Source organism: Hyperoodon ampullatus (genome assembly GCF_949752795.1).
Source record: "Hyperoodon ampullatus genome assembly, chromosome: 18".
NCBI lineage: Eukaryota > Metazoa > Chordata > Mammalia > Artiodactyla > Ziphiidae > Hyperoodon > Hyperoodon ampullatus.
Window position 1 is genome coordinate 61,620,417 of NC_136931.1, and position 72,089 is coordinate 61,692,505.

At 44.7% G+C, this 72,089-nt stretch overlaps 3 protein-coding genes across 4 annotated transcripts; 2 read left to right on the forward strand and 1 right to left on the reverse strand.

The window, feature by feature from the left end:
• Positions 1-2,560: 2,560 nt before the first annotated feature.
• Positions 2,561-5,085, forward strand: LOC307066954 (vomeronasal type-1 receptor 1-like; the record flags this gene model as incomplete). The annotated part of the gene is made up of 2 exons (XM_079724165.1): positions 2,561-2,624; positions 4,304-5,085. 2 exons carry the CDS (start codon positions 2,561-2,563, stop codon positions 5,083-5,085), a joined length of 846 nt encoding a protein of 281 aa, XP_079580291.1.
• Positions 5,086-34,631: 29,546 nt separating this feature from the next.
• On the forward strand, positions 34,632-36,343 carry LOC307067068 (zinc finger and SCAN domain-containing protein 4-like; the record flags this gene model as incomplete). Its single annotated transcript, XM_079724349.1, has 3 exons — positions 34,632-35,027; positions 35,152-35,317; positions 35,410-36,343. The coding sequence occupies 3 exons, from the start codon at positions 34,632-34,634 to the stop codon at positions 36,165-36,167; spliced, it is 1,320 nt and encodes a 439-aa protein (XP_079580475.1). The 3' UTR covers positions 36,168-36,343.
• A 22,740-nt stretch (positions 36,344-59,083) lies between these two features.
• On the reverse strand, positions 59,084-59,468 carry LOC307067070 (cytochrome c oxidase subunit NDUFA4-like; the record flags this gene model as incomplete). 2 transcript variants are annotated; one of them, XM_079724353.1, is made up of 2 exons in its annotated part: positions 59,084-59,188; positions 59,328-59,468. In XM_079724353.1, 2 exons carry the CDS (start codon positions 59,466-59,468, stop codon positions 59,084-59,086), a joined length of 246 nt encoding a protein of 81 aa, XP_079580479.1. The 2 variants fall into 2 exon arrangements, with proteins under 2 accessions (XP_079580479.1, XP_079580478.1); XM_079724352.1 differs by having other exon boundaries at positions 59,084-59,178; positions 59,312-59,468.
• Between the last annotated feature and the right edge of the window lie 12,621 nt (positions 59,469-72,089).

The window sequence follows — 72,089 nt, forward strand, 5'->3', positions numbered from 1 at the left end:
AAAAAAAAAAACTGCTGATGATTCCACCAATATGAGACACTCAAAATAGTCAAATTCAGATACAGAAAGTAGAATGGTGGATGTGAGTGGATGGGGGAAGTTACCGTTTAATGGGTACAGAGTTGAAGTTTACAAGATGAAAAACTTCTGTGGATGCGTGATTGTGATGGTTGCACAATGAGAATTACTAAATGCCACTTAGAAGTGGTAAATATTTTGTTTTGCAAAATTGCCACAACTAAAATAAAGTAAAGAGAATGTTAGCAAAGGATCTTTCAAGACCATTTGTGTAAGCAGGGACTATATAAGTGACTACACTTCCAGGCACAGTCAGGAACAAATAAATGTGAAGTACAGAAAGGGAGCAATACTAGGGTGCCACGGAACTGGACAGTCACCCAGCAAGAGAGAGGGCATGACAGGTGGGATCCATTAGGCTGACCTAAAGAACAGCGAGAACTAATCCTTCCCTGTGAAGCTTCGGGGCAGGAGGTGCTGGAGTGATAAGGATGAGAAGTAGGCATGCACTCAGCTCACCCCTTGAACCACAGCACATACCCAGGCAACTGGGGAAGGAAGCGGTGCCCATGGTTTAGATGGAGACATACCTGACCCTGGAGAAAAGAGAAAGGCCAAGCCTTGCCCAGGGCACGGGGGCAGGTGTAAGAGCTTACCCAGTGAAGATGTAAGTGCAAAGTTCTCCAGCATCACATCGTGGTACAGGCATCTCTGAGCCTCATCAAGGAGAGCCCATTCCTCCCAGGAGAAATACAGGGCCACATCCTCAAAGGTCACACTTCCCTGCCAGGATAGAGACAGATGACATCATCAACAGCCTCACTCCTGAAGACCCACAATCTATCTCCTCACACACCTACCCCATGTCCATCCTCCTCCTCAGATCTCAGAGGAGATCCCAGACCCTAATGCCATTGGTGTCTGCTGTCTTCTCATACTCCCATTAACCACTGTGCTCACTCTGCTGTCCACTCTGCAACCGGATGGAGCCTGTGAAGACCTAGATGCGGACACCGCCCTCATCTGATCCAGACCTCCCGCTGCCTGCAGAACACATGCCTAACCTCACAGGCAGTCATTCCAAGTCTGACTCTTACTCCCCACTCCCAGTTTGTTCTCACCAGAAAGGAAGGAGACCTGCAATTCCCTGAACCAGCTTAGCCTCGCCTCCAAGCTCTTCCCGTTTTTGTGATAAGCTTCCACATCTCTTTCCACTGGTGGCCTGAAATGGGAACCCCTCCATCAAACCCCCGGACTCAACTCAGGACCCTGAGCTAGGATTCCCTAAGGTCCCCACACCCAAGGGCTGGGAAAATGGCAGGTGACAAGTCTCATGACACCACAACTTTGGAGAAAATAGGGGTTGGGACCAGCGACGGAGGACGAAACCGCCACTTACCTGATTAGGTTCCAAAAGCACTTCTGCAGCCATGGAAACCTGTGGGAAGAGGCAGGTCTTAGAGGGAAGTCAGCATGGCATCCTACCAGGGGCTCAGGCTTTCCCTGCACCCCTGGGGGTCACCAGAGCCAGGTAATCTCGGGCCGACCATCTAACCTCTGTATTGACTCTCAGCAGTTTTTTTTTTTTTTTTTTTTTTTTGCGGTACGCAGGCCTCTCACTGTTGTGGCCTCTCCCGTTGCGGAGCACAGGCTCCGGACGCGCAGGCTCAGCGGCCATGGCTCACGGGCCCAGCCGCTCCGCGGCATGTGGGATCCTCCCGGACCAGGGCACGAACCCGTGTCCCCTGCATCGGCAGGCGGACTCTCAACCACTGCGCCACCAGGGAAGCCCTGACTCTCAGCAGTTTTGTGTCCTTGGGGAAAAAACCCCAAGCACCCTCTGCCTCAATGTCCTCAGCAGCCCTACAATTTGTGCTTCCACTGAACAGACTCTGGGGATTTTTTCAAACTTAACTTAGATCATGTCTCTTTTCCGCAAAAACTTCCATGGCTCCAAGAGCCCCAAGAAGGAAGGTACAACTCCTCAGCCTGTCACTGCAGGTGCGACTCTACCCACACTTTGTTCCCTGCAGAAGCAACACGGACCCCAGGTTTCCCCAATCCTCCCGGCTCAATCCGACCTCCCAGCCTTTGCACCTGCCGGTCCCTCCGCCTGTGACCCTCTGCCACGCGCCATCACACCGTCTGTCAGAAACAGGGCCCCACCCACGGCCGCCTCACCGTCCTGGACACCGCGGCCTGGGCTGCGGGCACGAGAGCAGGCGCCCCGCATTCGGGGCTTTAGTGTCTGGTGGGGTGAGGACGGTGAGGGCCCGGAGGACGAGCGTTTGCCTGAGGCGGGTCCCTCGGCGGCGCCGCCGCCGCCGCCACCTGAGCCACAAACCGGGGCAGAGAGGGGACAGCCGAGCGTCCCGAACGGACCGGGCACCAACGTCTCCAGACCGGCCCCGCAAGCGGCGATGTGCCCGACTATAGAACCGCCTCTAGTCACTGGGGACAAAGCCTCTTCCCGCGCCTTCTCTGTCTGTCACCTCAATGCCGACTCTGCGCTCTCGGCCTTCTGACCCCGAGGACCGCCAAAATGACCGCCACAAGATACAGGAAGTCCCGCCTTCGCCCAGTGCGCCCTCCCGGAAATGCCGAAAGTCTGGATGTTCATTGGGTGTTCGTCGCTGCCGCTCAGCGCATCGCTTTCTGGGTAATGGAGTTCCCGCCGCCACACAGGCCCGCAGGAGCGGCGCCTTTGCTGGAATCTCCTAGGGAAAGGATCAAGCAATGCCCCGGGGCTGCTTAATGGATAGACTACAACTTTATTACACAATGAGATTTATATATTTGTTTTACTTTTGTCATTAAATTTGATTGATTGTTTTAATTTCATTTTGATATAATATAGTTTAATAAATAAGTAAAATATTTATATTTACCCCAAAGTCAAAATTATAATTGAGGTAAATTAATTCAGATATATCTAGTTTATATTCCTGTCCCTCCACATTGTTTAATCTCTGCCCATCTATATCATTACTTATTGAAGGTTATAGTTCATTCTTTAATTGTTTTTAATGTAATTGTGTAGATAGATAGGTAGAGAGAAAATGTGTATTTATCTACATTATTTATATTCTTATTCCTTCACAATCATAAGAATAATTGTAGAATACTAAACATCTCCTAACCCACTTGCCTTTTCTCACTTAAGAATATATCCTGAATGTAATTTCATACATGGAGGAAAGTGATCTTCATTCAGTTCATGGCTGTAGGAAAATATGTTCTGTGAATGGTGCATCCTTTATTCAAATACCCCCTCATATGGACACTTGGATGAATTCCATCATAAGACCTTACTTAATAACCACTGCACCCATAAGTATGTACTCCTATAATCCAGTTAAAGTAAGAAAATGTGTTACCAAAAGAGAGGAAATCATGTGCTATGTTCAGCAGTAGATACAGCTGAGCAGAAGAAGGTGACACATTTATGTTCATTTATCTTTCTAGCATTTATTCATTTATTTCTATCTCAAATTAAAATCAATATCTCCTAGATATGAAAGTGAAGGGTTGGACTTCCCTGGTGGCGCAGTAGTTAAGAATCCACCTGCCAATGCAGGGGACACAGGTTCGAGCCCTGGTCCAGGAAGATCCCACATGCCGTGGAGCAACTAAGCCCATGTGCCACACTACTGAGCCCGCGTGCCACAACTACTGAAGCCCGCACGCCTAAAGCCCATGCTCTGAAACAAGAGAAGCCACCGCAATGAGAAGCCCACACGCCACAGCAGAGTAACCCCTGCTCACTACAACTAGAGAAAGCCCGCCGAAGACCCAACGCAGCCAAACATAAATTAAAAAAAAAAAAAAAGAAGAAGTAGAAAGTTAAGGGCATGCCAACCTGGAAATGGAAATCATCTTCCTCACTCAGACTGGAGATGGGATCCTGGGAAACTCCTCCCTCCTTTGTCTTTTATTTTTTTTATTTTTTATTTTTTTTTATAAATTTATTTATTTTTTATTTTTGGCTGTGTTGGTCTTCATTTCTGTGCGAGTGCTTTCTCTAGCTGCTTCGAGCGGGGGCCACTCTTCATCACGGTGTGCAGGCCTCTCACTATCGCAGCCTCTCTTGTTACAGAGCACAGGCTCCAGTCGTGCAGGCTCAGTAGTTGTGGCTCACGGGCCTAGTTGCTCCGCGGCATGTGGGATCTTCCCAGACCGGGGATCGAACCCGTGTCCCCTGCACTGGCAGGCAGATTCTCAACCACTGCACCACCAGGGAAGCCCCCTCCTTTGTCTTTTAAACTTCACTTTGTTGACTGGATAGGAGTTGAGATCCACAGATCAGATTATCAACCACTGGCCGTAGCCAACAACTTGTCTCTCTTCTCCAGAGGGATCCCAAAGACAACGGCAGCTTTTGGATTGAAATATTTCCTGGATGATGCTGGATGTAAACTTGTCTTCTATTTACACAAAGTGGCCAGAGGGGTTTCTCTCAGCACTACCAGTCTTCTGAGTGGTTTCCAGGCCATTAAATTTTGCCCCAGAACCTCTTTGTGGGTGGACTTCAGAATTCGATCCACAAAGTGTATTGGCTTCTGTAGTTTTCTTTTCTGGATCCTACAACTCTTGGTAAATGTCTGCATTCCTATTAGAGTAATTGGCCCAAGAAGTAGCAAAAATATAAGTGTAAAAACAAATTATGGATACCGTTCCCCACTCATGCCTGATAAATTTATCAGCTTATTACGTGCAGTTATATTATCTTACATGGATGTTATATGTTTGGGCTTCATGATCTGGACTAGTGGGTACATGGTCCTTTTCCTGCACAGGCACAAGCAACAAGTCCAACACATTCACAGCAACAGACTCTCCCCCAGACCTTCCCATGAGGCTAGAGCCACACGCACCACCCTGATTATAGTGAGCTCCTTTATCTACTTTTATTGTCTTTCTTCCATTTTGAGTCTTTGCATTACTCTTATTGTGAATCCAAAGCAGTGGTTAATGGACACGTCTGTGCTAATAGCATCATTTTCCCTGCTTTCCTTTGTGTGCATCAGCAGTGACACCCATGTCTCTAAGTTCTTCTGTGATTTCTGAACCAGGAAAAAAAGTTTCCTAATCTAGCTCAAATAGCTATAAGTCTTCTGATTTCTCCAGTTGGATCAATATTAATTTGTATTTTTAATTTTTTAAATTACATGATTCTTGGTCCAAATTATTCTGCTAGAATTGGCGATATAATAGTAAGTAAGAACAACCCTTGTTAAATGAGCAAACAAGAGATCTATACACAAATTATGAATTCCCTTTTACTAAACAAACAAAAAAATAGGAATATATATATATATATAAATACACAGGCAAACACAGAGAGATACATTCATGTGCAGGCAGAATTCAAAAAAGTTACCATGGCATAAACATTGCTTTTCTCCACAAGATAGAATTATCAGGGCTTCCCTGGTGGCGCAGTGGTTGAGAATCTGCCTGCCAATGCAGGGGACACGGGTTCGAGCACTGGTCTGGGAGGGTCCCACATGCCGCGGAGCAACTAGACCCGTGAGCCACACTACTGAGTCTGCGGATCTGGAGCCTGTGCTCCGCAATAAGAGAGGCCGCGACAGTGAGAGGCCCGCGCACCGCGATGAAGAGTGGCCCCTGCTCGCCGCAACTGGAGAAAGCCGTCGCACAGAAACTAAGACCCAACACAGCCAAAATTAAATAAATAAATTAATTAATTAATTAAATTAAAAGTGTTTCTTATTAAAAAAAAAGAAGAATTATCAGACTTTTCACCTTGCTAAATGAGAAACAACAGCCTCTAAGTGGAATCACTCGTGCTAACACCAAGACTTAATACCTAACATAGCTGCAGTTACAACCTTCCCCAGAAATGTAATCAGAAGCACTAAGTGTGGAATTGTCTGGTCGGTACCAATGGGACCATCTGTCACATGGGCCCTCTCCACTTCTCAAAGGAAGATGAAAAGATCAATCATGTCACAGAAAGGGCTACCTCAAAAGAACTTTTTCTCCAAAGGGAGATGACCTTATGTGAAATAAAGTTTTTTCTGTTTATGACTTCCCTGTGTTGCCTTTAAAAACCTTTCTCTTTCCGTGGCGCTTTGGAGCTCCTCTCTACTTGCTACATATTGATGCTGCCAGATTCATGAATCATTCAATACACACATTTAGATCTTTAACATGTAGTCAGTTGAATTTGGTTATCAACAACTTTCTATTTTATAAATGTACAGAGAGTAGTACTCCTTAATAAACAATAGCCAATGTTATATTTCATACAAGAGAAACTGTCAGCTGAGTAGTACAAAAAGGAATGTGCATATGTAAAACAGATTTATGTTTTTCTTTTTGTTTTGTTTTTTTTTGCTGTTCACGGGCCTCTCACTGTTGTGGCCTCTCCCATTGCAGAGCCCAGGCTCCGGACACACAGGCTCAGCGGCCATGGCTCACGGGTCCAGCCGCTCCGTGGCATGTGGGATCTTCACAGACCAGGGCACGAACCTGTGTCCCGTGCATCGGCAGGCGGACTCTCAACCACTGCGCCACTAGGGAAGCCCCAGATTTATGTTCTTTAGATAAAATGATTTAATGTTTTATGGTGTTTTTCACTGAGTTGGGCATAATCATTAATCATTGACTACCAGAAAGGAGAGGCCCGGATCCCACCACATCCGGCTTCGTCAGAGCCGTCCAATATGCCTCCTCTATCTTGTCTACTGTGGCCCAGGTGATTTTTTTTTTTCCTTTAAATTCCCTGACAAAACGTACTAAAGCTCACAAAAATGACTTTAATGCCTCAGTCTGCGTGCATTTACAGGACAATAGGATAATGTATAATCACTTGCATCTACCAGACAATGTTCACATCTACCAGAAAATGTTCGCATGGAATCCGAATTTCTAAACACTTCAGAGATCAATAGCATTGAAGGATTTCTAAATGCACTTCGGACTTCCCAGAAATTGGTCTTCGCCCCTTTGAGAGGAAGCGAAGCTTCTCTCCGACCTAGAAGAACAAGGCCTACAGCTCTGAGCAGCCCCGGGGCATTGCTAGACCCTTTCCCTGGGAGATTCCAACAAAGGCGCCGCTCCTGCGGGCCTGTGTGGCGGCGGGAACTCCATTACCCAGAAAGCGATGCGCTGAGCGGCAGCGACGAACACCCAATGAACATCCAGACTTTCGGCATTTCCGGGAGGGCGCACTGGGCGAAGGCGGGACTTCCTGTATCTTGTGGCGGTCATTTTGGCGGTCCTCGGGGTCAGAAGGCCGAGAGCGCAGAGTCGGCATTGAGGTGACAGACAGAGAAGGCGCGGGAAGAGGCTTTGTCCCCAGTGGCTAGAGGCGGTTCTATAGTCGGGCACATCGCCGCTTGCGGGGCCGGTCTGGAGACGTTGGTGCCCGGTCCGTTCGGGACGCTCGGCTGTCCCCTCTCTGCCCCGGTTTGTGGCTCAGGTGGCGGCGGCGGCGGCGCCGCCGAGGGACCCGCCTCAGGCAAACGCTCGTCCTCCGGGCCCTCACCGTCCTCACCCCACCAGACACTAAAGCCCCGAATGCGGGGCGCCTGCTCTCGTGCCCGCAGCCCAGGCCGCGGTGTCCAGGACGGTGAGGCGGCCGTGGGTGGGGCCCTGTTTCTGACAGACGGTGTGATGGCGCGTGGCAGAGGGTCACAGGCGGAGGGACCGGCAGGTGCAAAGGCTGGGAGGTCGGATTGAGCCGGGAGGATTGGGGAAACCTGGGGTCCGTGTTGCTTCTGCAGGGAACAAAGTGTGGGTAGAGTCGCACCTGCAGTGACAGGCTGAGGAGTTGTACCTTCCTTCTTGGGGCTCTTGGAGCCATGGAAGTTTTTGCGGAAAAGAGACATGATCTAAGTTAAGTTTGAAAAAATCCCCAGAGTCTGTTCAGTGGAAGCACAAATTGTAGGGCTGCTGAGGACATTGAGGCAGAGGGTGCTTGGGGTTTTTTCCCCAAGGACACAAAACTGCTGAGAGTCAGGGCTTCCCTGGTGGCGCAGTGGTTGAGAGTCCGCCTGCCGATGCAGGGGACACGGGTTCGTGCCCTGGTCCGGGAGGATCCCACATGCCGCGGAGCGGCTGGGCCCGTGAGCCATGGCCGCTGAGCCTGCGCGTCCGGAGCCTGTGCTCCGCAACGGGAGAGGCCACAACAGTGAGAGGCCTGCGTACCGCAAAAAAAAAAAAAAAAAAAAAAACTGCTGAGAGTCAATACAGAGGTTAGATGGTCGGCCCGAGATTACCTGGCTCTGGTGACCCCCAGGGGTGCAGGGAAAGCCTGAGCCCCTGGTAGGATGCCATGCTGACTTCCCTCTAAGACCTGCCTCTTCCCACAGGTTTCCATGGCTGCAGAAGTGCTTTTGGAACCTAATCAGGTAAGTGGCGGTTTCGTCCTCCGTCGCTGGTCCCAACCCCTATTTTCTCCAAAGTTGTGGTGTCATGAGACTTGTCACCTGCCATTTTCCCAGCCCTTGGGTGTGGGGACCTTAGGGAATCCTAGCTCAGGGTCCTGAGTTGAGTCCGGGGGTTTGATGGAGGGGTTCCCATTTCAGGCCACCAGTGGAAAGAGATGTGGAAGCTTATCACAAAAACGGGAAGAGCTTGGAGGCGAGGCTAAGCTGGTTCAGGGAATTGCAGGTCTCCTTCCTTTCTGGTGAGAACAAACTGGGAGTGGGGAGTAAGAGTCAGACTTGGAATGACTGCCTGTGAGGTTAGGCATGTGTTCTGCAGGCAGCGGGAGGTCTGGATCAGATGAGGGCGGTGTCCGCATCTAGGTCTTCACAGGCTCCATCCGGTTGCAGAGTGGACAGCAGAGTGAGCACAGTGGTTAATGGGAGTATGAGAAGACAGCAGACACCAATGGCATTAGGGTCTGGGATCTCCTCTGAGATCTGAGGAGGAGGATGGACATGGGGTAGGTGTGTGAGGAGATAGATTGTGGGTCTTCAGGAGTGAGGCTGTTGATGATGTCATCTGTCTCTATCCTGGCAGGGAAGTGTGACCTTTGAGGATGTGGCCCTGTATTTCTCCTGGGAGGAATGGGCTCTCCTTGATGAGGCTCAGAGATGCCTGTACCACGATGTGATGCTGGAGAACTTTGCACTTACATCTTCACTGGGTAAGCTCTTACACCTGCCCCCGTGCCCTGGGCAAGGCTTGGCCTTTCTCTTTTCTCCAGGGTCAGGCATGTCTCCATCTAAACCATGGGCACTGCTTCCTTCCCCAGTTGCCTGGGTATGTGCTGTGGTTCAAGGGGTGAGCTGAGTGCATGCCTACTTCTCATCCTTATCACTCCAGCACCTCCTGCCCCGAAGCTTCACAGGGAAGGATTAGTTCTCGCTGTTCTTTAGGTCAGCCTAATGGATCCCACCTGTCATGCCCTCTCTCTTGCTGGGTGACTGTCTAGTTCCGTGGCACCCTAGTATTGCTCCCTTTCTGTACCTCACATTTATTTGTTCCTGACTGTGCCTGGAAGTGTAGTCACTTTCATAGTCACTGCTTACACAAATGTTCTTGAGAGGTCTTTTTTTTTTTTTTTTTTTTTTTTTATACAGGCTCCGGACGCGCAGGCTCAGCGGCCATGGCTCACGGGCCCAGCCGCTCCCGCGGCATGTGGGATCTTCCCGGACCGGGGCACGAACCCGTGTCCCCTGCATTGGCAGGGGGACTTTGAGAGGTCTTTTGCTTAGGTTCTTTTTACTTTGTTTTGTAAAGGTTTATGTTTCTTTCTCTTGTTTTAAAATATTTAATCAATTTATTTATTTATCTTGTATTTTCTTTTGGCTACCCCTGGTCTTTGTTGTGGCACGTGGGATCTTCGTTGTGGTGCACGGGCTCTTCGTTGTGGCACGTGAGCTTCTCTTTAGTTGTGGCATGCAGGTTTTCTCTCTCTAGTTGTGGCAAACGGGGTCCAGAGTACGTGAGCTCTGCAGTTGTGGCGCGTGGACTCCAGAGCACGTGGGCTCTGTAGTTGAGGTGAGTGGGCTTAGTTGCCCCGCAGCATGTGGGACCTTAGTTCCCCAACCAGGGATCCAACCCACGTCCCCTGCATTGTAAGGTGGATTCTATACCACTGGACCACCAGGGAATTCTCTTTATTTTAGTTGTGGCAAAATATACAAAACAGAATATTTACATTTCTAAGTGGCATTTAGTACACTCTCATTGTGCAACTATCACAGTCATGCATGCACAGAACTTTTTCATCTTCAGACTGAAACTCTGTTCCCCTTAATCAGTAACTTACCCCATCTACTGACAACCACCATTCTACTTTCTGTAAATATGAATTTTCCTATTATGAGTATCCCATGTGGGTGGAATCAGACAGTAGTTATCCTTTGATGTCTTGCCTACTTTACTTAGCATAATATCTTAAAGGTTCATCTATGTTGTAGTATGTGTCAGAATTTGCTTCCTTTTTATGACTGAATAACATTGTATATACCACGTTTTGTTTACCCATTATTCTATCAGTAGACAGTTGGGTGCTTTTGCCTTTGGCTCTTGTGAATTATGGTGTTATGAACATGGGTGTGCAGATATCTTTTAGTGTCCCTGCTTCAGTTCTTTTTGAGTATATACCCAGAATCAGAATTGCTGCATCTTATGATAGTTCTTTTTTAAATTTTTTGAAGAATCACCATACTGTTTTCCATAGCAGCTTCACAAAGGTTCCAATTTCTCCCATGCTTGCTTACACTTCTTTTCTGTTTTTTTTTTGAGTAATAACCATCCTAACTAATGTGAAGTGGTATCTCATTGTGTTTTGATTTGCATTTCCTTGACAGCCTAGTGGTGTTGAACATCTTTTCATGCACTTATTGCCCATTTGTATATCTTCTTTGGAGAAATGTCTGTTCAAGCCTTTTGCCAATTTTTGAATCAAGTTGCTTGGTTTTTTTGTTGTTGAGTTTTAGGAATTCTCTATATATTCTGAATGTTAACCCTTCATCAGATAGGTGATTTGCAGATATTTTCTCCTATTCTATGAGTTGCCATTTATTATGTTCATAGCATCCTTTGATGTACCAAAGGTTTTCATTTTGATGAAATCCAGTTTGTATTTCTTTTGTTCCTTGTGCATTTGTCGTATCCAAGGAATCATTGCCAAATGCGGTGTCATGAAGCTTTTCCACTATGTTTTCTTAAGAGTTTTATAGTTGTAGCTCTTAAGATCTTTGATGCATTTTTAGTTAATTTGTGTATCCAGTATCCATCCAACCTCCTTCTTATGCATGTGGATATTCAGTTTTCCCAGCATCATGTGTTAAAAAGTCTGTCCTTCCCCATTGAATGTTCTTGGTCTCCTTGTTGCAAATCATTTGACTGCATATGCGAGAGTTTACTTCTGAGCTCTTTATTCTATCCCATTGGTCTATATGTCTCTTGATTCCAGTATCACACTGTTTTGATTACTGTAGCTTTTCAGTAATATTTGAAATTTAGAATTGTGACTCCTCCACCTTTGTTCTTCTTTTTCAATACTGTTTTGGCAATTTGGTGTCCCTTGAGATTCCATATGAATTTTAGGATGAATTTTTCTATTACTGCAGAAAACATCACTGGAATATTGATAGGAATTGCATTGAATATCTAGATGGCTTGGATAGTATTGACATCTTCACAGTGTGAAGTCTTCCAGTCCATGAGTATAGAAATCTTTCCATTTATTGTCTGTATTTTTTTTTAGCTGTGTTTTGTAGTTTTTACTGTACAAATCTTACTTCCTTGGTTAAGTTTATTTCTAAGTATTTTATTCTTTTGACACGTACTTTTTTTTTTGGTTGTGCCAAATCTTAGCTTAGTTGCGGCTGGTGGGCTCCTTAGGTGTGGCGTGCGAACTCTTAGTTGCAGCATGCACATGGGATCTAGTTCCCTGACCAGGGATTCAACCCATGTCCCCTTCATTGGGAGGTGAATTCTTAACCACTGCACCACCAGGGAAGTCCCTTGACAGGTACTTTTATATGTGGAATTGTTTTCTTAGTTCCCCGTTCAGATTGTTCATTGTTAGTGTATCGAAATATAACTGATTTTTTTCATTTTGTATTTATATCTTCTTCCTTTGCAAACTTCAATTATTCTAACAGTTTTATGGTGGAATCTTTAAGATGTCATGAGCTGTAGTGAGCTTTACTTCTTCCTTTCTCTTTTGGATGCCTATTTGTCTTTCTTGCCTAATTGCTATGTCTAGAATTTCTAATACTGTGTTGAATAGTAGTGGTGAAAGCTGGCATTCTTTTCTTATTAGTGATCTTGGAGGAATAGTTTTCAGTCTTTTACCATTGAGTTTAATATTTGCTGTGGGTTTTAATTTTTTTGCTTCCATTATGTTAGGCTAGTTTCCTTCTATCCATAGTTTGTTGAGTATTTTCATCATAAAAGGGTGATAAATTTTGTGGGATGGTTTTTGTACATTGATTGAGGTGATAATAATTTTTTTCTTACTGTTAAAATGACATATTACGCTGATTAATTTTGTATTTTGAACCATCCTGGCATTCTAGAAATAAATCCCAGGTGTTTATGTTGTATAATCTTTTCACTATGCGGCTGAATACAGTTTGCTAGTATTTTGTTGATTAATTTTGCACCGATAATCATCAAATATATTGCCCCGTAGGTTTCTTGTAGTGTCTTTGCCTGTTTTTTAATATCAGGGTAATAGTAACAGCTGCAGTTGACCTAAATTAAAGCAATTTTTTATTGCAAAGTAGTTACATCAGATTGATTCTACCATTGTAGTTTTTGTCCAGGTGGGAAAATGCCTGGTTTTACTACTCTGCCACCTTCCCTTTAGCTGTGCCCATGGGTACTTTTTGTAATATTTGAAATATCTTTCCTGTGATCTGTTGTGTCTGAGTTTTCTGGGACAGCATTGGCTACTGACTTCTCCTGTCCTTCCCTTAGGATTTGTATCATCCATCTCTCATGCAGTAGCCCAACTAGGGCTAGAGGAAGAGTCCTCTGTGCTTCCCAGGATGGATATGATCCCATTCTCCACAAGATGGGCCCAGATGGGGCCTGACCCAGATAAATGGCAGTTGGGGGAAGACATGACTTCAGGGCTTGGTTCATATCAATCATATCAAGAAACTGTCCTGTTTTTGTTTTTGTTTTTGTTTTGCGATACGCGGGCCTCTCACTGTTGTGGCCTCTCCTGTTGCGGAGCACAGGCTCCGGACGGGCAGGCTCTGCGGCCATGGCTCACGGGCCCAGCCGCTCCGCGGCATGTGGGATCATCCCAGACCGGGGCACGAACCCGTATTCCCTGCATCGGCAGGCGGACTCTCAACCACTGTGCCACCAGGGAAGCCCGACACTGTCCTGTTTTAATTTTGTTTTGGTGATGCCATCACCAGTGGCCACACCTCACCTCCATCTTTCCTTCTCCATTCTTAACACTTTACTGACTTGTCATGTCTAATACTAGTCATTTTTATTCTGACTCCAGCTGAGACTATTCCCCACCTCTCTGGACTGTTTACCTCACTGATTCCTCACACTGTTCCCTCCTCAGTGCTTTCAAACACTTTGTAGTGTCCTAAAGAGTGCATGTGTCTAATAATCCTTAAACACCTGTTACCTTTTTTTCAGTCAGATTTTTCTGGGCCTGAACAAGACTTCTGGACAGCATCACATGTCATCAGCAGATATAATCCTGCTAAAAGCCATTGACAGGACTTCCCTGGCAGTGCAGTGGCTAAGACTCCACACTTCCACTGCAGTGGTCACAGGTTCAGTCCCTGGTTGGGGAACTAACATCCCGCATGCCGCATGGCATGGCCAAAAAAAGAAAAGCTGTTGAGAGAAGAATAAGCTGTAGAATATGCCTTTCCCCTGGGCCACACCCTTTACTCATGTCCTGTGCCTAGTGAGGCCTGCACCATCCTGTGACCTTAGGGACCCAGTAGGGCACAGCAGTTGCTTCCTCAAGCTGACCCCAACTTCCTTTTCCTGAAAACAGTTTCATGGACTGATTCTTTGATGTGTCGAGTTACATTTGTGATGATTTTGCTCCCTCTCAATGAGGTTAACATGTACTTCATCATCACTTCTTCACTTTCAGGCTGTTGGCATGGAGTAGAAGATAAGGAAGCACCTTCTCAACAGAGCATTTCTGTAGAAGGAGTGTCACAGATCAGGACTCTCAAGGCAGGTTCGTCTCCCCAGAAGGCCCAGCCCTTTGAGATGTCGGGCCCAATCTTGGGAGATACTTCGCGCTTGCCTGAGCACCATGGAACACATCTTGGGCAGAAACCATACATGTGTGGGAATCGATTCTGTCTCTCTGCCAACCTTCAACAGTATCAAGGGCAGCACATTGGAGAGATACCCATCAGAAGTTCCGTGGACAGAGCCTTGTTTATAAAGAGCCACACAACCTATGTGTCAGGGAAATCCTTTTCCTGTAGAGAGATAGGGAAAGACTTCATAGCCAGCACGAGATTTTTCCATCAACCAGTCACTCACACTGAAGAGAACCCAAACAACAATAATGAGTGTGAGGCTGTCTTTCACAGTGGAAAAATGCATCACAACTGGGGAGAAGGCAGGAAAGCCTTTAGCTGCACAGACAAACTTGTTGAGGACCAAGGAGTCCACACTAGAGAAGGGCTTTATAATTGCAGCAAATGTGGAAAAGCCTGTACCCGAAGATGGAACCTCATTGAGCACCAGAAAGTCCACACTGGAGAAAGGCCTTATAAATGCCATGAATGTGGGAAGTCCTTTACCCAAAGCTACAGCCTCAATAGCCATAGGAAAGCTCACACTGGAGAAAAACTTTATGAATACAGAGAATGTGGAAAATCTTTTAGTCAAAGATCCAACCTCATTCAGCATCAGAGAGGTCACCCTGGAGAACGGCTTCATCAGTGTGATGAATGTGGAAAATCCTTTAGCCGAAGCTCCACTCTCATTCACCACAGGAGACTTCATACTGGAGAAAGACCTTATGAGTGCAGTAAATGTGGGAAATCCTTTAAGCAGAGCTCTAGCCTCAGTTCACATCGGAAGGTCCACACAGGAGAAAGGCCTTATGAGTGTCAGGAGTGTGGAAAATCATTTAGCTGCAAATCTAACCTCATTATCCACCTGAGAGTTCACACTGGAGAAAAGCCTTATGAGTGTCAGGAATGTGGAAAATCCTTTAGCTGCAAATCTAACCTCATTAACCACCTGAGAGTTCACACTGGAGAAAGGCCTTATGATTGTGGAGAGTGTGGAAAATCCTTTAGTCAAAGATCCATCCTCATTCAACATCAGAGAATTCATACTGGAGAAAGGCCTTATGAATGCCATGAATGTGGGAAATCTTTTAGCCGAAAGTTTAGTCTCATTTACCACCAGAGAGTTCACACTGGAGATCGACCTCATCAGTGAAGAGAATGTGGGAAATCTTTTAGCTGCAAATCTAACCTCGTTGAACACCTGAGAATTCACACTGGAGAAAGGCCTTGTGAGTGTGGGGACTGTGGAAAATCCTTTAGCCAAAGTTCCAGCCTCATTCAACATTAGAGAGTTCACAGTGGAAGATGTCTTACGAGTGCAGTGAATGAAGGTAATCTGTTAGCTGCTAATTTGATCTCATTCAATACCAGAGCCTTCAGACTAGTGAAGAGCCATAGATATGCTGGGATGTACAGTTCTAGTATAATTACACTGGAGGAGAGAAGTTGTGAGGGAGCCATCTGCCTGAATTAAAGCCCATATATCCGAAAGTCTGCAATGGGGAGATTGCCCTAAAGTTCCAGGTATGTGAGAATCTTTAAGGAACTGTGTTATAATTTCTTACCTGCCCAGGACCCTTGCCAGCTTTATGTCAGTGCCATCTATGGCAGAATTCATTTCACCTCTATCACCTGGGAGGTCCACAGTGTGCAAAAGTTACCTCCCAACATACTCAGGGAAGCTGACCTGTGTCCCATCCCCATCTGCAGGAGAAGTAATGAGTAGTCTTAGCTCTTATGGGGTCCTCATTCCCTTCTCATTTCCAAAGTAGGGCCTGGACCCGACCTAGTCTGGGCCCAGTGGACCCTGTCTGAGTTCTATTAGTGACTTGTCGGGAAGCACTGCATTTTCAGGGACACGATAGTTTCTGGTGACACTTCTCTTGGATTTTCCCAGCCTCCGAGTCACGAAGCTGGGAACTGCATGCCTCTTATTGCTCTGCATTTTGTAATAATAAAGGCATCAATGTTTAAGCCACCTTTGCTCTTGGGGTTCTATTCACTGTGTGAGGTGATCTGAAAACAACTGGGCTCTACCAGCATTAAGGACTGCACAGCTCTCGTGGAGGTCCCATGCTTTGTGTGCCTCACATGTCAGTATGATTAAGAATATAGCTCTCGGGCTTCCCTGGTGGCGCAGTGGTTGGGAATCTGCTTGCCAATGCAGGGGACACGGTTCGTGCCCCGGTCGGGAGGATCCCACATGCCACAGAGCGGCTGGGCCTGTGAGCCTTGCCTGCTGAGCCTGTGCGTCTGGAGCCTGTGCTCCGCAACGGGAGAGGCCGCAGTGGTGAGAGGCCCGCGTACCACAAAAAAAAAAGAAAAGAATATAGCTCTCTTTCTGGTTTTGGCGTAATGTACATTGTTGCCCAGGGTCTCCTAGAAAAGACTGCAGGGTTTCAGGGTCCTAATTTGTGGACTGGGTATCAGGGTTTTTTATGGGCTCAGAAAACACCCTGAGGAGCCAGGAAGTTACGACAGCCTCCAGTGCTTCTGATAACAGCACAAATTGTTTTTCTTATTCACAGTAAATATCACATACTGCTCAGCAGTTATCCTGCAAAAGAACCGCATGGCCTGATCCCCAGAGTTCACTAGATAATGCCACTGTAAGACTAGGGCCAGGGGGAACCATCTTGGTAAAGGAACCCTGGAGCGGGGGAGAGTGCAGTGGAGTAGATGGAGTGTGCCCCTTCTAAAATTGCATCAACATGCTCCATTGACTGTGACTGTGCAGTATCAGTGGGCACAGATGCCCAGAAATTCTCAGAACCTCCAGGCAAGTGTATCTTTTGTAGCTGAGGCCACTCTGAAAGAAAATAAACTATTGGTTTTCTGGATTCCTATAGCCTCTCTTGGATGTTCAGCTAAAGGCCATTGCTACACAGAGAAACAAGCATAGAGAGAAAGGAGATCCCTTGGTCCTGGGTCCCCAACCCACTGGCCTTGGACCGGCACCGATCCTCGGCCTGCTAGGAAGCGGGCTGCACACAGGAGCTGAGCGGTGGGCAAGTGAGTGAAGCTTCATGTGCTGCTCCCCATTGCTCACGTTACTGCCTGAACCATCACACACCCCACCTCACCCCCAACCCTTCCCCTGTCTGTTGAAAAATTGTCTTCCACGAAACCGGTCCCTGGTGCCAAAAAGATTGGGGACCGCTGCCTTAGTCCACAGTGTGGCTCTGTGACCAGCCAGCATTCCTGTTAACTCAGGTGGGAAGGAATCTATTACTCATCAGTATTTGCTACCACTAAGGCAAGGCTGCTCCTGCAAGGTTATCAGAAAAGAGAGGCAATATAGGATTGCCAGGCCTGATTTTCTGAAAAGAGTGGGATATCTATATTTTTCTTTTGAACCATTTTGTAAATTTTTATTCATGCATAGTCAACATGCAATATACTGTATGTATTTGAAGTATACAATTTAAATTTTACATACATATAAACCCATGAAACCTCATCATAATCACAATAATGAACGTCTCTCACCCCCAGTTTACCTCAGGCCCTTCTCCACCCCAGGCCTCTAGGCCATCATTGATTTACCTTTATTTATAATAGATTATTTTGTATTTTCTAGAATTTTATATGATTTTATTCATAAAATGTTTACTTTTTTTTTCTGGTTTCATTCACGGTTCATTATTATTTTCAGATTCTTCAATGATCCATAGTAGTTCATTCTTTTTATTGCTGAGTAGTATCTTTTCTATACTTATACCATTTGTTTATTCATTTGTCTGGTTAAGAGAATTTGGGTTACTTCCAGTTTTGGCTGTTGTGAGTAAAGGTGCTAGAACGTTTGTATGTAATTCTATATGTATGTATGTATTTTCACTTGCCTTGTGTTAGTAACTCAGAGTATAATGCCTGAGTCATAGAATAGGTGAATGTTTAACTTACAAAACTGCCAAATGGTGACCTAAAATTATGGTTTGCTTTTGTATACCCACCAGGTTTATGTAAAATGCTTCCACATTCTTGCCAATACTTGGTATTATCAGTCTTTCGAATTTATACTTTTAGTAAGGAAGCAGTAGCTTTAGTTACATCTCCCTAAGGATTCATGGTGTTGAACATTTTTTTCATGTGTTTATTTGCCATCTGTTTACCTTCTTGGTAAAATATCTGTTTATATCTTACGCTTATTTTACTTTTTTATGTTGTGACTATTTCCCTTTTCATTAACAAGTAATCTCATTTTTGTTCCTCAATTTTTGTGCATTCTGTACAATGTAATTACCGCATACACCATATACTTAGAATTTTAATCTGCATTGTTCCTATATTCTTTTTTTATATAAATTTATTTATTTTATTTATTTATTTTTGGCTGTGTTGGGTCTTCGTTGCTGCACGCGGGCTTTCTCTAGTTGCGGCGAGCGGGGGCTACTCTTCGTTGCAGTGCGCGGGCTTCTCATTGCAGTGGCTTCTCTCGTTGTGGAGCACGGGCTCTAGGCGTGCGGGCTTCAGTAGTTGCGGCATGCAGGCTCAGTATTTGTGGCTCACGGGCTCTAGAGCACAGGCTCAGTAGTTGTGGCACACGAGCTTAGTTGCTCCACGGCATGTGGGATCTTCCCGGACTGGGGCACGAATCCGTGTCCCCTGCATTGGCAGGCAGATTCTCAACCACTGTGCCACCGGGGAAGCCCCTGTTCCTATATTCTTAAGTCTAGGCTTCCAATAATACAGTTAAGTCCTGCTTTGTAGTGTTTTCCAATTTCCCTGATATAAATACTCCCACCATGGCCAATTTCAAACTGCCAACATGATGTCACTGAACATGGAGTTGGGAAAAGTTGCCAGAGGTCCATCATTCTAACTCCACCATACTGTTCCAGTAGCTACAATAACCTGTAGGACACAAATGATAATAAAACATAATAAAATTATTAGGAAGTGACAAGTTTGAATCTTTATTTCATGAAAGTATAATTGACTGAACATATAAACTGCATGTATTTAAGGTGTACATTTTGATGTTTTGATACATGCTTACACCCTGAAACCAAAATTTTCATTGGAAACAAAAGACAATCTATTGATATAATAATGGCACTTACTCAGTTAAATTATTCAATTCACTACTTCAATTATGCAAGAAACAAAAGTAGAGCAGGCAAGATATTTCAAGTACAGGCAGTTGTTGAGGGAAAAAAAAACCCAAACTTTGAAAATGCTTTTCTCACAAAGGATCAGAAGGAATGCATATTAGGGAATTCCCTGGCGGTCCAGTGGTTAGGGCTCTGCACTTCCGCTTCAGGGGGTGTGGGTTCTATCCCTGGTCTGGGAACTAAGATCCCGCATGCTACTCAGTATAGCCAAAAAAAAAAAAAAGCGTATAAATTAAAAGTTGAGATGCAGTTTTCCAGCATTTTATTTTGGAGTCAAAACCATGCTGTTTTCAGTATGAATCCTCTAGTATTTTGTGTCTTTGTTCTTGTTGACAAAAAAGCCATAAGTAATCCAACATAATTCATAATAATTGGGGTTCTGTAAAGTGATTGGGGAATTTCAGTACATTTTAGAACAATCAGAGGGAGCACAGTTATAATTTAAAGTGTTATTAGCTCTAGACATTCTCAATATTATCACCCATATTTAACAGAGGAGCAGATTTTAGGCCCTAATTTCTAAAGTTATCCAGTGCATATAAACTAGGATTTATTGAAGACTCTTTCTCTCTGTCTATCTTTTTGTCTTTGTCACATACCAATTGTCCATATTTGGTGCATACTGTAATAACAAATATAATTAGCACTAATGTTTTGGGAAGAAAATAGTTGCCTATTGTGCACAGTTCTGGGGCAGGATCTTGAAGGGCATATCTCACGAGCTACAATCATGCAGCTGTATACAGGCATCTGGCAGGGGCTAAAAGAGCACTACGGGAATGAATCAAACAGCCAGGAGGTCATATCGGGAGAGTGAGAACAGATGCTACTGTATGTAAGCAAATCCAAATGTTACTGAAAGTATCCTCAACCATAATTGATTCGTTTCATACATATACAGGTGGGGAGGAAAGTGTGTTGTTAAATTTATCCTCGTGTATTTACACGAACTTTTCCAAGTAAATTTAAACACGAAATAAAAAAAGGAATTAGTAGACAAAAATAACACATCAACTGAGAAAATAAAATGACCAGAAATCATGTTGAAGACATATCAAAAGAATATCTTTGACATACAGATCAGGTTCATTAACTTAAAGTGAGAAGTAACCAATTTTATTTAGATCTGAGACACCACCATAGATGTTAAGTGTCCTAGGATGAATGGCATCTCATGGTGGATTACAGCTACATTGATCCCATCCATTGAGGCCCCTATACCTCACATAATTCAAGTGAATGTGCCATTAAATCTTCACAGGCCAATACTTTGCTCTTAGATGTATTCTAGCCAGTGCCTATTTTAACAGCCTCTCCTTCGCCTACATAGGAACTCAGTACTATACACCTTTACTTAGTTGCCCATGGGATACCACAACGGTTCAGCCATCACATACAACCTCAACTGACAAGAACTTAATTGGATCCAGCTGTCCCCACACACCCAAGTATGGCGCTACATTGATGACATCCCTCGTGAGGGGATTTGCTAGACACTTGTGCAAGGCATACGTTCATCGTTGTGCTTACAGAGAGCAGATCGGCTACTGCCCCACACGTTTCAGCTTCATGCCACCCCAGTGGATTTCTTAGCTTCATCCAGTGTGCCTAAGGGCTACTCTATTGCTTATGTAGTTAAAGGGCACCTTTCCCTGGCCTTCCCTTTAAAATACCAACTCTAGGGACTTCCCTGGATGTCCAGTAGTTTTTTAATTAAAAAAAAAAATACTCCAGCCATTTAGGATGGTCACTATAAGGTCTTGACCAAAATTCCTGTTGGCAATATATTAATTCTTGGTTGCTCATGTCAAATGCTGTTTTCAAGATTTTAGCCCCCAAGGTCTATTGGTTTTATTTCCCTAAATACTTCTCACTTCTGCAGGCATATCCTCCTCCATATCAGACTTCCCTCTCTTTATATGACTTGTAGTATCTGCATTTGGGGGCCACATATAACCTTTTGGCCTCCTGCCAAAAAAAAATCTGTATCTTAATTGTGGTTGTGCCTATGTGATTCTACACGTGATAAAACTGCATAGGGACTTCCCTGGTGGCGCAGTCGTTGAGAGTCCACCTGCTGATGCAGGGGATGCAGGTTCGTGCCCCAGTCCGGGAAGATCCCACATGCCGTGGAGCAGCTGGGCCCATGAGCCATGGCCCCTGAGCCTGCGTGTCTGGAGCTTGTGCTCTGCAACGGGAGAGGCCACAACAGCGAGAGGCCTGCGTACCGCAAAAAAAAAAAACCAAAAAAAACTGCATAGAACTACACACATGCACACACACACGTAAAAACGGTGAACTGTGGAAAAGATACGAGGATTTAACCAATGTCAAATTCCTTGTTTTGACATTAAGGTTACATAAGTTGCTACCACAGAGGAAACTAAGTGAAAGATACTCTGTATTATATCTGCAACTTCCTGTGAATATAGTTATTTTGGAATAAGACATTGAAAAAAATAAAACAACAGAGCATGTGTCTTGTCTTGCTAAATCCCCACAACTTCCCCGAGCAGTAAGAATACAATCCAAATTTCTCATGATAGACTCCAAATACATGCAGCAGCCCTTGCCCTGCTCATCTCACTACCTACCAGTCTCCTGCTCCAGCCCTGCAGTCTTTCACTCTCTCTACCAACAAGCCAAGCTCTCACTAACCTTGGGGTGTTGATACATGCTTTTCTCTTTGCAGGGAATTTTTCTTCACTTTCGCACCTGGATGGGGTCTTCATTGCACTGTGTAGCTGTACAGTTCAGTGTCCCATTTTCCCACATTTACAGATGTGAATCCTGAGTACTGAGGAGAATGGACATGACCAAGGTCAGCCAGTTGGTAAATGGCACAGCTCAGACGAATTAGAAAAACAGTCTGTCTGTAGAGTCCAAGCACTTAGCTACTAGCCCACACTGCCTTGCTTCACATGTGAATTGAGAAAAGAAGATACAAGGCCAAGCAATCCAGTTCCAAGCTTCATCTTTTTTTATTATGAAGACAATAATATGTTCTCTTTAAAAAAATAACAAAATATATATGGAAATGCAAAAGGCTTATAATAGTCAAAGCATTTTATATTTTCTTAAATAGAACAAATTTGGACTTTAAAGACCTGATTTCAAAACTTACTATGAAGCTATAGTAATGAGACCGTGTGGTATTGGTGAAAGGATAGACAATGGAGCAATGGAAGAGTCCAGAAATAGAGCTACATGCATGTCATTAATTTATTTTCAAAAAAGTTGCCAAATTAAAAATGAAAGGATAATATTTTCAACAAATTATTCTGAAAAACTGATATCCTCATGCATAAAAGTAAAGAACCTCAACTCTTCCCTCAAAATATTCACAAGTGAACTCAACATGGGCTATAAACCTTAATATAAGAGATGGAAATATATACCATCTTTTTTTGTTTGTTTTGGTTTTTTTTTTTTGGTGGTACTTGGGCCTCTCACTGTTGTGGCCTCTCCCATTGTGGAGCACAGGCTCTGGATGCACAGGCCTAGCTGCTCCGCGGCATGCGGGATCTTCCCGGACCGGGGCACGAACCCGTGTCCCCTGCATCGGCAGGCGGACTCTCAACCACTGCGCCACCAGGGAAGCCCTACCATCTTAAATATAACAGGAAGAATGCTCTTTGTTCTTGCTTTAGGCCAAGATTTCTTACATAGGAAAAAAAACACAAACCATAAAAGAAAAATATGATAAACTAGACTTTAATAAAATTAAAATTTCTTACAGTTCAAAAGGTACTGATAAGGAAATGAAAAAAAAATCTTATCTATAGCCTAAGAAAAAGTATTTACAAAACCTATATCTGACAAAAGGCAGGTATGCAGAACATGTAATAAGGTAAACAACACTACTAAAAAAATAGGCAAAACATCTGAACACATATTTCATTAGATGTGATACATGAATCATAAGTAAGGACATGAAAATATTCAGTATTATTATTTAAGGAAATATGAATGAAAACCACAGTGAGGTCCCACTGCACACTCATTTTAATGGTAACATTAAAAGACTGACAATATCTAGGTGTTGAAGATGTGAAGAAAAGTGGAACTCTCACACATTGCTGGTAGGAATGCAAAATAGTAAAAATAAATATGGAAACACTGGCAGTTAATGAAGTTAATCATCCACTTATTCCTAAGTATAACTACAAGAGAAATGGAAACCTGTGTCCACAGAAATACTTGTACATATTGGCACGTTTCCAGGAACTTTATTCTTCAAAGCCAGCAACTAGATAACAAAAACAAACATCCATCCACAGATGAATGGTTAAGAAATTGTTATATTTACAAATGGAATACTCCCCATCAATATTAAGGAATAAACTGATACAGGGGGAAAAACCCCCATCAACTTCAAAGCGTTATAGTAAGTATGGATGTGTGCATCATCTATATCAACAACAGCCTTAGAGAGACCAAAAGCCTTTCTACTGAAAGGCTTAACATCCAACAGGAAAACAAAAGAAAGACTGGGATCTGGCCCTCAGCTGCCCAGTTCTGATAGGCCACTGCAGGTGACATAATGAAAGATTCACTCCTCACCTTGAGACAGGCTGGGACCTGGGACCTGAGACCCTTTACTGCAGTACTTGCACCTGGACAAACGTCTTCTTGAACAGCAGAATACAAAGAAACTGTAAGGGACTAAAAATAAATATATGCATGAGAAGTTGGGGCAAATTATAAACAATAAGATATGAAAAGGCCAAAATCCAACTGCCACCTTTGAGGTGACTGCCTGCCGGGAGCAAAAGCAGTGTACTATGCATGATACCTGCACAGAACACCACCAAGGGGGCAGGCAGACCCACTAATCCGCTCCTGCTCTTCCCCCCATTTAAGAGACCAGCTCACCTCTTCGTGAGGAGAGAGCAAGTGCATCTATTACTTGTTTTTGCTCCTTCCTGCTGCAGCACAAGTCCCAATAATGCCTAAATTTTCATCTGTCCTCTTATCAATTTCTTTTTATTTTTTAAATTATTTTAAAATTTATTTATTTATTTATTTGGTTGCCCCGGGTCTTATTGCAGCGTGTGAACTCTTAGTTGCAGCATGCATGTGGGATCTAGTTCCCTGACAAGGGATCAAACCCGGGCCCCCTGCATTGGGAGCTCAGAGTCTTAACCCCTGGACCATCAGGGAAGTCCCTGGCCTCTTAACCAATTTCTATTGATTAAAGAAATCCAAGAGGGATTTCCCTGATGGCGCAGTGGTTAAGAATCCGCCTGCCAATGCAGGGGACATTGGTTCCAACCCTGGTCCAGGAAGATCCCACATGCGGTGGAGCAACTAAGCCAGTCACACCTACTGAGCCTGTGCTCTAGAGCCCACGAGCCACAACTACTGAGCCCGCATGCCACAGCTACTGAAGCCTACGCGCCTAGAGCCCATGCTCCACAGCAAGAGAAGCCACCACAATAAGCCCACGCACGGCAACTAAAAGTCCACACGCAGCAATGAATACCCAACGCAGCCAAAAAAAAAAGGCAAAAATCCAAGAACCCAAGTCGGTAACTGTCTTTGAGCTATACTAAATGGCTCAAGATTAAGGGCCACTGGGAGATGCGAGAGACCCTGCTGCACCCCCTCAAGTTAAATGAGCTGTGCCATTTCCTGATTAGGAATCTTGCCTTTTTTTTTTTTTCTTTTTGGATTTTTGTGTGTGTGTGTGTGTGATTTTAGTTCCCCAACCAGGGATCGAACCCACGCCCTCAGAAGTGAGAGTGCAGAGTCCTAACCACTGGACCTCCAGGGAATTCCCAGGACCCTTGCCTTCTTGCATTCTGGCCTCTTTACCACTCCTGCCAGCCTCTATACATATGCCCTCAGGTAACATCCTCATGGTGCCCCCAACAGCGGTCACCTGTGCCTCTGTCTTCTCGTCCCCTGTCTCACCCACATGGGTCGTCCTGCCTCATCCCTAAACTTTGGCCACTTCCAACCATGCCCTTCAGAGTCCAGCAACTCAAGGATCTCGTGTCTGGGAATAAAGACGCAGACGTAGAGAATGGACTTGAGGACATGGGGAGGGGGAAGGGTAAGCTGGGACGAAGTGAGAGAGTGGCATGGACATATATACACTACCAAACGTAAAAGAGATAGCTAGTGGGAAGCAGCTGCATAGCACAGGGAGATCAGCTCGGTGCTTTGTGACAACCTAGAGGGGTGGAATAGGGAGGGTGGGAGGGAGACGCAAGAGGGAGGGGATATGGGGATATTTGTATACATATAACTGATTCATTTTGTTGTATAGCAGAAACTAACACAACATTGTAAAGCAATTATACTCCAATAAAGATTTTTTTTTTAAAGCAAAAAAGGATAATTTTACACCATGATCAAGTGGGGTTTATCCCAGGAATGCAAGGATTCTTCAATATACGCAAATCAATCAACGTGATACACCATATTAACAAATTGAAGGAGAAAAACCATATGATCATCTCAATAGATGCAGAGAAAGCTTTCGACAAAATTCAACACCCATTCATGATAAAAACCCTGCAGAAAGTAGGCATAGAGGGAACTTTCCTCAACATAATAAAGGCCATATATGACAAACCCACAGCCAGCATCGTCCTCAATGGTGAAAAACTGAAACCATTTCCACTAAGATCAGGAACAAGACAAGGTTGCCCACTCTCACCACTCTTATTCAACATAGTTTTGGAAGTTTTAGCCACAGCAATCAGAGAAGAAAAGCAAATAAAAGGAATCCAAATTGGAAAAGAAGAAGTAAAGCTGTCACTGTTTGCAGATGACATGATACTATACATAGAGAATCCTAAAGATGCTACCAGAAAACTACTAGAGCTAATCAATGAATTTGGTAAAGTTGCAGGATACAAAATTAATGCACAGAAATCTCTGGCATTCCTATATACTAATGATGAAAAATCTGAAAGTGAAATCAAGGAAACACTCCCATTTACCATTGCAACAAAAAGAATAAAATATCTAGGAATAAACCTACCTAAGGAGACAAAAGACCTGTATGCAGAAAATTATAAGACACTGATGAAAGAAATTAAAGATGATACAAATAGATGGAGAGATGTACCATGTTCTTGGATTGGAAGAATCAACATTGTGAAAATGACTCTACTACCCAAAGCAATCTACAGATTCAATGCAATCCCTATCAAAATACCACTGGCATTTTTCACAGAACTAGAACAAAAAATTTCACAATTTGTATGGAAACACAAAAGACCCCGAATAGCCAAAGCAATCTTGAGAACGAAAAATGGAGCTGGAGGAATCAGGCTCCCTGACTTCAGACTATACTACAAAGCTGCAGTAATCAAGACAGTATGGTACTGGCACAAAAACAGAAAGATAGATCAATGGAACAGGACAGAAAGCCCAGAGATAAACCCACGGACATATGGTCACCTTATCTTTGATAAAGGAGGCAGGAATGTACAGTGGAGAAAGGACAGTCTCTTCAATAAGTGGTGTTGGGAAAACTGGACAGGGACATGTAAAAGTATGAGATTCGATCACTCCCTAACACCATACACAAAAATAAGCTCAAAATGGATTAAAGACCTAAATGTAAGGCCAGACACTATCAAACTCTTAGAGGACAACATAGGCAGAACACTCTATGACATAAATCACAGCAAGATCCTTTTTGACCCACCTCCTAGAGAAATGGAAATAAAGACAAAAATAAACACATGGGACCTAATGAAACTTAAAAGCTTTTGCACAGCAAAGGAAACTATAAACAAGACCAAAAGACAACCCTCAGAATGGGAGAAAATATTTGCAAATGAAGCAACTGACAAAGGATTAATCTCCAAAATTTATAAGCAGCTCATGCAGCTCAATAACAAAAAAACAAACAACCCAATCCAAAAATGGGCAGAAGACCTAAATAGACATTTCTCCACAGAAGATATACAGACTGCCAACAAACACATGAAAGGATGCTCAACATCTTTACTAATTAGAGAAATGCAAATCAAAACTACAATGAGATATCATCTCACACCAGTCAGAATGGCCATCATCAAAAAATCTAGAAACAATAAATGCTGGAGAGGGTGTGGAAAAAAGGGAACACTCTTGCACTGCTGGTGGGAATGTGAATTGGTACAGCCACTATGGAGAACGGTATGGAGGTTCCTTAAAAAACTACAAATAGAACTACCATATGACCCTGCAATCCCACTACTGGGCATATACCCTGAGAAAACCATAATTCAAAAAGAGACATGTACCAAAATGTTCATAGCAGCCCTATTTACAATAGCCCGGAGATGGAAACAACCTAAGTGTCCATCATCGGATGAATGGGTAAAGAAGATGTGGCACATACATACAATGGAATATTACTCAGCCATAAAAAGAAATGAAATTGAACTATTTGTAATGAGGTGGATGGACCTAGAGTCTGTCATACAGAGTGAAGTAAGTCAGAAAGAGAAAGACAAATACTGTATGCTGACACATATATATGGAATTTAAGAAAAAAAAAGGTCATGAAGAACATAGGGGTAAGACAGGAATAAAGACACAGACCTACTAGAGAATGGACTTGAGGATATGGGGAGGGGGAAGGGTAAGCTGTGACAAAGTGAAAGAGCGGCATGGACATATATACACTACCAAACGTAAGGTAGATAGCTAGTGGGAAGCAGCCGCATAGCACAGGGAGATCAGCTCGGTGCTTTGTGACCGCCTGGAGGGGTGGGATAGGGAGGATGGGAGGGAGACGCAAAAGGGAGGGGATATGGGAACATATGTATACATATAACTGATTAAATTTGTGGAAAAAAAAAAAAAAAAAAAAAAGGATAATTTAGGGGGAAAAAAAAGGATCTCATGTCTGCACTTGACTTAGAACGCTGAACCCCACCCTCCCCCCCACCGCCGCATGTCTCCTGCCCGGGCATCACATATTTTCCCCCTCTTTTGGAGACTACTTGGATTCAGATCTTGGTGTTTCTAGTTCCATTTTCTTTATGTATCCCACAACTAGTATTTAATAGCAATAGGTGTTAGCCACTGTTTCAGAGGCGTAAAGCAGAGAAAATCCCTTCCCGCAGGTGGATCACAACTTTTGTTCTTTTATGCTTTCTATTTCATTCTCCTACCCTTGGCCATTTAGATGTCATCTTCAATCTGATCATCGGACTCACTGATTCATTCTTTAAATATCCCCATCCTCCTATGTATTCTACTCAGTCCTTTCTTTATCAATGTTTTCCATAACCAACATTTTCCCAATTTTTTTGAAGCATATCTTCTTGCTCCTGTGGCTTTTTTCTTTACTCATGTCCTGGATTATTTTATCCACTTATTTTAATTTCTTTGTACTTCCAATTCTTTATACTATATAACATATGTTGCTTACTATGATTTTTGTGAGGTTGCGATTCTTCTTCCGTATCTAGTTACTTTTCCCTGGATGTATGAGTTGCTCTGTGTGTGTATGGAGGAATGGCCAAGGTCAGGCCAGATGCCCTGGCAGATGCAAGAGTATGAAATGAGGAGATGGGCCAGGGAAGTGAGTCCAGTTTTCACCACACTAGGTGGCCAGGCTCATCTATTTTCATCTTAACTTAGCCAGGGTGGAGGCGTCTCCTGAGCTGTCATCCCAAAAGTCTGCGGGATGAGAGGGTATGGCCTGACAGCCCAGGGGCAGCTGATCTGCCTGACCTCTCCTCAGACCCTCTTGCCAGATATCACGGTCTGTTCCAGCACCACAGTCTGAAGCTGGTACAGCTGGTAATGACTGAACCGAGGCCATGTAGGTGGTAACTGAAACCGCTTTTCTGTGTGTGTGTGTGTGTGTGTGTGTGTGTGTGTGTGTGTGTGAATTGGCAAAGGGTTTCAGGACGGTAGGGAAGGGCACAAAATATGGAACACTTCCCTAATTTGTGTGTCATCCTTGTGCAGGGGCCATGCTAATCTTCTCTGTATCATTCCGATTTTATTACATGTGCTGCCGAAGCGAGTATGAAACCGCTTTTCTTTTTTTTTTTATTTGTTTATTTATTTACGTATTTATTTATTTATTTTTGACTGCGTTGGGTCTTTGTTACTGCACGCAGGCTTTCTTTAGTTGCATCGAGTGGGGGCTGCTCTTTGTTGCAGTGAGCAGTCTTCTCATGGCTGTGGCTTCTCTTGTTGCGAAGCATGGGCTCTAGGCATGCGGGCTTCAGTAGTTGTGGTGCGTGAGCTCAGTAGTTGTGGCTCATGGGCTCTAGAGCGCAGGCTCAGTAGTTGTGGCGCACAGGCTTAGTTGCTCCACGGCATGTGGGATCTTCCTGGATCAGGGTTCGAACCCGTGTCCCCTGCATTGGCAAGCGAATTCTTAACCACTGCACCACTAAGGAAGTCCCTGATAATTTGGCTTTATTGAATTTTGTGAAACTGTGAGGGCTCGGGGAGCGGCGAAGTTTTTTTTTACCAGAGACAGTCTGAGCCCTGCTCTAAGTAACTCGAAGCCACTGGGGAGCTTCCACAGAGGAGGCACGTGTCCAGACTCGGTTATAACAGGGTCCCTATGATGGCTGCTTTGAGGATAGAAAGAATTGTGTGGGAATTCCCTGGCAGTCCAGTGGTTAGGACTCCGTGCTTTCACTGCCGTGGCCCCGGCTTCAATCCCTGGTCAGGAACTAAGATCCTGCAAGCTTTGTGGCTCAGCCAAAAAAAAAAAGAAAAGAAAGGAAGGAAGACTACTGGGAGGAGGGTAAGCCAGTTAGGAGCTGACCTCATTAATCCAAGGGAAGGATGATGGGGCCTGGGCCGTGCAGGGTAAAACGTGGTTTGATTCTGGATACAACTTGAAAGCAGATAATGTTAGGATGACTGCAAAAGTCCCTTCTCTCCAAAAAACAGTCCATCTGCTTCCCCATCTCTTCTCTCATCTTCCAGGTGGTCACTCACTCCACAAGAAGTCAGGAAACAGAAGTGCTGAGTTTTCCTAAAATCTCTTCCTCCTGCTTTCCCCTAGTGAGTGTAAGACCCCACCCCTCCCACCACATTTTCAAACCAGGAGCCTCTCCCCATTTTAACCCCTTCCTCTTCCTCAGTCCCCACAAGTCCATCAAACATCATGTGCTTTCTTTACGTAAAATAAGAACTGCTCTTTCCCTTCCCACTAAATGATCTTGATTTCAGCCCCTACAATTTCTTTGTTGGATTAGGAACCCCTCCTTTGGGGTCCTGGGGCACCCTCTGACTCACCAGCCCCGATGCACAGGAGGAGAGAATCCCCCCACCCCCACCCCCCATTGTGCCACACGGCTTGAGGGGTCTTAGTTCCCTGTGTCCTCAGCAGTGAAAGTGCAGAGTCCTAACCACTGGACCGCCAGGAAATTCCCAGAAGGAGAGAATCTTAGCCTTGTTTTCTGCTTCACTTGCAATCCACAAGTCTTGGAAAATTGGAAAGTGCTAACTTTGTATAAGACTCACATAGGACAAAATTTGATGTGAGATGAGATTAAACATTATATCCACACTTAAGTGTGAATGTTGTTATAATTCACTGCAGAAATATGTGTGTTTGATTGTGGCCTATTGCCCCAGGCCCAGGGCTGTTATATAATACCATACTGGAAAGCTGGAGCTGCAGCTGATGAAGATTCCAACAGAGATTCCATCAACAGTTACACTTTATCCAATCACGTCTTTAAATGCATTATTGTCCCTGATCCTATAAAAGGGAGGAGCCTTGGGAAGGCACATCAGATGAACCCAGTTCAGAAAGTGAGTCACACAGTGAGTCCTCAGCCTTCAGCTCAAGATTACCCAGTCTGAAGTTCAGTCTTCTGGAAGAGGTGAGTTTCCCATTTCATGTGTGTGTGCAAGTGTGCATGCATGTATATTTATGCATAGCTGTGGGGAGAAAATTCCTAGGTACAAAGATATGGATGTCTCTCAGGCATGGGGGATGGTCGATTGTGACAGCTGCTCTGGCTGTGCAAGATCTGGCCTGACTGAAGTAGACTTCTCCTAGGAAAGTCTGTTAGTCTGGCATTGCTTTTTGTTAATTTTATGTTCTAGTAATTCATTTTTATTGCATCTGGTGGCAGAGGAGGTCCACGACCGACTGAGATGATGGTGGGGCTGAAAATGAAAGGGTGTGTGTCAGTTACCAGTGAATGCTCCACATGCATCACATGTATCAATTCATTTAGCTCCCATGGCAATTCTGAGCTGGGTGTCATTAGAGATCAGAGCCCCCATGACAAGGATGGAGGCCTGATGAGTAACATGTCTGGGGTCACACAGCTTGTAAATGCCAGGCTCCAGGTTGAGAACATTGGCAGTCTGGGGGGGGTTTGTTGTGTTTTGTTTTTTATTGAGATATGATTGACATATAACATTGTATTAATTTCAGATGTACTGCATATGATACAATATTTGCATGTATTGGGAAATGATCACAGTAAGTCTAGTTAACATCTGTCAGCATTCATCATTACATTCCTTTTTCTTGTGATGAAAATTCTAAATATGGCAATTTCGAATTCCAAGGTCCTAGCCATAATAGTGCTCCGTGGCCTTGTTTGTGTGAAATTGAGTGCATGTCTGCAAATGTGACCATGTGGTCTGTGTGTGCCTGGGGTAGTCCAGAAAGAGAACCCATGGGACTTCCCTGGCCGTCCAGTGGTTAAGACTCCACATTTCCAATGCAGGGGGCACAGATTCGATCCCTTGATGGAGAGCTAAACTCCCACATGCCATGTGGTGTGGCCAAAAAAATAAAGAGAGAGAGAGAGAACTCGTGGGGAGTCCCACATGAATGAGGAGGTATGGATTATACAGAAAAAAGAAAAACAATAGAGACCAGTATACCTGGATGTAGATAACCAGCCACAGCACCTAAGGTGCGGTGGGAAGGGTGAGGACAGGCCCAGGCAAAGCCTGGTGGAACGACGAAGGACTTAGTGCTTTTCCCTGAGAGCAAGAGGGAGCCATGGAGGGAATTAAGTGGAGCAGTGGAGCATGACCTGAGCAGATTAACATTTTAAAAAGGTTGACTAAATAGGTGTGATAAGTGGATTAGGGGAAGGCAAGGATGTGTTCAACTTTCTCCTATAGGGTTTTGCCTAGATCATCTTTGCCTCATTCATTGATGAGATCAGGGTGACTAGTTTGATCAGATCAGCAGGTGAGGTTGACACAAAACATGATGTCAGTTAACAGAAATTAATTAGGTATTTGGGAGCCCACATATCCCAACAAACACCCACATTTTCTGATTTTGTGGCACGATGTTTGCTTTAAAAAAAAATCAACAAATCCAGGGACTTTCCTGGCAGTCCAGTGGTTAAGACTCCAGCTTCCAATGCAGGGGGCGCAGGTTCCATCCCTGGCTGGGGAACTAAGATCCCACATGCTGCGTGGCGCAGCCAAAAGAAAAAACAAAAAAAATCTGGGAATTCCCTGGTGGTCCAGACTCCGTACTTTCATTTCCAAAGGTGCGGGTTTGATCCCTGGTTGGGGGAACTAGGATCCTGCAAGCTGCGTGGTGTGGACAAAAATAATAATAATAATAATACAAGTCTTTGAAATGTTGACTATATATAAAAACACACACACACACACACAAATAGAGCAATGATATAGAAAGAGGATTAAATCTTTTATCTGTTTGACATCCCAAGGGGTATGCCTGTGGTTGCCCAGATCATTGATTTGCAGTCACAAATCAATATTGAATAATACAAACTCAGTTTCTCCTCTGAATCCTACACTCCAGTAGAAAAGGATAGGCAATACAAACAGCTCAATAGGGACTTCCCTGGTGGTGCAGTGGCTAAGAATCCTCCTGCCAATGCAGGGAACATGGGTTAGAGCCCTGGTCCGGGAAGATCCCACATGCCGTGGAGAGACTAAGCCCGTGCACCACAACTACTGAGCCTGTGCTCTGAAGCCCACATGCCCAGATCCCGTGCTCCGCAACAAGAGAAGCCACCGCAATGAGAAACCTGCGCACCGCAACGAAGAGTAGCCCCCCTTCGCTGCAAGTAGAGAAAGCCCATGCACAGCAACAAAGACACAACGCAGCCAAAAATAAATAAATTTATTTTAAAAAAGAAAGAAACATCAATATAAAATTATAACTTTGATAAGATCAGTGAAGCAAAGATAAATGTTTTTCATAAGGAAGGGTAATTGGAAAAAAGAAAGAGGTGAAAGTAAACGGAAAATTTCCTGAGGAATGTATCATTGGGCTGACACGGGGTGTAGCTGAGGTGGTTTTGCAGATGTTTGTGTCTGATGTAGGAGTTTCTAACACAAGATGAAATCACGTATATGGATTCCAGCCTGTCCTATTTCATTCACTTTCTTGTCAATTGTTTGAAATATTTTGTTTTCTTATAATGACTGAAAGAACATCTTTGTACTAGATCACCTTTGTTCAGTTAAATCATGTCCAATTACAACTTAAGACGCTATTTACTGTTTAAAATTGAACTTTTAAAATTGAAATGTAATGCACATACAGAAAAAAGGAAAAGTGAAGTATATAACTTGGTGGATTTTTACAGAGAAACACTCGTGTGTAACTACCTCCAAGATCAAGAGGTAGACTATCGCCAGCTAAAATTGGAGGTACAGCATCATAGGAACTCTCTCTTTAGTCCCAGGCAAACTGGGATGGGGTCGTCCTATGGAGCCCTCCATATGTACCTATCCCAGGATCTACTATTGTTTCCAAGATTTTAACCAACATCCTAAATAATATTGATAGTATTTATATGCTTTTCAATGAACATAAACGAGAAGAAAAAAAATGTATTGTTTGGTGCCTGGATTATTTCATTTGACATTCTGTTTTGTGGTTATTCTATGTTGTTGCATGAAGAATTTCTTCTCATTACTATCAAATATGCCTCTACATCAATTAATTGTAATCTGTCCCATTGAATGTTGGACATTTAGAGTATTTACAGCATGGGAATATTATGAATTATGTTGATAGAAACATTATTGTATATGCCTTTGATGCAATTTCTGGGATGACTGATGAGGTTGTGCTTTTCTCCATTTGTGTATTCACCAAATGTCTAGTAGAATTCATCCATGAACTCAACTGAACCTGAATTTTGTTTGTTGCTTTTCAATTATACCAGTGTTGTTATTTATTACATATCTCTTCTATTTCTAGCTTGCAGTTCTTAAACATCCACCAGTTGTTGAAAGAGATCCCCCAAGAAACAAGTCAGCAGAGATTGAATTCCTGAAGTTGCAGCTCTGAGAATTCTTGTTAAGAATGGCTTTAGACCTCAGAATCTCCTTTCAAGATGAACCATCCAGGAAGGATCCTGGGTCAGACAATCTAGAGCTTAAACCCAGCCAAGGATCTGCCATCCAGGAGAGAGAGGGGATCTCTGAGTTCCGGAACACTCAGCTCAGCTTATTTCAAAACAGCAATAACTCATGTGCAAGGCAGGAGCTGCAAAGACTCTATAAATTATTTCACTCATGGCTGCAGCCAGAAAAACACAGCAAGGATGAAATAATTTCTCGTTTGGTCCTGGAACAGTTTATGATCAATGGCCACTGCTGTGACAGGTCCACTTTACAAGAGAAATGGAATGCAAGTGGCAGAAACCTGGAGAAATTCATGGAAGATCTCACCGATGATGGCATGAAGCCACCTGGCTTAGTAAGTAGAGGGTTCTGACCCCCAGGGTGAGGGGCAAAGGGGTGTACGGAACAAGTAGTCTGTTGGAGTTGCCTGGAAGTAGAGAAAGAAGTTATCATAGATAGTAATCAGGCTGTGTTCACAGGTCCACGTCCACATGCAGGGACAGGAAGCCCTCTTTTGTGAGAATACACCCTTAAGAGAAGTCATTGTTCACTTCACAAAACAGTTGTCGACAGGAACTCCAGCAAGAGAGAACATGGGGACACCTTTCTGGACTCCTCAAGATACTTCCCTGGAAACAAGACAAAGTGAGTGGGGAAAGCCCAGGTACCAGAGGGATGATCTGTGTGGACTCTTTCTTGGGCATAACTTCACTGAGTCACTTTTTCCCCCACTACAGAAAGTGAAGGTAAAGAAAATGGTGGCAACATTTCTTTGAAAACTTGTCAAGTAAATGACCGTATTACTAGTCCAAGCAATCAAATACCTTTCCTACTCATTATCCAAGAAGAGAACAGTCCGAGGCCTGAAGAAGGAGGTGTTTATTTGGAGAATCCACTCAGCTCCAGAAGAGCAGGTCCAGGCCCCTCCAGGTCCCAGGAAGGATCCCTGAAAGGACCCTCCTATCAAGATGTCCTTGTGGAGGTGGAACCAGAGTTTCTCTTCAAGGCAGACCAGGTCACCCTTGAGCCTGTTTCTACGCATCAGAGCACTGAGGGGAACTCTGCACGTGGGGAACACCAAGAAAGATTCCACGAAGCCCCAAAAGTATATAAATGTGAGACGTGTCCCAAGATCTTTAGGTATCCCTCTCGGTTAAAAGTTCACCAGAAAAGACACAATAATGAGAGGACATACATTTGTGCCGAGTGTGGCAAAGGCTTCTTCCAGGCATCAGACCTACATGTGCATCAGAGGATTCATGCAGGAGAGAAGCCTTTCATGTGCAGCATGTGTGGAATGGCCTTCAGCCACAAAACCAACCTTCGGGCTCACGAGAGAATCCACACGGGAGAGAAGCCCTATGTATGTTCCCTTTGCCAGAGACGCTTCCGCCAGTCCTCCACCTACCACCGCCACCTTAGGTTTCACCAGAAAATTGCCCTCAAAAGTGTTCCCTCCACACTAAAAGCTTCCTTGGCTATGGCCCCAATGTGATGTATATAAATTATGTATGTGCGTATGTTTATTTCCATAGTACTGCTCTATAGAATATAAAAATAATTTTTAAAAAGTGGCAACTTCCCTGGTGGTCCAGTGGTTAAGATTCCGCACTTTACTGCAGGGGGCACAAGTTCCATCCCTGGTCGGTGAACTAAGATCCCACATGCCTTGCAGCACGGCCAAAAATAATAATAATTAAATAAGATTAAAAATTTAAAAAGGAAAGAAAATAAATAAATAAAGACAATTTTAAAAAAAGAATGTAATTTCCTGATTGTATTCTCCATTTATTGTTTCACACCCCCCCCAAAAAAAGTAAGTTTATGAAGAGCAGGGAATTTCTCAGTTTTGTTCACTAAAGTATCTCAAGTGCGTAGAAAAGCATCTGGATGTGTTATGTTGGTGTTTATTCTTTAAAATTTTGGCGTGTGTCCCACGTGAGAATGAAACGGAGCAGGATCCTATGGTCCTTGCCCCACCCCCCATGTCCTCAGCCTGCTTTTGTCTGTGGAAAATCTTTAGCAAAAGAATAAGTTTAATCAGAGAAGTGAGAAAATGCAGAAACAAAGGAAAACAGTCAAAGGAGACCAATTAATTGTTTAGTCATTAAGCAAAAATCAAGGAGCTTTAGTTCCTCCTTAAGGACTACAGATAATATTCTGAGCCATATCCTGGGAGCTCTCTTGTAGATACTGAAACCCCCACCAGGTGGAAGAAGTTAATAGCATGATAACCAGGCTGTAGCCATGACATAAGCTGCCACAATTCCGAGAATTGGCCTCAAAGAAATGGTGAAAGAACGGACCCTGAACCTGAAGACTAACTGTGCTTAAAACAATCAAGATGACGCTGACTGTGCTGTTTCTGCATGTGGTCCCCTCCCTCCGTCTGTAAAAGCTCTTGCCCACTGATTGTCGCGGGGGGTGGGGTGGGGGTGGAGTCAGCCTTAGGACAGCCGTCCACCCTCCCCATCCCCCGGTTGCCGGCACCCAAAATAAAGCACTTTCCTTTCCACCAACCTGGCCTCTTTATTGGCTTTTGAGTGGCGAGCAGCCGGACCCCACTTTCGGTTACAATAAGACAGTGAGTTCCAAGCTCAGTGGTCCAACGAGACTTTCCCTGCCTGCTGCCCTGTCCTCTGTCCATACCCTTTATCTCTAGTGCAGCCACAGGCACCTAAAAAGGTGGGGAGCGGAGATGGAAACTTGGAAAGAGGCCTTAAGTGACGAAAGGGACCCTTTGTATTTAAATAATATGTAATCATATAATTTACTGGCAATTTAATAGCTAAACTGGACCTAAAGAAGAATGGTGACTGAAAGTTGCAGATAAACTGGACCTAAAGAAGAATGGTGACTGAAAGTTGCAGAATGCAATTTTATTAACAAATACCAGAAAAGTCCAATGTTTTCCATGCATTTCTTCCAGTAGATGGAGTGTGTGGGGGTAGGGAAGGCTTATTTGCAAAACCAGTTTGAAAGAGCAGTTTGGAGAAAACGGATTCTGTGTACAGTCGAGGCAAAAGCTCACATGATAGTTATTGTGAACACATTTGTGATCTGGCTTCAATAGGAAATTAGGGTTCAGTCTCATTGAGAAACTAGAAGGTGCCCTATAGAAATGGACTGAATATTGGAACAGGGGCATTCTGCGGGGTAAATTGTGACACTTCTCTGATTCCCTTGCTATCGGGCTGGGACAATGCTCCACTATGTAGAGAAGCCCATTCATCCACCCTCTTTCCTGGGCTGTCTCCAGGTATTTTACTATGGTGAATATTCTTGCAAGTCTTGGTATGAAAGAAGGCTTTTCTTTGGAAACACCTCTGGGAGATGGGTAGTGAAATAACAGCAAATATATATATATATATATATATATATATATATATATATATATATATATATATGGGACTCTGCCCGGTTCCCCAGCACAGTGCCCCCAAAACCCTTGTATTTTCCTAAGAGATAAGAGCACTAGGAGCTTTTTGTTTGTTTTTGTTTTTGGCTGCAATGCGGGGCTTGTCGGATCGTAGTTTCCTGACCAAGGCTCGAACCCGCACCCACAGTGCAGTGAAAGAGTGGAGCCTTAACCACTGGACCTCCAAGGAATTCCCCTGGGAGCATCTTTTGTTCTAAAATTTGATCTTGGACCCTGGCTTCTGACACAGAGCACCTAAATCCTTTTAAATTTCCTGGATGAAAGGAGTGTCTTTGGCTTTAAATGAGGTGGTGCTTGGTGGGCTCCTGGATGGCTTCAGGATGGGGACTGATCACCAGAAAGACCAAACTATGATTAGAAGCTTGGAACTTTCAGCCCCACCGCACCCCTGCATCCCTGGAAGTGGAGAGGAACTGGAGATTGAGTTAATAATGGATCATGCATTCTTAAGTCCAGGACTTGGAGATCTTCCAGGTTGCAGAACACATCCATGTGCCAGGAGGGTGGCATGCCCCTACTCTACAGGGACAGAAGCTCCTGTGCTCGGGGCCCTTCCTGATCTCTCCCTCTGTAACTCTGTCTGGCTGTTCATCTGTATCCTTTATCATACCCTTTAATATAATAAACTGTTTAAGTAAGTGAGTATTTCCCTGAATTCTGTGAACCGTTCTAGTGAATAATCCAATTCGAGGAGGGCAGTTAGGGGAACCTCTGATTTGCAGCCGACTCAGACAGAAGTTGTGGGTAACATGGGTACCCACTATTTGCAATTGGCCTCTGAAGTGGGGGGCAATCATATGGGACTGAGCCCTTAACCTGAGGGATTTTCACTAACGCAAATTAGTGTCAGAATTCACTGAATTGTAGGACACCCAGTTGGTGCCACAGACAATTGGTTGGTGTGAGAAAACAGCCACACTTCTGGTGTCAGAAGTGTTGAGTGTTGTTACTTCAAAAAGACACACACCCCAATGTTAATAGCAGCACTACTTACAATAGCCAAGTTATGGAAGAAACCTAAGTGTCATCAACAGATGAATGGATAAAGACGATGTGGTATATATATACAATGGAATATTACTCAGTCATAAAAAAGAGGGAAATTCTGATATTCGCAACAATATGGATGGAACTGGAGAGTATTATGCTTAGTGAAATAAATCAGACAAAGATACATACTCTATGTTATCACTTATATGTGGAATCTAAAAAAAAGAAATAAGTGAATGTATATGATAAAATAGAAACAGACCCACAGATATAGAGAACAAACTAGTGATTACCCGTGGGGAGAAGGAAGGGGAGAGGGACACAATATGGGAAGGAGATTAATAGATACAAACTACTATGTATAAAAGAAATAAGCAACAAGTGTCTATTGTACAGCACAGGGAAATATAGCCATTATTTTGTAATAACTTTAAATGGAGTATAATCTATGAAAATATTGAATTACTATTGTATTGAATCATACCTGAAACTAATATAATATGGTAAATCAACTACACTTCAATGAAAAAAGATAGTGTTGAGTATGGCAGTAGAGTGAGAGTAAAGGAGAAACAAGTATTTTTCCAATACCCAGCGGCAAACTTTTTCAAAGTGGTTTTTACCCATTGTAGCACCATTAGCAATACAAAAGATCTTGAATGTCCATGTCTTCTGAAATGCTTGGTTTTGTGACTGGTCTGACTTTAATACCTGGACCCCCGGGGTACAGTTTATTGGAATCAGCAAGTAAGATAAATAAGTTAAAAAAAAAACAACAGCTCTTTCTCTCACACCCTCTGCTTAACCAATATGCTTGGATTTTGCAGGTTAAATGCACAGTTGACACGTCTCCCTGACACACCAGCTGCCTGTCTGACTCTACTTGGCATCACACACATCACACAGGTACCAAAATCATAAATAGAATGAGTGCCTGGCCTCCACCTAGCTCCAAGCCCAGTGATTATATGCAGAGTTCAACAATACAAAGGTGGATTCCCACTGGTAACCTTCTGTGCATTCGACTGAGGTGGAGAGTCAGCTACGAGTCCAGACTAAAACATTTGGGGAGTTTCTGCTTCTAAATGAAACGGGATAGAAGGGGGCAGGGCACAACCTTTAAAAGAACGACATAGCTCAAGGACACGACCCAAACTGATTAGAACCAAATAAGTCCAAGATGGCAGATGAGTTGACTTCCACCAGACCTTGAGCCTCAGTATATACTCATTGTAACACATCAGCACAATAAGTGACACACCCACAGTCACCATGACAGATCTGAGACCAACCATAAAAGGCTAAAAAGTGGGTGGTGGCCCAATTCCTAGAAATCCCTACCCCTTCCCCAAAATAGCAGGAATACTCCTCCTACTCATTAGCCTATGAAATTACCCACCCCTATAAAAACTGACAACCCCATACCCTGGTACTGCTCTTGCCTTCTGAGATGGTCCACACTCTGTCTGTGGAATGTGTTTCTCTCTAAATAAATCCACTTCTTTTAAAAATATATATATATATATTTTTTAATTAATTTATTAATTTATTTATTTTTGGCTGTGTTGGGTCTTCGTTGCTATGCATGGGCTTCCTCTAGTTGCGGCGAGTAAGAGCCACTCTTCATTGTGGTGCACGGACCTCTCATCGCAGTGGCTTCTCTTGTTGTGGAGCATGGGCTCTAGGTGCACGGGCTTCAGTAGTTGTGGCACGCGGGCTTAGTAGTTGTGGCTCACGGGCTTAGTTGCTCCGCGGCATGCAGGATCCTCCTGGAGCAGGGCTCGAACCCGTGTCCCCTTTATTGGCAGGCAGATTCTTAACCACTGTACCACCAAGGAAGCCCCCCCCCAATAAATCCACTTCTTACCCATCACTTTGTCTCTCACTGAATTCTTTCTGTGACAAGACATCAAGAACCTGAGCTTCGTTAAGTCCTGAGACCAGGTGTGTGATCTCAGTTAAAAGAACGTGGGTTCAAGTCCCAATCTGAGGCCCACAGTTTCATAAACAGAGGGTTCCTGTGCAGAATGGAACCAAGAAGGTCACTGGATTTTTCTCTGCAGGTGGGTTGCCCTCTGTTTATTCCAAGTGGAGCTGGCTTACCTCTTACAGTTGTGAATCCAGTTTCCTCTTTAAGATATTTATTTATAACTGAAAAATGAATTCATTAAAATATTTAATAGTGATCATGTGTAGGAGCATTGTATCCCTTCCTATGGAAACTCAAATAAGGCTTAAGGCTACTCTCTAGCTGTGACTCTGTTTACCCTCACTACAGCCCTGATCACTGTAAGATTTTTGTTTGTTTTTGGGTTTCTTTGGCCATACAGCATGGGGTGCAGGATATTAGTTCCCATACCAGGGATTGAACCCAGACCCAAGGCAGTAAAAGCGCCAAGTCCTAACCACTGGACTGCCAGGGAACTCCTAGAATTTTCTTTTTATTAATTTGTAATCCACTTGGCTCCTTCACTTCATCCCAGACTGACTTGTGTCCTTTCCTGACAGTCCTCTGATTGCCCCCTGGGAAGTCACCCCAGACTCTAAGATCTTCTCCGTCTACTTTGTTGTCCTGAGGACACTGGTCATCTGATTTTGTCTTGGGCATTTACTTAGCACATGCAAGAGAAACCCCCTCTCTGGGCCTCGGTTTCTTCCTGTGCAAAATGGAGAGGATGGGGGGTGCTGATCCCAGGGCTTCCAGAGCAGGTAAGGAGAAGATGCACTGGCCACACCCCCACCCCCAACCTGCTCTGACGACACAGTTACTGTGGGGCATGGCCGCCCTAGTGCTAGCTTGCCGGTGGTGTCCAGGGAGGACAGAGAATGACTAGGGGGAGCACCCTGGGCATCTACAGCTCAGGTCTGTCCCGGGAAATGCTCCTCAGGCCCACCACTCCAAGAGTGCTTTCCATCACTCTGCTCTAATCGCTGCCAGACCTCCTCAACTTGGGGGGCATCAGGGGTGAGGGGCACTGTGCCTCCTCCCAGAGTCTCTGTGTCTTCTCTGGGCTGCACCTATATGGAGCCCTGGCTGGGCTTGGGGACCTGGAGCCTCCACATGCTGTTATCCAATGGAGGTCTCGCTGCTCGCAGCTTACAAAATCAATTACATACTCACAAATGTCCATAGAAAAGAAAGGTGCCTTTAATCAGAATGCTGACAATCCGGGGAGATGGTGGACTCAGCGTCCCCCAAAAACCACCTCTAGAGATTCTGCTCGGCCATGAACGTTTTAAAGGGAAGGAGGGACGTCATCTCAGTTAATCACTGAGATTGCAACAGGGGGGAAGGGGGCAGGGCACAGCGTTTGAAAGGATGACACAGCCCGAGGACATGACATAAATGGATTAGAACCAAATGGGTCCAAGATGGTGGACAAGTTGACTTCCCCTAGACCGTGAGCTTCATTATATGCTCATTGTAACACATCAGTGAGCTAAATGACACACCCACAGGTGCCATGACAGTCCTAAGGTGACAATAAGGATCAAAAATTGGGTGGTGGCCCAATTCCTGGAAATTCCTGCCCCTTCCCAAAATAACTGGAATACCCCTCCCACTCACTATCCTATAAGAGATTACCCACCACTATAAACACTGACAACCCCACACCCTCGTGCCTTTCTCACCTTCTGGGATGGCCCACGCTCTGTCTGGTGGAGTGTGTTTCTCTCTAAATAAATCCACTTCTTACCTATCACTTTGTCTATCACTGAATTCTTTCTGCGATTAGACATCAAGAACCTGAGCTTCATTAAGTCTTGAAGCCAGGTGTGCGACCTCAGTTGGAAGACTGTGGGTTTTGGCCAGGTTCGAGTCCCGGCACGTGGGTTCAAGTCCCAATCTGAGGTGCACGGTTTCAAGATGGCGGATCAGAGTGTTTGCCATCCTCCACTGCATGCAGGCTCGTGGATGTAAGGCCTGGCCGTAAAGGATGGCACCGTGAAACAAAGAGCTTTAAATTGGCTTTATTTGGGAGCGCCCGGTTGAGGGCTTGGGTGGAATTTACAGGGGGTAGAAAGGAAAGGGTGGGCAGAGCGCTCTTGGTGTGGATTAGTCCTCATGTGGCGGTTTTCTTCGGGTGCTGTGGCAATATCGGACACCAGCTGCATCAGTTGTAGGACCGTTAGTTCTGCCCCTCTCAAGAGCGGGAAGGCTGAAAGTCCCCGGGCTGATGCAACCAGTGAATTTGTTTGCTTGCATCACCTGCCTCAGGCCAGCTGACCTTACAGTGGACTTCTTGTGATCTTCGCCTAGATGTTACCTTGTTCACACAGTTTGTTTGTGAGATCATTGAAGGGGAAGCTAGAGAAGAGATCTGGTCATCTGTTAATTACTTATTTTTCATTTCTGCTTCTTTGATGTACAGAAAGAAATGACAAGTTAGGCAAGGTATTCTGTGATTAAAAGACTTGAAAGGTGTGCTTGGGCCGGAGATTAGTAGAGCATGGGGGTGCCTGGTTTAAAAGTTTGTTACAATATAACTTTGCTAAAATGACAAGAAAAGGGACTTCCTGCTGAGGGCCTTGTCACTGGCCACTGGTCTAGTGGCTAAGATTCAGCGCTCTTGCTGCTGCAGCCTAACTGAATTCATTCTCTGGCCGGGGAACGGAAATCCTGCTTCAAGCCGCTGCAGGCCGTGGCCACCCGAGATCAGAAGGATCAATACAGTTTGCAGAAACACTTACTTAAAAAGCCCAAATTCCCCAATGGTTTTCTGGGAAGAGTTTTTATAGGCAAAATCTGGGGGTGGGCTGCAGGGTGTGTAACCCTCCTCTGATTGGTTGGTGATGAGATAACAGGGTGGTCTTTCAGGAATCTCAGTCATCAGCCTTCTGGTTCCAGCCAGTCTAGGGTCCATGTGCTTGTGTTCAGCCAGAAGCTACCATCCTCCACATGGGTGGGGGCCTCAGATCCTGCAGAAGAACTCAAAATATATTGTTATGTATAACCCTTGAGGTGGAACCAGGACCCTGCTTTATCCCTGTGCTATTGTTTTCTTGACCGCTCCTCCTTTGTTTCTGCATTCCCTCCCTTCCCTAATTAGTAACTGTATGGATATGCCCTTTGGAACTCAGAAAAGGTCTAGGAGGCTGAAGCTTTTTTTTTTTTCTTTTTTTTAGCCACATGGCATGTAGGATTCTAGTTGCCCTGACCAGGGATAGAAGCCGTGCCCCCTGCAGTGGAAGCATGGAGTCTTAACCACTGGACCACCAGGGAATCCAACAAACATAAGGAGGGGTTTTGTACCTCAGAGGGCCCTGCCGGGTCCTGCTCGGTTTCATTATGAGCATTTCTCACAGCAACCTACCTGGAGAAGCAGATTTCTGGGGGAAATGCAGGGTCAGAGAAGTGAAGTGTTTGCCTGTATAATGAGGCCCAGCCGGATGGCTGCTCTCTTGCTCTCTGTACATCCCCTGCCCGATCAGCCCCTGCCTCACCTACACCCCACTCACCTGACTGACCTCCCTCTTAATCATAAAGCCTGATCAGCAAATGCCTACATACTCCCCCCACCCCACACCCCATCACCTCAGCTCACAGGATCTCAGTTCCCCGACCAGGGCCACGATAGTGAAAGCGCAGAGTCTTAACCACTGGACCACAGGGAAGTCCCTGTTCTAATCTTTAGATTAGGACTCTCTCCACTGTGACAGTTTACCAAAGGGACTGTGAGGGGAGTGCTCCTCTGCCAGTTTTCCTGGCAACCGGTGAACCCACCTGATGTCAGTTCTTCCTGGAACAGGCAACCTCCCTCTTCCCTGTGAGAAATGGAATACTTCCTGCCATGTCAGTAAGGGATGTCACAGTCATCCGTGATTGCAGCCACAGCCTATGGTGAGCTGGTGAGCCCCGAGGGAACTCAGGAAGGAAACAGAGAATACCTGCTATCTAGCAGCCATCAGACTGCAGCCACTCCCCACAGTGAGGCCTGAGGGAACTCAGGGTGAGAAAACACAGGACACTGGCCTTGGGTAGCTAAGGTGCATATCAAAGGAATGATTGCAGTGAGCCCAGACTCTTGCATCTTCCCATACACAGAAAAGCGTTAAATTCCTTAAATTGAGATTTCTAATTTTCTTTTCTTTTTTGAATTTTTATTTTAAAATATATTTATTTATTTATGGCTGTGTCGGGTCTTCGTCGCTGCATGCGGGCTTTCTCTAGTTGCTGCGAGCGGGGGCTACTCTTCCTTGAGATGTGTGGGCTTCTCATTGCAATGGCTTCTCTTATTGTGGAGCACGGGCTCTAGGCGTGAGGGCTTCAGTAGTTGCGGCATGTGGGCTCAGTAGTTATGGCGCACGGGCTTAGTTGCTCCGTGGCATGTGGGATCTTCCCGGACCAGGGCTCGAACCCGTGTCCCCTGCATTGACAGGCGAATTCTTAACCGCTGCACCACCAGGGGAGTCCCTAGTTTTCTTTTATTAACAGTAATCTTTTGCTCCTACCACCAGCCCTTTGTTGCAAAACTCCTGTATATCCTAGCTTCCCCCTCACCTCCTCGGAGCAGTTCTCTCAAGGTTACTTGAGATGCTGCCACCCGGGCTTCAAGTTCGAAAAATTTCCACTGAATAAAACATAACTCTCAACTTATAGGTTGTATGTATTTTTTTAGTCGACACCTGGTAGCAAAGACAGCTGCCCTGTCCTGCCCGCCATCTGCTGCACACAGTGGGCTGTGGCTCCAAGAACTTTATGCTTCAGGTGGGTGAGATCCCCCCACCTATTAGACCATCGATGTCTCTGCCGCTGACCTCAGGCATTCCTCAGTCTTGAGGCTGGGCAAGTTCAGGGCTTGCAGGACTGCTGGATGCAGCCCAACACTTCCCCAAGGTCACACAGCAGGAAAGTTTTGGTGTCTAGAGGCTGAATACAAACTCCCAAGACTGATCCCAGAGCTGGGTTTAAACATTTTATCAGGGCACGTGAAGCGCTTCACGCCCCACCAGGGCTGGTGGCAGACGGCAAGGACCAGGGAGGCTCAGCTGCTGCTGCCGCTGCTGCTTTTTGCGTTGTTTGAATTCTAATCATGACCGTTTTCCCTCATTCCTCTGAATCCCAGAGCCCTCACCGTCTGCCTGCACGGTCCTCAAGGGGGCGCAGTCTTCTGTCAGCTCCACCGGCCTCTCCCATGGGAGGGGTTTCTCTCAGCCACAATTTCATTATGTCCAACGGCTGCGTCCGCCTCCACCTTGAGCCCAGCACACAGTCGGCTGACCAAGAAACTGGTCTGAAAGAGAACTAAATGAAAAGCAGAGGGCTCTTCACACGCATGTTGACTGAAAAAAAATGCACAACCTAAAAGTTGAGAATTCTGTTTTATTTGGCGGGTTTTCTGAGGACTTCAAGCCCGGGAGGCAGCCTCTCAGATAGTTGAAAAAGTCAGGGAGGAGCCAGGATCTAGAGGAGTTTTTGCAACAAAGACTATGTAGTCGGAACATCAAAAGATTACTGTTAATTAAAGAAAAGCAGGACTTCCCTGGTGGCGCAGTGGTTAAGAATCCGCCTGCCAATGCAGGGGACTCGGGTTCGAGCCTTGGTCCGGGAAGATCCCACTTTTCGCGGAGCAACTTAAGCCAGTGCACCCCAACCACTGAGCCTGCGCTCTAGCGCCCGCGTGCCGCAACTACTAAAGCCTGTGCACCTAGAACCTGCACTCCACAAGAGAAGCCACCACAGTGAGGAACCCGTGCGTCCGCAAAGATAGAGCAGCCCCGACTTGGCACAACTAGAGAAAGTCCTCGTGCAGCAATGAAGACCCAACACAGCCAAAAATAAATTTAAAAAAATTAAAAAATAAAGAAAAGCAGATATCTCAAGTTAAGGAATTTAGTGCTTTTCTATATATGGGAATAAGCAAGAGTCTGGGCCCATTGAAATCATTCCCTTAATCTGCACCTTAACTACCCAGGGCCAGTATCCTGAGTGCCTGAGTGGGGAGCGGGGGCGGGTCTGCTTCCTGCAAAAACAACTTAGGAATGTGTGTCAGGCCTTTATATCTTACATGGCGGATTTACAGCCCCGCTTTTGTCCTTTGAAAACTATGTACATACATCAGTGCAACAGAGATAGAGCTAATCTTTTAGTCCTATGGGTCTCTGGTTATTGACTCAAAGACCAGAGCCTTGGGGAATTCCCTGGCAGTCCAGTGGTTAAGACTCCGAACTTCCACTTCAGGGGGCCTGGGTTCCAAAGGTGACGTGGTGAAGCACCCCTCCCCCCGCAAAAAACCAAAAAACCCCGAAGTCTTCAGGTGTTGGGCCTGTTTGCTCAAGGCCATCCCCCAGTCATTTTCCAAGATGGGCACGCTCTTGTCTTCCTGTCTCGATTATACATATATGTCTGTTTCTTATTAAGATATTTAATATGTCAAAGTGCTGCACTTGGGAAACATGCTGCTGTAGCATGTTTAGGGAGTGTGAGTTATGCATGTCTCATTTGGATGGACTCTGACCTTTTGACCTGATGAAGTCATAGAGAATACCTGTCAGAAACTCAAGCTATTTATCTGACCCTTACCCTAAAATAACTCGGGATTCCTTAAGGACAACTATTTTCTGAGTGAGAGTCAATGTCAATTCTCAACCAGGCAACTTTAACAACCTCAGGGCTTCTTGCTTTATAAGCCCCTGACTCTTTTTCTTCCCTGAACACTCTTTAGGGGTTACCTGTATCTGTGTCTCCTGAATTGCAAGTCTTTTTCTTTTTTTTTTTTTTTTTTTTTTTTTTTTTTTTTTTTTTGCGGTATGCGGGCCTCTCACTGTCGTGGCCTCTCCCGTTGCGGAGCACAGGCTCCGGATGCGCAGGCTCAGCGGCCATGGCTCACGGGCCCAGCCGCTCCGCGGCATGTGGGATCTTCCCGGACCGGGGCACGAACCCGCGTCCCCTGCATCGACAGGCGGACTCTCAACCACTGCGCCACCAGGGAAGCCCGAATTGCAAGTCTTAAGACTCCAAATAAACTCTTTTTAAAATTTGAAGCCTCTTGCATTGTATGTATATATATATATATTTTAAATTTATTAATTAATTTATTTTTGGCTGCGTTGGGTCTTTGTTGCTGCACGTGGGCTTTCTCTAGCTCCGGTAAGCAGGGGCTACTCGTCGTTGCAGTGCGCAGGCTTCTCATCGTGGTGGCTTCTCGTTGTGATGCACAGGCTCTAGGCGCGGGACCTTCAGCAGTTGTGACGCATGAACTTCTGTAGTTGTGGCTCGCAGGCTCTAGAGCACAGGCTCAGTAGTTGTGGCACAAGGGCTTAGTTGCTCCGCTGCGTGTGGGATCTTCCTGGACCAGGGCTAAAACCTGTGTCCCCTGCATTGGCAGGCAGATTCTTAACCATTGTGCCACCAGGGAAGTCCCTTGCATTATATTTTTTACTACAGGCATGTAACAGGCATTCTACTGGCATGTAAAAAGCAATTAGATAATGTCGATGAAAAACTGATAGCCAGTCTAAGAAAGAAATAGAGGGACTTCCCTGGTGGTTCAGTGGTTAAGACTCCGAGCTCCCAGTGCAGAGAGCCCAGGATCCCTGGTCAGGGAACTAGATCCCACATGCATAGCGCAACTAAAAGTTCGCACGACACAACTAAAGATCCCGCACGCTGCAACGAAGATCCTGCATGCCACAACTAAGACCCTATGCAGCCAAATAAATAAATAAATAAATTTTTTTAAAAAGAAAAAAGAAATAGAATATTGTGGGCAGTCTGGTGGGCATGGCTGGCCCATAGACTAGTTGGTTGTCAGGCCCTGACTTGTTTGGAGGCTGCTGTCTGCTGGTGGGTGGTACACCTAACCTCTACACAGCTAAGGTCATGGGCAGAGGAAGGGTTGAGCTTGTGGGCAAAGATGGACTAGAGAAGAATTTTGAGAATGACCACTCCTCTGCTAGATCAGAGGAGGTTGCAGGACAGGCCGGGAACTGAGAACATCACTAGATTTATCTTTGTAGTTGCCATGTGTTTAACAGCAAGAGGAACTGGATTCTAATAATCTATTTTCCTGTTTAAGACAATTACTTATATTTGGAAAGTGAATCAATTAAATTGTTCAGTGATGATAGTATGTAGAAATGTCCCTTTGGATGTAAATGCCCAGGAAGCCCTGTGTTTCTCTCATTGTAGCCGTATCACTGTCAGAACTTGAATATTTTATTGATTTGTCATCCACATGGCTTCCTTCCTCACTTCACTCTAGACTCATTCTTGTATTCCCTCCTCTGATAGGCCTTCCCAGGCTGCCCCTTCTAAAGTTGCCCCAGGGAATTCCCTGGTGGTCCAGTGGTTAGGACTCCGTACTCTCACTGCCAAGGGCCCAGGTTCAATCCCTAGTTGGGGAACTAAGATCCAAAAGTTGCGAGGTGTGGGGACAGGGGAGGGGGAATTGCCCCAAACTCTCTAGTCTCCTCCATTTTATTTTTGCTTTACTTCAGAATCCTTAGGACCATTTTACATTTTCTTGATTGATTGATTAATTGATGTGGGATCTTAGTTCCTTGACCAGGGATCGAACCCCTTGCCTTCTGCATTGAGAGCACGGAGTCTTAACCACTGCACCACCAGGAAAGTCCATTTATTTATTTTAAATTGAAGTATAGTTGATTTACAGTGTTGTGTTAATTTCTGCTATTCAGGACAGTGATTCAGTTATACATATATATACATTCTTTTTCATATTCTTTTCCATGATGGTTTATTACAGGATATTAGATATAGTTCCCTGTGCTATACAGTAGGACCTTGTTATTTATCCACTCTCTATATAATTCTTTGCATCTGATAATCCCAAACTCACACTCCTTCCTTCCCCCATCCCCCCTCCCCCTTGGCAGCTACAAGTCTGTTCTCTATGTCTGGTAGTCTTTTTCTCTTTCGTAGATAGGTTCAGTTGTGTCATATTTTAGATTCCACATATAAGTGATAGCATATGGTATTTGCCTTTCTCTTTCTGATTTACTTAGTATGATAATCTCTAGGTCCATCCATGTTGCTGCAAATGGCTTTATTTCATTCTTTTTTATGGCTGAGTAGTATTCCATTGTATACACGTACCACATCTTCTTTATCCATTCATCTGTTGATGGACATTTAGGTTGTTTCCATGTCTTGACTATTGTGAATAATGCTTCTGTGAACATAGGGGTGCATGTATTTTTTTTTTTTTTTTTTTGCGGTACGTGGGCCTCTCACTGTTGTGGCCTCTCCCGTTGCAGAGCACAGGCTCCGGATGCGCAGGGTCAGCGGCCATGGCTCATGGGCCCAGCCGCTCTGCGGCATGTGGGATCTTCCCGGACCGGGGCACGAACCCGTGTCCCCTGCATCGGCAGGCGGACTCTCAACCACTGCGTCACCAGGGAAGCCCAGGGGTGCATATATCTTTTTGAACTATAGTTTTGTCTGGATATATGCCCCAGGAGTGCGATTGCAGGATCATATAGTAGTTCTATTTTTAGTTTTTTGAGGAACCACCATACTGTTTTCCATTGTGGCTGCACCAACTTACATTCCCACTAACAGTGTAGGAGGGTTCCCTTTTCTCTATACCCTCTCCAGCATTTATTATTTGTAGACATTTTAATGATGGTCATTCTGACTGGTGTGAGGTGGTACCTCATTGTAGTTTTGATTTGTATTTCTCTCATAACTAAGGATGTTGAGCATCTTTTCATTTGTCTATTGACCATGTGTATTGGGTTGGCCAAGAATTCCTTTGGTTTTTAAGTAAAAATAAAGGACATTTTTCATTTTCACCAAGAACTTTATTGAACAGTGTATTCACCCTTTTGTTCCACTACCTTCTGCCATTTTTCAGGCAACTTCATAATTCCACCTTCCCAAAACTTTTTATCTTTTTGAGCAAAGAACTGTTCCAGGTGCTTTTTACAGTTTTCCCGGGAACTGAATTTTTTTCCATTAAGAGAATTTTGTAAAGACTGAAATAAATGGAAATCCAAAGGGTCAATGTCTGGTGAATACGGCGGATGAATCAGAACTTCCCAGCCAGGCTATAACAGTTTCTGCCTGGTCATCAAAGAAACATGTGGTCTTGTGTTATTCTGAAGGAAGATTATGTGTTTTCTGTTGACTAATTCTGTATGCTTTCGTCGAGTGCTGCTTTCAGTTGGTCTAATTGGGAGCAGTACTTATTGGAAGTAATCATTTGGTTTTCTGGAAGGTGCCCATAATAGAGGACTGCCTTCCAATCCCACCATATACATGTCACCTTCTTTGGACGAAGACCGGTCTTTGGTGTGGTTGGTGGTGGTTCATTTTGCTTGCCCCATGATCTCTTCCATTCCACATTATTATACAGTATCTACTTTTCATTGCCCATCACAATTTGTTTTAAAAACAGAATGTTTTCATTACATTTCAGTAGAGAATCACGTGAGGAAATATGGTCAAGAAGGTTTTTTTAAAAAATAAATTTATTTAATTAATTTATTTTTGGCTGCATTGGGTCTTCGTTCTTGTGCATGGGCTTTCTCTAGTTGCAGTGAGCAGGGGCTACTCTTTGTTGTGGTGCGCAGGCTTCTCATTGCGGTGGCTTCTCTTGTTGCAGAGCACAGGCTCTAGGTGCGTGGGCTTCAGTAGCTGTGGCACGTGGGCTCAGAAGTTGTGGCTCACAGGCTCTAGAGCGCAGGCTTAGTAGCTGTGGCACACGGGCTTAGTTGCTCCACGGCATGTGGGATCTTCCCGGACCAGGGCTCAGACCCATGTCCCCTGCATTGGCAGGCGGATTCTCAACCACTGTGCCACCAGGGAAGCCTAAGAAGGTTTTTTTTCACTTAACTTATGTGGAACCCAAACATCAAAGCGATTAACATAACCAAGCTGGTGCAAATGACTTTCAGCACTTGATTTGGATATTTCGAGTATGTCAGCTATCTCCTGCATGGTATAATGTTGATTGTTCTCAATATCTCAGTTTGATTGCTATCATGTTTGAGTGTCCTACCTGATCATGGAACATCATCCAGCGAGAAATCTCCGGCACGAAACTTTGAAAACCACTTTTGACACATTTGATCAGTCACAGAACTTTCTCCATACACTGCACACATCTTTCCTTTTTGTGTTTCATTTGTGTTTTTACCTTTCTTGAAATAATAAAGCATAATATGCCGAAAATGTTGCTTTTTTTCTTCCATCTTCAATATTAAAATGGCTGCAAAAAAATTCACCAATTTTGATGTTTTTTTTTTAAATGCACTCTGATACGACAGCTCTCATGATACAATCTAACAAAATTGTTTCGAATGAAGTTAAAGACAACTAAGCACTATCAGAGCCATCTTATGGAAAATACCGAATGAATATTTTGGCTAGCCCAATTTTTTTTCCTTTGGAGAAATGTCTGTTTAGGTCTTTTGCCCATTCCTATTGATCATTTATTTAGTTTCCTTGTGAGAATCTGACTCCATCCCTGAAACATGACCTCCTTTTCATTTCACCCAAAAATATGCCTTTTTGACATATTTATTTTGAACTAAAGGAAATTAAGAAGCAGTTAATGCAAGAAAGGCACTGTGTTCTCCCCCTCTTTGCCTAAAAGCAAGACATAAATTTACAAAGGACAAAAATTAATCACCAGAGGCAACTTTAGACCCTTATTAGCCTGGAGACAGCACAAGAGGAATTTACATAACAAACTTTGCTAACTAGTGGCAAAAAACAAAATTCAGCTGATTAAATTTGAAGATCTAATTGGCTCTATTGAATGATTCATGTATCAGGGACCATCCCATCTAGCAATTAGAAAGGAGTTCCAAAGGGCTACAGAAAAGGACAGGTTTTTAAGGGCAGAGAGGGGGGTGAGACAAGGAGGTCATAAAGAACGAATTTGTGAACATTGATAAAGGGAAACCTCACTAATATGTGGTCAAGAGACCAGAAGGGGAGCTCTCAGGAAGTACTACTGGACATCAACTACAGGAAGAATTGTCAATTATAAACCCCAACAGAAGAATCATCAACAGGAAAGAGTCATCAGTTACAGGCCCCAACAGGAAAAGATGTACATTGCATCTCCTACAAGAAACCTAGTACCCCAACAACTCCACCAATGAGAAACCCTCATTACCCTAAACTCTCACTTTTCTCCAATAGACTTTCTTTCAAAATAATGCCTCCTGACTTCCTCCCTTGTCTCTGTAAAATAACATCCCTCTCCTTTGTTGGACTTGCCTATGGTTTTTGCCATTGCTTGCTTGTTCTGATTTATAATTCTCTGCTATTTCTGAATAAACCCATTTCTGCTGGTAAAATAACTTTTATTTTATTATTTTTTTAAAAATTAATTTATTTTTGGCTGTGTTGGGCCTTTGTTGCTGTGTGCTGGCTTTCTCTAGTTGCGGTGAGCAGGGTCTACTCTTCACTGTGGTGCACGGACTTCTCATTGTGGTTGCTTCTCTTGTTGCAGAGCATGGGCTCTAGGCGCCCGGGCTTCAGTAGCTGTGGCACGTGGGCTCTGTAGTTGTGGCTCGTGGGCTCTAGAGAGCAGTCTCAGTAGTTGTGGTGCACGGGCTTAGTTGCTCCGTGGCATGTGGGATATTCCCAGAGCAAGGCTTGAACCTGTGTCCCCTGCACTGGCAGGCAGATTCTTAACCACTGCACCATGAGGGAAGCCCCTATTTTATTTTTAAGGTTAACAGATTATTTCACGAAGGGCACTCTCCTTTGGGGGATAAAAAGAGTCTAGCCGGCAAATTACCTCGCTAGTGCTGGCCAGGAAATTCCAGACTGACTGGTTAAGATTACATTCTTAGGAGAAGCTAAAACTGCAGTTAGATTCAGATATTAAGTCTTGCTATGCTGACATGCGTTTAGCACAAGTGACTCCATTTTGGGCCTGTTGTCTCTCTTTTTTTAACACTAGCTCTTATCCAACATTACTTTCCCACATTATTTGGCATCCCTAGAGACTCAAGTACTTTTTCTTTTCTTTGTTACACCTCAGATGTATTGTTCTTTGTCGAAGGTATTATATAAGATTGAATTCTAAGCCACTTCTTTTTTTTAATGTCCTAAATTATTTATTAGGTAAGAATTTTACAAACATTACTTATATTAGCGGTAACAGTGGAGCCGGAGAGTAACTGCGCCTTCTCCAAACTTGTGGCCCTTTCTAAGGCCGCGGTTCTTTCTGCCTGCAGATGTCAGCCCTCACATCTCCCTGTGTCTAACCCAATTCTTTGAGTTACTCAACCCTGTCTCTCTCATGTATGTATAAACATGTCAATAAACTCCTGTTTGTTTTTCTCTTGTTATTCCCTTTTGTTACAGAGCTTGAGCTCAAAAGGTAAAAACTGGGTAGAGGAAAGTTTCCCCACCTACATCTCTAAATACTTTACAGGGCTGATGAACTGCAGACAACACTCCCCTGCAGTCCGCCTTCGGCCCCTTTAAGAGGAAAGGAAGCCCCTCCCTTCACTCCTGAAGCCTGGACGCCTTTTCCCAGCGTCCCTCGAGGTGCCCAGGGCTTTTTCTCCGCGGGCGCGGATGAGGAGCGCCCCTTCCCGCGGGCCTGTGGAGTTATGGGAACTACATTGCCCAGAACACACTGCACCAGAAGAAGAGCGGTGTTGCTCCAATGAAAGACCAGGACAGGGGCATTTCCGGTCTTAGGAAGCGTGTCAGGGCTGGACTTCCGGCTACTTCCTGGTTGAGGCCGCTTTGTTTCCGTCGGGCTTGTTTACCGTGTCAGGGGCTGTAGAGCTCTGAGTAGAAGTAGGGACTGCTGCTCCCGGCCCCGCTCCGCCCACAGAGTCCGATGGCGGCGGCGGCGCTGAGGGACCCGCCTCAGGTAAACGCTTGTCCTGCGGGCCCTCACCGCCCTCACCCCACCAGACAAGGAAGACCCGAGTGCAGGGCGCCTGCTCACGTGCCCGCAGCCCAGGCCGCGGTGTCCAGGAAGTTGGGGTCCCTATTTCTCACAGACAGTGTGATGGCTCGTGGGAGAGGGTCACAGGCGGAGGTACCGGCATGTGTACAGGCTTGGAGGTAGGACTGAGCCGGGAGGCTTCTGGAAACTTGGGGTCCAGCCTTTGTTTTTAGGGGACAATGAGTGTGAGGGGAATTCACGCCTGGACTGGCAAACAGAGGGACCTGGGAGCCATGGAGAGTTGTGAATGGAAGAGGGACACAGTCCGTATTAGGGTTTTATTTATTTGTTTATTTTTTGGCCGCACCACTCGGCATGTGGGATCTTAGTTCCCCAACCAGAGATAGAAACCAAGTCCCCTGCAGTGGAAGCGCAGAATCTTAACCACGGGACTGCCAGGGAAGCCCCTATATTAGAGTTTTAAAAGTTTACCAAAAAGCTGCTTAGAGAGGGAACAGTCGGGAATGTGCGTGATGAGAACAGTGAGGCACAGATAAGTAGAGTCCTTGTCCAGGGTCAGAGATCTGGTAATAGGCAGCTCTGAAGACTGAAACACAGAGGTTAGTAAATTAATCCGAAGTCACCTGGTTCAGGGGCTGGGTGGGGATACGGGGGAGTCCTGTGCACATGGAACCCAGCCATGGTTCCTTCCTCTTCCCACATATTCTGGAGGTTAAAAAGGAACTTAAGGAATTTACACAAGGAAAGAGAGCATGTCCCAGGCCCTCACTAGTCCTGACATCAGCGGTATAGTGTCTGGAATTGTGGTGTCTTGAGGCACTTCCCTTGCTGATTTCCTGTCTCTTGCCTGTGGGGACCCTGGGAGTACCCCAATGCAGGCCAATCGGTAACATAGTGGTGTTCCTATTTCTGGCAACCAGTGTAAACATATGGTTTGGGAGTTATCTCAGGAACATATAGCAGCATGAGCAAATGCTCAGTGTGACTGAGTTGGGAACAGGGTACAGTAGGTCTCCGTTCTTTCTGTTAAGAACAAAGAGCAGGGAATCAAGAACCAGGCCTGTCATGTGGCTGCCTGAGCATCTGGGCATCTATTACGGAGATAATGGGAGATTTGTATAAGAGAAAGGAGTTGGTCTTATTTAGGTTTAAAAGGCTCCACCTGGCTACACAGTGGAGGAGAGATTATGGGGTTAAGGCAGGTGGCAGGGAATTCAGGAGGAGGTTACTGCTATAATCCAGATGAGTGTTGATGGACCAGAGTTATGACCATGGAGCTGGGAGAAAAAGTTGGATTCCAGGTCCATTTTTAATGAAAGAGCTGAGTAGACTTTGGATGGTGTAGGTGAGGGAGAAAAAGGAGGAGCCAGAGATGACCCTAGAGTTTTTCATCCTATCAGCTGAAAGGATGGAAGCTCCAACAAACTGGGATGGGAAAGTTGGTGGTAGGTTAATTTTCCTCGGGAACATCAGAAGTTTTGTTTTGGTCCTGTTAAGACTCTGAAAAGTTTCAGAGAACAGTTAGTGGAGTGGGCAGTTGGACACACAGGTCTGGAAATCTGGAGAAGGCTTTCAGGAGGGAGACTTTCAAACGTGGTGGCTATTCTGTAGACCAGGGTGGAGCTGTGGATGTTTTTTAGGAAGGGAATGCAGGTTTTAGTGACAACGCTGTTGGAGAGTCAGAAGGACTAGGGTGCATACTAAGAGTCGTTTTCTTTCTTGACACTATTGGGGTTGCTGGACCTCACGGAAAGAGATTAGGGAGAGGGGTGATAGTGGGAATGGTGTAGGCTGATCGAGCAAGTAGCCAAGGCTTCCAGGGGATGAATGGACTGGAGATAGCTGCTCCTATGTCCAGGAGACATAGGAGTAATTGAGACAAGATGACACTGAGGCGGGGTTCCTGCTAATTCAGTACTGTATGAATTCACCAGGATTTGGTGGTGAGCTTTGATGGGTTGTAGGATGTTTCATTCTTGCTAGTGAATAAGGTCTGGGGCGAATATGGACTTGGGAGAGTCACTGTGCCGGGCATGTGGGACTGGGCTTTTAATGAAATTTGGGTGGAGAGCAGAAGGTTGTGGTGGCTGAATGGACAGCAAGTGCAGCATGGAAGTGGATATGAGGGTCATGGATATCTGAAATTCACATGTGGCTCTGGGTGGTTAATACTGAAACAAAGATCACAGGCAACATCAATCATCAAAGCAGCATTGAGAATTTACCTGGCTGTGGGATCCATCAGAGGACTGGTGTTGTACTAAATAATGTTAGTAATTGTCAAGCACTCTTCTGGATGCCATTTGCCAAGTACATGGGTGAGTCCAGGGAGATGTGTGTGGTGTGGGGCAGGAAGGCGGCAGAGCTGGGGAAGTGCAGCTGTGGGGTCTGAAGATGTGAGAGCTGTGTCTACACAATGATGTGCACAAGGAGAGGATTGTGAGCTGATGGTCCACAGGCCCTGGAGTTGGGGCCTTAAGGGTGAAGCATGAGCCCAAATTTGTGTCTTGGAGGCACACTCTGGGAGGCCGCAAGGGAACTGCTTGGCAGGCCCAGAGCTGAGATGGCATTTATGTGCTGAGGCCCCCCGCCCCCCCATCTTTTGTGCTGAGCACAGTAATTAATGGAACCCTGAGGAGAGCGTGGGCATCAGTGGCACCAGGGCCTGGTATCTCCTTTGAGGTGGGGAGCTTTGAAAGAGGATGATCATGGAGATGTGTGAGGAGTTGGATTGTGGGTTCTCAGAGAATATTCATAGTTTCATTTGTACTAATCATGACAGGGTGGTGTGACCTTTGAGGACATTGCCGTGTACTTCTCCTCGGAGGAATGGGGACTCCTTGATGAGGCTCAGAGATGCCTGTACCTCGAAGTGATGCTGGAGAACTCTGCACTTGTATCCTCGCTGAAGAGTAAGTCCCTGACTCTTTTTTTTTTTTCCCTTACTCTTCCCAGTGACCTGGACTGGGCTCTGTCTTTCCTCCCTTCCTTTTCTTCAGAGGATGTTGTCTTTTTCTCACATATGGACCATGGGAACTGCTTCCTTGCCTAGCTTTCTGAGTAGTTACTGTCATAGCCAGGGCTGGGTTGTTTACACTGCTCTCTCCTTTCTTTTGTAGCTTAATATCTGCTGTACTGATCTCTAATAGGTAAGGATTTGAGGTATATAATCTTGTAGTGAGCCTAATGAAGTCTACCTTATTAGTGAAGAACATTTTTCATATAACTGTGGGCTGTTTGTATGTATTCTCTCCACGTCCGTTGCCCATTTTTTAACTCTATTTTTTTGTTACGTCTTTTGAATACCTTGTATATTTTGGATGGTAACATCTTATCAGATACATGGCTTGCAAATATTTCCTCCCATTCTGTAGATTGCCTTTTTTTGTTGTTGATTGTTGCGTTGCTATGCAGAAGTATTTTCATTTGGTGTAGTCCTAGTTGTTTATTTTCGCTTTCATTGCCTGTGCTTTGGTGATATCCAGAAAAATCATCGCTAGGACTAATTTCACAGAACTTTTTCCTTAGGTTGTCTTTAAGGAATTTTACGTTTTTAGGTCTTACATTTAAGTCTTTAATTTATTTCAAGTTAGTTTTTGTAAGTGGTATAAGACAGGGGTCCAGCTTCATTTTTTTTTTTTTACCTGTGGATATTCAGTTTTCCTGACATCATTCAGAATTTACTCTCCCTGCCACCACCACATTTTATGTTTTTGATGTCACAGTTCACATGTTCTTATATTGTGTATCCATTAACAAATTATTTTGGCTATAATTATTCTAATCCTTTTGTTTTTAACTTTTATACTTGAGTGATTTAAATACCACCAAGACAGTATTATAGTAATCTGAATTTTACTACATACTCAGTTTTACCAGTGAGTTTTATATTTTCCTATGTTTTCATGTTTCTATTTATTATCCTTTCATTTCTGCCTGAAGAACTCCCTTTGGCTTTTTTTTTTTTTTTTTCAAGTTTCAGATATTTATTAATCAGTGTAAACCCCAACACAAAACACCAATGTGATTTCATGCATTTAGAGGGGAAATATTTCCTGGTTAAGTGGAAAATTGTGCAGATGGCTTCTGGAAGACCTTCATTCTAAGAAGCATTATAGTGAAACATTTCATTTAGAAGTCTGGAACTTCTTTCTTCAGTTTGCTGTAATTGACATTCACTGAGTAGAAATTGTATTGATCATTGGGACCCAGTTTGTTCCAGGGTTCTGGGTTATTCTTTCTTTTTTTCCTCTTTGGCCACACTGGGCGGCTTGTGGGATCTTAGTTCCTAGACCAGGGATTGAACCCCAGCCACAGCAGTGAAAATGCCAAGTCCTAACCACTGGACTGCCAGGGAACTCCCTGGGTTATTTTTTCTGTCCCAGCTGACATCTGGATTGAACAACTCCAGGTGCAAGACATACAATGCTGCTCCAGTACCCCCCACTCTAATAAATACAAAGAGGGGGATCAAGCTAGGATGCTTCTTGGCCTGACCAGTGATCTGGTGGAGCATGGTTGCAACAGAGGCCTTGAGTTCAGATGGGGAGAAAGACAAATGTGCAAGGCCCAGGACTAAGTAGTCTCTTCTCCCTTTGGCATTTCTTAAAAGTCAGGCTGAGTGTCAATGAACTCCCTCAGCTTTTGTTTGTCTAAAGTCTTTCCTTAATTGTGCAGGACAGCTTTGCTAGGTAAAGTATTCTTGTTTGGCAGTTTTTTTCTTCGGTGTTTTGAATACAGTATCTACAGGATATTTGTTCCCGGAGCCCCTGTGGATACCAAAATCTGTGGATTGCTCAAGTCCCTTATATAAAATGGCATAGTACAGCGAACAGAGTGAACCCTCCATATCTGCAGGTTTAGAATTCACAGATTCAGAGGACCAACTGTGTATCATCCCACTCTCTCCTAGGCTGCAAGATTTCTGCTGAAAAATCTACTGATAGCCTTATGAGGGTTCCCTGTGTGAAGGAGTTTCTTTTCTCTTCGTGCTTTCAAAATTCTGTTTGGCTTTGTTTGCTTGTTTACTGACAGTTTTGTTTATAATGTGTCTTGGTAATATCCTCTTTGGAATGAATCTGTACAGGGACCTATGAGCATCATGAATTGGGTGTCCACATCTCTTCCCAGACTTGGGAAGTCAGACATTATTTCTTTAAACTTTCTGACACTTTTTCTTTCTCTCTCTCCTTCTCCTGGGACTCTAATAATGCAAATATTGTTTTGCTTGATGGTATTCCATAGTTTACCTATGCTGACTTCACTTTCTTCCCCCCTCTGGCTGGATGATAAATGACCTGTGTTTGAGTTCACATATTCTTTCCACTGCTTGACCAAGTGTGTTGTTGATACTCTGTTGCATTTTTCTTTTCATTTGTTGTATTCTTCAACTTCAGAATTTCTGTTTGATTCTTTTTATGATTCCTGTCTCTCTGAACTCCTTGTTTTGTTCCTGTATCATTTTCCTTATCATGTTGAGTTATCTATCTGTGTTCTCTTGTAGCTCACTGAGCTTCCTTTTTATAGAAGTTATTTTATTTATTTTTGGCTGCATTGGGTCTTCGTTGCTGCGCTCGGGCTTTCTCTAGTTGCGGCAAGTTGGGGCTACTCTTCATTGCAATGCGCGGGCTTCTCATTGCAGTGGCTTTTGTTGTGGAGCACGAGCTCTAGGTGTGTAGGCTTCAGTAGTTGTGGCTTGTGGGCTCTAGAGCGCAGGCTCAGTAGTTGTGGCGCGCGGGCTTTGTTGCTCCACGGCATGTAGGATATTCCTGGGCCAGGGCTCGAACCCGTGTCCCTTGCATTGGCAGGTGGATTCTCAACCACTGCACCACCAGGGAAGCCCCCTCACTGAGCTTCCTTAAAACATTTATTTTGAATCCTTTGATGTTTCGTAGATCTCCATTTCTTTGAGGTTGGCTACTGGAAAATTATTATGTCCCTTTGATGGTATCATGTTTCCTTGTTTTTCATGTTTCTTTTATCCTTGTGTCGATGTGTGTACGTGTGGTGAATCAGTCATTTCTTTCAACCTTTTGGGGTGAATTTTGGTTAGAGAAATAGCTTCACCTACATGTGAATGCAAGGGTGCTGGCTGGATGGGGTATTGTGGTTTTGACTCCAGTGAAGACCCTGGGAGTATAGTCTCTGTGCATATCTGTCAGCTGAGATCAGAATGGTGAAGATTGTAGGGGTCCTCAGTGACCATGGCAGCAGTAGTATGCAGTGGTGGCAATGGCTTTTGGAGTCTTTGGTAACAAAGACTACTGGGAGTCCACTGATCTCTTTTTCTCCCATTGAGGATGTTATGGCTAAGGGGATTTCCTTTGGAATCCATGCTGATGAGCTCTACAGGATCCTCTAATGTGAAAACTGGGGAGTCTGCTGCTATTGGAAGGGTTCTTTGTTGTCAGTGACAAAGCCTGCGAGGGTCCTCCACAGAGCAGGCCACTAGGGACCATGATGGCACAAGCCCAGTGGCTGACACAAGTAGCTCTCACTTACATACCTTGATCCTAACCATCCAGGCATCTCTGCTAAGCCAGTTTTCCCAGAGATCCTTTCTGTGCAGTTATTCTCCTTCTTTTGCTCCACTGTGTTGCTGTTTGTCTTAATTGGACACTTATGCTGTACCCCGCACCCACCCCAGGGCTATTTTTATTCATTGATAGCTGTCTAATTGTTTTTGGAAGGGGAATGAATGCTAGTATCTCTTATTCTGTCATCTCGCTGGTATCACTCACATAGATCTCTTTTCTCTGGTCTTTTTTGTGCTGAGTTGCTCTGGGACAGTACTGGCCATTCTTTTGCGCTGTTTTTCTCTTAGGACTTGCATCATGTGTCCCACGTACTTGCTCAGCTAGGAGTTGGGGGTAGAATCCTTTGTGCATCACAGGATAGACAAGACTCCAGTCATGGAAGAGTGGGCTCAGAGGGAGCCTGGCCTTGGTGAATGGCAGTTGGCGAGGGTGTGACACCAGGGCTGTGTGTAAGACCATACCAGAGACCTGTCCCATTCAACCAGTGTTTTGTTTCCATTCCCTGTGTCCACATCCCATTGCCATTTGTTCTTCCACATTGTTGATACTTTGCCAACTTGTCAGTTCTAGTAGTTACCATTTCCACTCTGGTTTCCTTCCAGCAGTAATCTCCATCTCTCTAAACCACACATCTCAACCATTTCTTTGACAGGTCTCCCTGTAGTGCTCTCCAACATCAGGCCACACATGCTGTGCTTGGAGGTGTGCATATATCCTTATATTGACTTTCAACAGTATCTACTCTGTTAGAGTTGATTTTCATGGGATGGGTACATTCACATTCTTCTACACAGCCTCATGTCAACCAACAGGAATGGTTCTGTAGGAAGCCAATGACAGAGGAGTAAGTTGTAAACCCTACCTCTGTTCCTTGTGTTATACACTGTCTTTGTGTCCTTCCCTTGGTGGAGTTTTCACCGTTCGGTGACTTTAGGAGCCCAGCAATGCACAGCAGCCGTTTCTTCAGAGTTCAACCTGCTTGTCTTCAAAAGTATCCCTGGACCCATGCCTAGATGTGACGGATGCACATTTGTGATGGGCTTGCCCCATTCCTATAATGTCAACGTATACTTTACCAGTATTTATTTGGTTCAGGTTGCTGCTGTGGAGCACAGGATGCAGAGGTACCCTTTGAACAAAGCATTTCTGTAGGAATCTCACAGGCCAGAACTCCCAGTCCAGCTCCATTTTCCCAGAAGACCCACCCCTGTGAGATGTGTGGTCCAGTCTTTTTTTTTTTTTTTTTGCGGTATGCGGGCCTCTCACTGTTGTGGCCTCTCCCGTTGCGGAGCACAGGCTCCGGACGTGCAGGCTCAGCGGCCATGGCTCACGGGCCCAGCCACTCCGCGGCATGTGGGATCTTCCCAGACCGGGGCACGAACCCGTGTCCCCTGCATTGGCAGGCGGACTCTCAACCACTGCGCCACCAGGGAAGCCCCAGTCTTTTTTGTTAATATATTTAAAAAAATATCTATCTATCTATCTATTTATTTATTTATTTTTGGCTGTGTTGCGTCTTCATTGCTGTGCACAGGCTTTCTCTAGCTGTGGTGCATGGGCTTCTCACCATGGTGGCCTCTCCCATTGTGGAGCACGGGCTCTAGGCGTACGGGCTTCAGTAGTTGTGGCACATGGGCCTAGTTGTTCTGTGGCACGTGAGATCCTCCCAGACCCGGGCATGAACCCACGTCCCTTGCATTAGCAGGTGGATTCTTAACCACTGCACCATCAGGGAAGCCCTGTGGTCCAGTCTTGAGAGACATTTTCCAGTTGGCTGGGCAGCAGGGAACACAACACAGCCAGAACTCGAGGTGTGGGGCATGTGCAAAATGTTTTTATTTCAGGGCAAGCAAACAACACCAGAAGCATCACATGGGAGAAAAACCCTTCTTAGGCAGTGTAGACAAGGCTTCACTTGTGAAGAGCTGCAATTTCCAGGAGTCATGGAAGCCTTTTACCTGCAGGGAGCTTGGGAAGGACTTCCTAGTCTTGTCAGGACACCTCCAGCAACAGGCCACTCACTCCTGGGAGAAGCCAAACAAAATCTCTGAGTGTGGGGTGACTTGTCAAAGAAGAAAAATTCATTATACCTGAGGTGAATGCAAGAAAGCCTTCAACCCCCAAAACATACTTGATCAGGACCAGGGTGTCCACACTGGAAGACAGGGTCTTTGTGTGCCAGGACTGTGGGAAAGCATTCAGGTTCAAATCCTTGTATGTTGTGCATCAGAAAGTCCACACTGTAGAAGGGCTTTACATGTGTGGTGAATGTGGCAAATCTTTTAATTGGAGCTTGACCCTCAGTCAACATGAAAGAGTTCATACTGGGGCAAGGCAGTACAAGTGCAACAAATGTGGGAAATCCTTTAGCTATAAATCTTTGCTTGTTTATCCCCAAAAAAGTCACATTGGAGAAAAATGATATGTGTGCAGTGAATGTGCACAGTCTTTTAGCTATAGCTCCATCCTTACTCAGCAACAGAGTGTTCACCCTGGAAAATGGCCTTATGAGTGCACTGAATGTGGGAAATCTTTTACTGATAGGTCTGGCCTCCGTTATCATCAGAGAGTTCACACTGGAGAAACGCCTTATGAGTGCAATGAATGCAGGAAGTCTTTTACCTATAGCAAAGACCTCCATTATCATCAGAGAGTTCACGAAGGAGATAGGCCTTATGAGTGCAGTGCATGTCGGAAATCTTTTACTGCTAGGTCTGGCCTCAATGATCATAAGAGAGTTCATACTGGAGAAAGGCCTTATGAGTGCAGTGAATGTGAAAAGTCTTTTACCTATAGCACTGGCCTCCATTATCATCAGAGGGTTCACGATGGAGAACGGCCTTATGGGTGTAATGAATGTGGGAAATCTTTACTGCTAGATCTGGCCTCCATTGTCCTCAGAGAGTTCACACTGGAGAAATGCCTTATAAGTGCAGTGAATGTGGGAAAACTTTAACTAGTAGGTTTGGCCTCTGTGGTTATCAGAGAGTTCACACTGGAGAACGGCCTTATGAGTGCAATGAATGTGGGAAATCTATCACTTTCAGCTCCAGACTTCATTGTCATCAGAAAGTTCACACTGGTGAAACACCTTGTAAGAGTAATGAATGTGGGAAATCCTTCAACAAAAAAATCTTTCTTTCAACATCAAGGAGTTCACACTGTGTAAAGGCCTTATCTTTTTAGGAAATGTGCGATTCTCCTGTTGATTATAATGGCACTAAAGGAGCCATCTATCTGAGTTCAGTTTTGTACAAATGTTCACAGTTAGGAGATCCCCTGTAAGTCTGAGTTATATGAAAGCATGTGTGGCTTGTTATACTCTGATCTGCTCAGGGCTCTTGCCAAATTCATGTCACTGCCAATTTCTATGGCCAAAGACGTTTTACCTTTACTACTTGGCAGGTCCCCACAGTTTGCATCAGTCACCATCCCAGTGTGCTCAGGGAAGCTCACCACTGGTCTCCCATGTAAAGGTTTGTGGATTCCTGTAGTCTCTCACTGATATTCTCCTTAAGGCTGTTACTGCAGAGGCGGGAACACAAAGGTAGTGAAAATGGAGATCTGTAGTCCTGGGATGTGGCTTTGTGGCCCAGTCTGTATTCCTGTTGACGTGGTTGGAAACGTCCTTCATTGCTCACCAATGTTGGCTTCCACTGAGGCAAGACTGATTCTCAGAGGGCATGAGGAGAGACATGGTGGTCAATATAGCATCCCCAAATTTATTTTCTTAAAAGGGATGCACAGATTTGTGAAATGTAAAGGCATTTTTTATAGCTTAATTTAAAGGTATAATTTACATTGAATTAAACTTTATACATTTTCTTGTACACATAATTTAAAGTATACTATTTGATAAGTTTTGATGTAGGTACGAACCTGTGACACTACCATCATAGTATAATAATGGCCATATCCATTGCTGTATATTTACCTCATGTCCTTTTATAATCTCTCCCTGCCCTTCCCTCCCTCCAAATAATCATCGATTTACTTTCACTTAAAATTGATACCTTTGCATTTTGTAGAATTTATATGGTGGGAATCATTAAATATTTACCCCTTTTCCAGGTTTACTTTACGTTGTATAACTACTTTGAGATTCATCAATGACATTATGTGAATACTTCACCTTTTCTTTTGCTGAGTAATCTTCTCTTTGGATAAATCGGTATTTGTTTATTCATTCATCTGTTTATGGACATTTGGGTTATTTCCAGATTTTTGACAATTTAAAAATAAACGTGATACAAACATTTGTGTACATTTCTTAAAATGAATATATTTTATCTTTTGTCAATAACTTTGAGTGCAGTGTCTGAGTCATAGGGTAGGTGAATGTTTAACTTTGGAAGAAACTAACAAATTTTGATCTAAAATGACTATCTTTTTGCATTCCTACCAGCAGTGTATGAGGGTTCCATTTCCTCACATCCTCGTGAATCCTGATTTGTTTAATTATTTTAATTTTAGCCCTCCTTTTTAAAAAATATTTATTTATTTATTTGGTTGTGCCAGGTCTTAGTTGTGCCAGGTAGGCTCCTTAGTTGTGGCATGTGAACTCTTAGTTGTGACATGCATGTGGGATCTAGTTCCCGGACTAGGGATCAAACCCGGGTCCCCTGCATTGGGAGCGCAGAGTCTTATCCACTGCGCCACCAGGGAAGTCCCCAATTTTAGCCCTCTTAGTAAGTTTGTCATGCTATCTCAGTGTTGGTTTAACTGGATTTCCTTAAGGATTCATGATGAGCACTTTTTCGGATGTGTATATGCTACCTGTATGTCTTTGGTAAAATGTGTGCTCATATCATTTGGGCTGTTTTCCTTTATGAGTTAGGGCTGTTTCCTTTTAACAAATAGGACAGTGAAATAACAAAGATATATTGGAATTTTACCCATTTTGCTCCTTGAATAACGTAAGTGATTCTTTTGCTTTATGGAATAATTGTTTTCAATTCCGGAAAAATATTTCCTAATTTTTGCAAATTTGGGGACTTCCCTGGTGGTCCAGTGGTTAAGAATCTGCCTTCCAACGCAGGGGACGTGGGTTCGATCCCTGGTTGGGGAACTAAGATCCCACATGCAGTGGGGCAATTAAGCCTGCATGCTCTAGAGCCTGCGCACCACAACTAGAGAGAGCCCACGCACTGCAATGAAAGATCCTGCATGCCGCAACTAAAATCCCACGTGCCACAACTAAGACCCGACGCAGCCAAATAAGTAAATAAAATAAATTAATTTTTGCAAATTTGTATGCTATACACGATGTAATGTTCATATTTATCATACTTAATTAATTTGCATTATAGATTCATCTGCATTATTAACACACTTCATCACTTTCCTAAGTTAGACGTTTAATAATATAATAAAGCCCTGCTTTGTAGTTTTCACCCATTTTCCTGGTCTATCTTGGGGATTAGTGGGTTGGAGCAGGACTTTAAGGTGGACCAGGTGTGGGACTTCCCTGGTGGCACAGTGGTTAAAAATCCGCCTGCCAATGCAGGGGACATAGGTTCAAGCCCTTGTCCAGGAAGATCCCACATGCCCCCGAGCAGCTAAGCCCGTATGCCACAACTACTGAGCCTGCGCTCTAGAGCCCGTGCTCTGCAACAAGAGAAGCCACTGCAATGAGAAGCCTGCGCCCACAACGAAGAGTAGCCCCTGCCTGCTGCAACTAGAGAAAGCCTGTGCGCAGCAACAAAGACCCAATGCAGCCAAAAAAAAAAAAAAAAGAAAGGTGGACCAGGTGGTATTAGGATAGACATTCCGAAGCCCTTCTGGAAGCCAAAGAATAGGTCAGTGATCAGACTCCCCAAACGTGGGCCATACGACGTGGGTTTAAATCTCATCGCCAGCCATCAGTGGGACAACAGGCAAAACAATCCACTCTCTGGGTTGTCTCCTGTGTAAAATGGGGATAAAGAGCAGCCCTGCGCCCAGGCCTTTGGAGGAGCTGAGGTGCCCGTTCTGTGGGCAGTGGCTACACCACCAGCCACACCTGCAGGTGATATCCCCAAGCCATATACCTCTGGGCCCTTCTGTCCTCAGGTGCTTGTGAGAAAAAATGGGGCTTCCTAGAACCCTCTGATCCACTGGAGGACGTGGCTTCAGGTTACTGAGGTCTCAGTGTGGAATCCCAGGGAATCTGTGGGCCACTCTAGAGTTCCCCAAGATTTACTTCACTGACTGTGACAGGGAGGTGATGAAGGTGTTCACCGTAGCCTCTGTGAGGGTCAGTCAAAGCAACAAAACACAGCCCATACTGGTACCGGGATTCCAGGATTTGCATTTTGAGCATTTCATTTTAATTCTCACAGCACTCTGGGTATTGGGAGCTATTACTGTATTGCTGGGGAAATCCAGGATCACAAAGATGAAGTGGGTCCCCCAAGGTCACACCACAGACAAGTATCAGATTCAAGAGTCTGGATTCAAACCTGGGAGTCTAGCTGCAGAACTGGGGACAGTCCCTTTATCATGGCACGTGAAGCCTTCAGCCCAGGGCAGGTGCAGAGTGAGGTTCATGGAGACTCAGCTGCTGCTGCTGTTAGTGTTGTATTTAGTTTCGTGATTGTTTCCCCATTCCTTGGATGTCCCAGAGCAGTTAATGTCTACTGTGGAAAACAGAACGGAGGTTTCTCAAAAAACTGAAAATAGAACTACCGTGTGATCCAGCAATTCCATTCCTGGGTATATATCCAAAGAAAACAAGAATAATAATTTGAAAAGGTACATGCACCCAATGTTCATAGCAGCATTATTTACAATAGCCAAGATATGGAAGCCACCTAAGTGCCCATCAACAGATGAATGGATGAAAAAGATGTGGTACACACACACGCATGCATGCGCACACACAGTGGAATACCACTCCGCCATAAAAAATGATATTCTGCCATTTACAGCAACATGGATGGACCTGGAGGGTATGCTCAGTGAAAAAGAGAGAGACAAATACTGTTTGACATCACTTATATGTGGAATCCAAAAAAATACAGCAAACTAGTGAATATAACAAAACAGAAACAGACTCACAGATACAGAGAACAAAGTAGTGGTTACCAGTGGGGAGAGGGAAGAGGGGAGGGGTAAGGTAGGGGTAGGGGACTTAGAGATACAAACTGCTATGTAGAAAATAAATAACAAGGGTATATTGTACATCACAGGGAATTACAGCCATTCGTTTGTAATAACTTTAAATGAAGTATGATCTATAAAAATTTTGAATCACTGCTGTACACCTGAAACTAACATAATATTATAAATCAACTATATGTCAATAAAAATAAAAATAAATGTTTAAATCAGGGAAAAAAATTGAACTCAGCTTAACTCACCTCTTCTCAGACTTTAGTATCTCCTAATAAAAATTATTGAGGTCTTAACTTTTTTCACCCTTCTCAGATGCTTCCCCAGAGTTATCTCTGCCACTATCTTTTTTTTTTTTTTTTTTTTAAATGGTTTGCTGTTGTTTTGTTTAATTTATTTATTTTTTGTTTTATTTTATTTTAGGCTGTGTTGGGTCTTCATTGGTGCACGTGGCCTTTCTCTAGTTGCAGGGAGCGGGGGCTACTCTTCGTTGCGGTGCGCGAGCTTCTCATGGCGGTGGCTTCTCTTGTTGCGGAGCATGGGCTCTAGGCACGCAGGCTCAGTAGTTGTGGCACTCGGGCTTACTTGCTCCGCAGCATGTGGGATCTTCCCGGACCAGGGCTCGAACCCGTGTCCCCTGCATTGGCAGGCGGATTCTTAACCACTGCGCCACCAGGGAAGCCCTCTGCCACTATCTTTGACTAACTACATAATCATTATAAATAGTTCCTTATAATTCGCATTTCACAACTTTTTTTCGATATCATCTATTCTTCATGCACAACAGTCCCAACAATCACTGGAGAAATGATAACCCCCTCCCAGCAAGGAGATGAGATAATGGGGTTCAGATGCCCCTTTTGCACATGCCCTCTGCCTGAGAACACTATCACTCATTGAGCAGGCACTACACTATAGCAAAACAATTTCATAAGTTGCTCTCCATTTGAGATAGATGTCAGATTCCTAAAGGAACTAAATATATCTTTGGTCATTGAGTAAGAAATATTAAGTGGCTAGACAGTTCTGCTTTATGGTTTAGACACAATCAGTGAGGATACAGGCATGAGAGATGTTCTCTGGGAAACGAGGCAGAGACAACTTCTTGTCCTCCTATTTCAGGGAGGCCTAAACATCGTTACTCATCTTCCAAGTCATGGCCCTAACTAAACATACAGAGTTAAGAAACAACCAACACTTCTAACTGTATGTATTTGAATAGCAAGAAAACGTTTATTACATTCCAGCTAAGAGCGGATGCATTTTGAGTCTGAGAATATGTCCGCTCGCATTTGTAGCCTTTGGAAATAATTGGAATAATCTTTTTAGCCTCAGGGGGCCATTTTGAGGTTACAGAGACCGGAATAATGTCTCTAAGCAAATGATCTGTGGGAGACAACACTCCCCGGAAACGCGCGAACCGCCCCTTTAAAAAGGGATAATCACATTCCTTTCCCCCCAAGGTTAGTCATTTCCCAGCGCCACTCTCAGTGCCCCAGAACCTTTTTTTTTCTTTTTTTAATTTAAGTATGGCTGATTTACAATGTTATATTGGTTTCACGTATACAACGTAGTGATTTAATTTTTTTTTTTTTTTTTTGGCCCCGTCAAGAGATATGTGGGATCTTACCCTGCGGTGGAAGCGCGGAGTCTTAACTACTGGGCCGCCAGGGGTCCCGTGATTCAATATTTTTATAGCGTGTACTTCATTTAAAGTTATTACAAAATAATGGCTATATTTCTCCGTGCTGCGCAGAACGTTTCTTGGCCAAGGTGAACGCCGGGAATCTCCTCCTGCGCAGCTGTGGAAACTACACTACCCAGAGGGCAATGCGCCCAATGGTGGCGGAGTTGAGCCAATGAAAGCCCAGGGCAGAGGTATTTCCGTGCGTGGGCTTCGCTTCGGGGCGGGACTTCTGGCGTCTTCCTTGTGGCGGTCATTTTGGCCTTTCTCAGGTCAGGTCGCCCACTCGGAGGCTCGGAGCCAGGGGTCCTAAAAGAGAAGGTGTCAGAGGCCTCCACAGAGGCGGGTCCAAGGCTTGGCGGCGGCGCACCTCGGGGTGACCCGTAACAGGCTGAGATCGGGACCTCCACGCCTCACAAACTCCGCTTCGCCCACAGACTCCGATGGCGGCGGCGGCGCTGAGGGACCCGCCTCAGGTAAACGCTCGTCTTCCGGGCTCTCACCGCCCTCACCCCGGCAGACACTAAAGCCCCGAGTGCGGGGCGCCTGCTCATGTGCCTGCAGCTCGGGGCGCGGTGTCCAGGACGATGAGGCGGTCGTGGGTAGGTCTTTTTCTGACAGTGTGATGGCGAGTGGGAGAGGGTGGCAGGCGGAGGGACCCGCAAGTGCAAAGGCTGGGAGGCCGGACTGAGGCGGGAGGATTCGGGAAACCTGGAGTCCGTCTTATGTCTGCAGGACACAAAGAATGTGAGGCGAAGTTGTGCCTGAGGAGATTTACTTTCATTCTGACAACTTCTTGTCAGCAAAGTGTGTGAGCAAAAGAGGGACACTGAGATAGGATTCTAATAGTTTTCCAAAGGCTGCTCAGAGGAAGAACAGACGAGAAGAGAGAGAATAGATACGGGAAAGGTCGAATCCTGTAAAAGATTACACAGCTGGCAAGAGTCTGCTCTCAGGACTGAGGCCCGGAGGTGATTCAGACATCTCGAGCTCACCTGGCTCCTGGACTGGCCAAGGGTACTTAGCGGTCTGGGCCCAAGGGTGCTGGCCGTGGTGGTCAAACGCTCAAACAACCTCTCTTTTTCCACAGATTCCTGTAACTGCGGAATCGCTTAGTGATACTGGTTTGTGGAGTTTATTTCAGGGTCTCGTTAGTCCTCACCCCACCCTTGTGGCCTCTGGGGTAATAGCGTCCTGGTACTGTCCTGCCACTCTTCCAGGCCTTGGGTGGGGGCCTTGAACAAACACCAGGCCTAGAGTTATGTAGAATGGTTCCTATTTTGGGCAACGAGTGGAATGAGATGAGGAAAGTGCCGGATCTGGCATAGGTGCCAGAATGTGCAAAGGCCTGGAGGGGAGGCGAGGGACGGTTCAGGGACGGGCAGGGATCTTTTCTTTCTCGTGGGAACTGAGAGCAGTGGAGCAGGAGGCGGGTCTGGAACAGCGTTTTTTTGTTTTTTTTGTTTTTTTTGGCTGCGTTGGGTCTTCATTGCTGCGCGCGGACTTTCTCTAGTTGCAGTGAACGGGGGCTACTCTTCCTTGTGGTGCGTGGGCTTCTCATTGCAGTGGCTTCTCTTGTTGTGGAGCACGGGCTCTAGGTGAGCTGTGCTCTGTGGGCTCAGTAGTTGTGGCGCACAGGCTTAGTGGCTCCATGGCATGTGGGATCTTCCCAGACCAGGGATTGAACCCGTGTCCCCTGCATTAGCAGGCAGATTCTTAACCACTGCACCACCAGGGAATTCCCTGTAACAGCTTTGTGAGAAATTGGGTGTCTCTTCTGGAGGTGATAGGAGCAATGAGAAATTTGGAGCAGTGGAGACAGGTG